The sequence below is a fragment of the Strongylocentrotus purpuratus genome, unplaced genomic scaffold, assembly GCF_000002235.5.
Source record: "Strongylocentrotus purpuratus isolate Spur 01 unplaced genomic scaffold, Spur_5.0 spur5_scaffold_19, whole genome shotgun sequence".
Taxonomy (NCBI): domain Eukaryota; kingdom Metazoa; phylum Echinodermata; class Echinoidea; order Camarodonta; family Strongylocentrotidae; genus Strongylocentrotus; species Strongylocentrotus purpuratus.
In genome coordinates, this window is record NW_022145604.1 from 32,205,028 (window position 1) to 32,277,116 (window position 72,089).

At 36.1% G+C, this 72,089-nt stretch overlaps 2 protein-coding genes across 3 annotated transcripts; one reads left to right on the top strand and one right to left on the bottom strand.

Annotated features, from left to right (window-relative positions):
* Window positions 1-16,653: 16,653 nt before the first annotated feature.
* On the top strand, window positions 16,654-52,730 carry LOC100888491. 2 transcript variants are annotated; one of them, XM_030990914.1, is made up of 13 exons: window positions 16,654-16,870; window positions 29,862-30,397; window positions 32,598-32,783; window positions 34,250-34,329; window positions 34,778-34,853; window positions 37,123-37,236; window positions 38,997-39,194; window positions 40,118-40,246; window positions 41,518-41,838; window positions 49,355-49,477; window positions 49,950-50,021; window positions 50,307-50,381; window positions 51,312-52,730. In XM_030990914.1, the coding sequence occupies exons 2-13, from the start codon at window positions 29,894-29,896 to the stop codon at window positions 51,339-51,341; spliced, it is 1,908 nt and encodes a 635-aa protein (XP_030846774.1). In that variant the 5' UTR covers window positions 16,654-16,870; window positions 29,862-29,893; the 3' UTR covers window positions 51,342-52,730. The 2 variants fall into 2 exon arrangements, with proteins under 2 accessions (XP_030846774.1, XP_030846775.1); XM_030990915.1 differs by lacking the exon at window positions 16,654-16,870 and adding an exon at window positions 25,805-25,896.
* Window positions 52,731-64,407: 11,677 nt separating this feature from the next.
* On the bottom strand, window positions 64,408-69,779 carry LOC592626 (60S ribosomal protein L34-B). The gene is made up of 6 exons (XM_792139.5): window positions 69,675-69,779; window positions 67,695-67,766; window positions 67,177-67,190; window positions 66,613-66,692; window positions 65,869-65,972; window positions 64,408-64,568 (listed from the first exon to the last, which is right to left on the bottom strand). The coding sequence occupies exons 2-6, from the start codon at window positions 67,757-67,759 to the stop codon at window positions 64,490-64,492; spliced, it is 342 nt and encodes a 113-aa protein (XP_797232.1). The 5' UTR covers window positions 67,760-67,766; window positions 69,675-69,779; the 3' UTR covers window positions 64,408-64,489.
* Window positions 69,780-72,089: the final 2,310 nt, after the last annotated feature.

A 72,089-nucleotide genomic window follows, 5' to 3' on the forward strand; every position in this document is an offset into this window, starting at 1 on the left:
GCAAAAAAAAATTGGGATGATTTAGAGCATTTAAAAATTTTCCGCGCGCGTAAACGCGCGGATGAACGCGCACGCGCGCATTTGCGCACGTTTATTGACCTGGAATTGACCGGACGGATATTGTTCTAAATCATGATAAATATGAATGAGAAATACTTTTCCGTTATGAAGATATGATCATAAGTTGATTTTCACAAAATGGCGCCTGGATGACGTCACGATGACTTTGAGTTTTTGAAAAGTCACGCAATTCTAAGTTAGACTAAGATCTATCATCATTGCAAGTTTCATGATAATGGCTTTAGCCATTCTTGAGATATCCTGCGAACAAAATTGAGGAAGAATAATAATAATTTCTTCTATACAGACACAAAATAAATACTAGACTTTAATTCGTCACTTTGACGAATTAGGTGATACGTGCTATTTTGTTATCATGAAATTGTGCCGATGATGATCTAATGATAATGATCATAAATACGATAAAGACCATGATTAAGAGTGGTATAGCGCCCACTTCAGGTATTCGATAGAGATTTGTAGAATCAGGATTTCAGAAAAAGTCGCCTAACACGCTAACTAAGAAAATTCTGACATGTCGCCTTTAATTGAAATTTTCACTAAGATGATGTCATCAAAATGATAAATGATGTACGTCAATATTGAAGATAATTTATTAGCTACACCGTATCAAAATTTGGGAGAACATAGAGTACTCGTAAGCTAGATAGTGCTCAAAGATCAATGTCATGAAGATTCAAGATGTGAACAAAATTTACCTTCCATAGACATAACACGCAAATGACGAAAATTCTGACATGTGGCCTTTAATTGAATTTTGTGCTATGATGACATCATTTAAATGAAAATTGGTGTAGACTGATCTCAAAGACGATTGCCTCGACTACAACATATTAAAATCTAGAAGAGAATCGATGAATATTAAGAGAAATACACTAAATTTTCCATAAACATAATGACGTCATAATATGCATTTTTGTATTTTTGACTTCCAAGGCCATTATGATGACGTCAAGATGTACTTAATGGCCAAATGAGATATGAAATCATACCTTCGACTCATACTCTATCTAAATATGAAAAAAAATTGGCAATCCTTATTCATCCCAATGGACTTTTTATAGGCATGTTTTTGCCCGTATATGCTATGTATTACAAAAATCGCGCGTGCGGACGGTTATCTTGAACGGACGCTCATTCCGTTATTAATAGTGATAAAGAGATAAACTTGGTATCAAATTGTTCGGAAAATTATGAGGAATATCCTGTCAAAAGTTTTTGCGGAGGAATTATTTTTCGTTCGGCCGTGACGAACGAAAACGCGCAAAAATGCGTGTTTTGCGCGATTTTTTATGAATGCTTATAATGGCCTGAAACGATTGCAAAAAAAAATTAGGACGATTTTGAGCAATATAAAATTTTACGCGCGCATTAACGCGCGCACGTACGCGTACGCGCATTTTTGAACGCATTTATTGACCTGAAATTGACGGGACAGATATTGACCTTGATCGTGATAAATATGAATGAGAAATGGCTTTCTGTTATGAAGATATGATCATGAGTTGATTTTCACAAAATGGCGCCTGGATGACGTCACGATGACTTTGAGTCTTTGAAAAGTCACGCAGTTCTAAGTTAGACTAAGATTTATCATCATTGAAAGATTCATGATTATGGCTTTTTTCATTCTTGAGATATTCTGCGAACAAATTCATGGCAGAATAATAAAAATAATAAAGAAAATCTTGACGAAATCAAAAGGTGATACGTCTACGTACGTATCACCTAATAATAAATAAATAACAATCTTGACGAAATCAAAAGGTGATACGTTGACTTCGTTACGTATCACCTAATGATCCCTTCAAAATTTGCAATTTCAACTTTCGATCGAAAATTTTAACATGATCCCAACATCTGATTAAAAAACAAAGTCACCCTGTTTTATAGCCCATGGTCTCAGCTATAACATACCCCAATTTGGGAGAAAACAGAGCAGACATAAGATAGATAGTGCTCATAGATGAATGCCATGTAGATTCATGATGTGAACGAAATTCACCTTCCATAGACATAACACGCAAATGACGAAAATTCTGACATGTGGCCTTTAATTGAATTTTGTACTATGATGACCTCATTAAAATGAAACTTAGTGAAAGGTGATCTTGTAGAGAATTGCCTTATCTACAACATATCGACATTTCAAAGAGAATCGATGAATATTGAGAGAAATACACTACATTTTTCATAAATACAATGACGTCATAATATGCAATTTTGTATTTTTGACTTCCAAGGCCATTATGATGACGTTAAGATGTACTTAATGGCCAAATGAGATATGAAATCCTACCTCCGACTCATACTCTATCTAAATATGAAAAAAAAATTGGCAATCCCTATTCATCCCAATGGACTTTTCATAGGCATGTTTTTGATGAATATATGCAATGTATTACAAAAAACGCGCGTACGGACGGTTATCTTGAACGGACGCTCATTCCGTTTTTAATAGTGATAAAGAGCTTAACATGGTATCAAATTTTCCGGAAAAATATGAGGAATATTCGGTCAAAAGCTTTTGCGGAGAAATTATTTTTCGTTTGGCCGTGACGAACGAAAACGTGCAAAAATGCGTGTTTTGCGTGATTTTTTATGAAATGCTTATAATGGCCTGAAACGTATGCAAAAAAAATTTAAGACGATTTTGAGCAATTTAAAATTTTACGCGCGCATTAACGCGCGCGCCTACGCGTACGCGCATTTTTGCGCGCATTTATTGAACTCAAATTAACCCGACGGATATTGATCTTAATCTTGATAAATATGAATGTAAAATTACTTTCCGTTATGAAGATATGATCATAAGTTGATTTTTACAAAATGGCGCCTGGATGACGTCACGATGACTTTGAGTCTTTGAAAAGTCACGCAGTTCTAAGTTAGACTAAGATCTATTATCATTGAAAGATTCATAACAATGGCTTCATTCAGTCTTGAGATATCCTGCGAACAAATTCGAGGAAGAATAATAATAAATAATAATAATAAATAAATAACAATCTTGACGAAATCAAAAGGTGATACGTTGACTTCGTTACGTATCACCTAACTAGACTTTAATTCGTCACTTTGACGAATTAGGTGATACGTAATTATGCTCATGTGTAACGTAATGAAGAACGCATTTTCACGATTTCATCTTTCGTTATAAAATACTACTTCCATTATGGTATATCCATGAGTCAAGTTTCAACTGTGTAGAACAGAGGGAGACAGCGCAATAGAATAAGAAGAAGGCAAGGCAAGAGAAAGAGAGAGAGAGATAGAGGGAGAGGATACAAGTGTAGAGAGAGAAAGAGAGATAGAGAGTGAGAGAGATATGCAGAGACAGACCAAGTAAAGGAGAGGGGCAGAACATGAGGGGAGAAGGGAAACACAGCAAGAGAGAGGAGAGAGAGAGATGCAATTGAGAACAATGCCTTCAATATTTCTATAGCATAAATAAGCTCTTTTGAATACTGGTCATGAAAGTGTTGCCGATAATCAAAAAACGATTATGTTCATATTAAAATGATGACCATGATTGAAAGTGGCACAGCGCCCCCTCATGTTTGCGATTGAGGATCGTTATATATGATAACTGTTAACTATTACCAGGGAGAGTGCCCTGCTATTACTAAACAAGCTCAAATTTTCGCCTGATTGCAGAGATAAACTTATACCAATCATTGAAGTGATATTTCGACGCACTAAATACCCAACAATGACGTCAATAGAGCTGATTATGACTAATAAGGACTATATCTTAACTAAGTTTCATGCTGCTTATTGACCGTTCCGTATTGGAAAGAAAGATCTACCGTTTGAATAACGTTTTGACGCACTAAGGATGTGAATGCTTCCGTGTGCCATCTGTCAAGTCTTGAGATAACATGCAAATAAAGTTTTTTAACCCTTTTTTTTATCAATTAAACATGAATACAGTGATTTATTTAGTCCTGATTCAATATAAAATATGAGTAAGATATTTATATTTTACCCATCCATAAACCAACATCTATAAGATGTTAAATCTAGAAATGATTGTTAGCATGCATGGCAGTGAACGGCCAAACGATGGAAATTGCCTCAAATTTCCTTTGATTTGATTTGTATACATGTAATACACTAATAAATGAGACACTGGGGTGATGCAGAGAGAAAGGGGGGAGACTATACAAAAATAGAGAGGCAGATCGAGACAGAGCAAGAGATAAAGAGGAAGGCAGCTAGGCATCTCACCCATCTCCTTTCTCCTCAATCCTCTTTTCCCTCTTTCTTTTTCTACTTTTACTTCTTCTAATAATTCCCCTTTTTTTACAGCTTGGATAAAACATAACCTTTTTCTTGTAGTAGCTATTACCTAAAGGAAAATATAAATGTGTACAATTTGTCATATAAGTATTCGCATAATAACTTCGCCTCTATCATTTGTAATTTGTATAATGTGTAATGCTTGAATACTGATATCGATACCTTAGGATAGTGTTACTGTACCCTCTGTTTATCCTCTTACTATCCCCACTTGAATCTTATTTTTCTTCCTCCTTCTCTTATACTTTTTCCTCTTCTTCTCCCTCTTTATCTTCTTCTTAATCTTACCATCTTACTATCCACTTTTCTTTTCTTTCTTTGCTTTACATCATCATCATGTTCTTCTTCACTTTTCTGTATCTCCTTTTATATCAAATGATTTCGGAAGATCAAAAATGAAATCCAAATTTCGAAGTTGAATATTATTTTTAACAATTTACTCGTTCAGGTTCAATTCTTTAATTTCGATGTTATTTGATATGAATGTTTGTATATATTGCATTTTAAATTTGTAAAACATTTCCTAATTCGGCCGTTTATGCCGCAATGCATTGTTGTTCTTTTATTTTTATTCTCAATAAACCATTATCAATTCAATTCAATACTAGGACACTGCTAACGTTAAAATTTCACAAATAGGACATACGTGACATCATAATTACTGCAAAGTTCTACGGAATTTGCAAATCCGACTTTCAATTGAAAATTTCGACAAGATCCCATCATCGGAATAAAAAACTAAAATATCCATTTTATAGCCCATGGTCTCAGCTATAACATACCCAAATTTGGGAGAAAACAAAGCACAAATAAGAAAGATAGTGCTCATAGATGAATGCCATGTAGATTCATGATGTGAACAAAATTCACCTTCCATAGACATAACACGCAAATGACGAAAATTCTGACATGTGGCCTTTAATTGAATTTTGTACTATGATGACATCATTTAAATGATCTCAAAGATGATTGCCTCGACTACAACATATTAAAATCTAGAAGAGAATCGATGAATATTAAGAGAAATACACTAAATTTTCCATAAACATAATGACGTCATAATATGCATTTTTGTATTTTTGACTTCCAAGGCCATTATGATGACGTCAAGATGTACTTAATGGCCTAATGAGATATGAAATCATACCTTCGACTCATACTCTATCTAAATATGACAAAAAAATTGGCAATCCTTATTCATCCCAATGGACTTTTTATAGGCATGTTTTTGCCCGTATATGCTATGTATTACAAAAATCGCGCGTGCGGACGGTTATTTTGAACGGACGCTCATTCCGTTATTAATAGTGATAAAGAGACAAACTTGGTATCAAATTGTTCGGAAAATTATGAGGAATATCCTGTCAAAAGTTTTTGCGGAGGAATTATTTTTCGTTCGGCCGTGACGAAAGAAAACGCGCAAAAATGCGTGTTTTGCGCAATTTTTATGAATGCTTATAATGGCCTGAAACGTATGCAAAAAAAATTTAAGACGATTTTGAGCAATATAAAATTTTACGCGCGCATTAACGCGCGCACGTTCGCGTACGCGCATTTTTGAACGCGTTTATTGACCTGAAATTGACGGGACAGATATTGACCTTGATCGTGATAAATATGAATGAGAAATGGCGTTCTGTTATGAAGATATGATCATGAGTTGATTTTCACAAAATGGCGCCTGGATGACGTCACGATGACTTTGAGTCTTTGAAAAGTCACGCAGTTCTAAGTTAGACTAAGATCTATCATCATTGAAAGATTCATGATTATGGCTTTATTCATTCTTGAGATATCCTGCGAACAAATTCATGGCAGAATAATAAAAATAATAAAGAAAATCTTGACGAAATCAAAAGGTGATACGTCTACGTACGTATCACCTAACTAGACTTTAATTCGTCACTTAGACGAATTAGGTGATACGTATGATAATGGTTTACATAACGAATAATGCATTACACGATATATTATTTTGTAAAATGCTTCTCCCATTTATATGCTTCTCCCATTATGATCTATTCATATGTCAAGATTAAATTGTGTCTCCTTGATCATCATGGATCTAGGGAAGATAGATTGAAACAATATATGACCTTTGACCCTGTGCAGTAACCAGTTAGACATTTGACTCTAATTTACATCATGAAGAACACCTTTTGACGATTTTATCTTATTCAAAGAAATGAAAATGTAATTGATAAATGATTATCATCATTATGATAATGATGATCATGATGATAATGATCATGATCATGAGCGCGATCATGACATCTTATTGAAAAAATGAGGGTTGATTTAGATAGCATATAGTCTCAGCTACAACTTACTCAAAAGTCAACAAAATCCAAGCAGAAATAACGGCGATATTGCTCGCAAAAGACAGGAATGTAGACTCCAGATTTGAGAAAAAGTCATCTCCCATAGAGATTACACGCAAAAAGTAATGGATTAAGTGAAAATAGGGTAATAATAAAGTAAAAAGGGTTGTTTGTGACATTATTTGCGATTCTACGTGTTTTAATAATCAAAGGAGATGGTACAGTGAAGGTCAAAAGGAAAAAAAAGTGAAGAAAAAAATTGTTGGAGACACCCGGACTCGAACCAGGGATCTCGAGATTGGAAGTCAAGTGCGTTACCGATATACCAAAACATTTCCCATAGCGATTACACGTAAACGGGAAATGGAATTCTGAAATCCTACTTTGCAAGTGAAATATGAGCATGATCCCGGCATCTAATCGAAATATAAAGGGCGCACTTGTGATAGCTCATTGTCTCAGCTACAACATATCCGAAGTTCAGCGAAAACGAAGCTAAAACAACAGAGATTTTGCTCGCGAAAGACAGGAGTGTAGAATCCAGTTTTGAGAAAAAGTCATGTCCCATAGAGAATACACGTAAAATGTGAAAAATTGACATGCCTTCTTTAATTGCAAAAATACGCCATGATGCCTTTGTCAAAATGGAAAATTGTGGATTATTTATTTGTAGAAAATTGTCTCAGGTAGAACATATCAAAATTTAAAAGAAAATCAATCAATATTTACAGAGATACAATCAATTTTCCAAAATTATGCTGACGTCATAATATGCAAATTGAAATTTTGAGTTTGGAGGCCATTATGATGACGTTTTGAGTTAATTGAGGGTCAAATGAGACATGAAATCATATCTCCAACTTATAACCTATCTAAATATGAAAAAATATTGGGAGTTTCTATCTATTCTGAAGAGTTACAAAGAATTTTGTATAGACATGTTTTTGCTCATGTATTGTGGATAAAGATAACGCAGGTCCGCGCGCGCTGTCAACTTTGACGGACGCTCATTGCGTTATTAAAAGGTGAACAAGTTATCAAAATGCTTGGAAAGATGTACCAAATATGATGATAGAGAACATTCGGCGATTCTATGTTGCAAAATGCTAGTACGCGCAAAAAACGCGCGCGCATGCGCGTTTGCGTGATTTTTTGTCAAATGCTCCATATGGCCTGAAACGTATGCAAAAAAAATTTGGGATGATTTGGAGCATTTTAATTTTTTTCGCGCGCGTAAACGCGCGTACGAACGCGCACGCGCGCATTTGCGCACGTTTATTGATCTGAAATTGACCGGATGGATATTGATCTTCTTCCTGATAAATATGAATGAAAAATTCCTTTCCGTTATGAAGATATGATCATAAGTTTATTTTCACAAAATGGCGCCTGGATGACGTCACGATAATTTTGAGTCTTTGAAAAGTCACGCAGTTCTAAGTTAGACTAAGATCTATCATCATGGCAAGTTTCATGATAATGGCTTTATTCAGTCTTGAGATATCCTGCGAACAAATTCGAGGAAGAATAATAATAAATAAATAAATAAATAAATAAATAATAAAAATCTTGACGAAATCAAAAGGTGATACGTCTACGTACGTATCACCTAACTAGACTTTAATTCGTCACTTAGACGATTTAGGTGATACGTATGATAATGGTTTACATAACGAATAATGCATTACACGATATATATTTTGTAAAATGCTTCTCCCATTTATATGCTTCTCCCATTATGATCTATTCATATGTCAAGATTAAATTGTGTCTCCTTGATCATCATGGATCTAGGGAAGATAGATTGAAACAATATATGACCTTTGACCCTGTGCAGTAACCAGTTACACATTTGACTCTAATTTACATCATGAAGAACACCTTTTGACGATTTTATCTTATTCAAAGAAATGAAAATGTAATTGATAAATGATTATCATCATTATGATAATGATGATCATGATGATAATGATCATGATCATGAGCGCGATCATGACATCTTATTGAAAAAATGAGGGTTGATTTAGATAGCATATAGTCTCAGCTACAACTTACTCAAAAGTCAACAAAATCCAAGCAGAAATAACGGCGATATTGCTCGCAAAAGACAGGAATGTAGACTCCAGATTGAGAAAAAGTCATCTCCCATAGAGATTACACGCAAAAAGTAATGGATTAAGTGAAAATAGGGTAATAATAAAGTAAAAAGGGTTGTTTGTGACATTATTTGCGATTCTACGTGTTTTAATAATCAAAGGAGATGGTACAGTGAAGGTCAAAAGGAAAAAAAAAGTGAAGAAAAAAAATTGTTGGAGACACCCGGACTCGAACCAGGGATCTCGAGATTGGAAGTCAAGTGCGTTACCGATATACCAAAACATTTCTCATAGCGATTACACGTAAACGGGAAATGGAATTCTGAAATCCTACTTTGCAAGTGAAATATGAGCATGATCCCGGCATCTAATCGAAAAATAAAGGGCGCACTTGTGATAGCTCATTGTCTCAGCTACAACATATCCGAAGTTCAGCGAAAACGAAGCTAAAACAACAGAGATTTTGCTCGCGAAAGACAGGAGTGTAGAATCCAGTTTTGAGAAAAAGTCATGTCCCATAGAGAATACACGTAAAATGTGAAAAATTGACATGCCTTCTTTAATTGCAAAAATACGCCATGATGCCTTTGTCAAAATGGAAAATTGTGGATTATTTATTTGTAGAAAATTGTCTCAGGTAGAACATATCAAAATTTAAAAGAAAATCAATCAATATTTACAGAGATACAATCAATTTTACAAAATTATGCTGACGTCATAATATGCAAATTGAAATTTTGAGTTTGGAGGCCATTATGATGACGTTATGAGTTAATTGAGGGTCAAATGAGACATGAAATCATATCTCCAACTTATAACCTATCTAAATATGAAAAAATATTGGGAGTTTCTATCTATTCTGAAGAGTTACAAAGAATTTTGTATAGACATGTTTTTGCTCATGTATTGTGGATAAAGATAACGCAGGTCCGCGCGCGCTGTCAACTTTGACGGACGCTCATTGCGTTATTAAAAGGTGAACAAGTTATCAAAATGCTTGGAAAGATGTACCAAATATGATGATAGAGAACATTCGGCGATTCTATGTTGCAAAATGCTAGTACGCGCAAAAAACGCGCGCGCATGCGCGTTTGCGTGATTTTTTGTCAAATGCTCCATATGGCCTGAAACGTATGCAAAAAAAATTTGGGATGATTTGGAGCATTTTAATTTTTTTCGCGCGCGTAAACGCGCGTACGAACGCGCACGCGCGCATTTGCGCACGTTTATTGATCTGAAATTGACCGGATGGATATTGATCTTCTTCCTGATAAATATGAATGAAAAATTCCTTTCCGTATGAAGATATGATCATAAGTTTATTTTCACAAAATGGCGCCTGGATGACGTCACGATAATTTTGAGTCTTTGAAAAGTCACGCAGTTCTAAGTTAGACTAAGATCTATCATCATGGCAAGTTTCATGATAATGGCTTTATTCAGTCTTGAGATATCCTGCGAACAAATTCGAGGAAGAATAATAATAAATAAACTAGACTTTAATTCGTCACTTAGACGAATTAGGTGATACGTATGATAATGGTTTACATAACGAATAATGCATTACACGATATATTATTTTGTAAAATGCTTCTCCATTCATATGCTTCTCCCATTATGATCTATTCATATGTCAAGATTAAATTGTGTCTCCTTGATCATCATGGATCTAGGGAAGATAGATTGAAACAATATATGACCTTTGAACCAGTGCAGTAACCAGTTACACATTTGACTCTAATTTACATCATGAAGAACACCTTTTGACGATTTTATCTTATTCAAAGAAATGAAAATGTAATTGATAAATGATTATCATCATTATGATAATGATGATCATGAGCGCGATCATGACATCTTATTGTAAAAATGAGGGTTGATTTAGATAGCATATAGTCTCAGCTACAACATACTCAAAAATCAACAAAATCCAAGCCGAAATAACGGCGATATTGCTCGCAAAAGACAGGAATGTAGACTCCAGATTTGAGAAAAAGTCATCTCCCATAGGGATTACACGCAAAAAGTAATGGATTAAGTGAAAATAGGGTAATAATAAAGTAAAAAGGGTTATTTATGACATTATTTGCGAATCTACGTGTTTAAATAATCAAAGGAGATGGTACAGTGAAGGTCAAAAGGAAAAAAAAAAGTGAAGCAAAAAATTGTTGGAGACACCCGGACTCGAACCAGTGATCTCGAGGTTGGAAGTCAAGTGCGTTACCGATATACCAAAACATCTCCCATAGCGATTACACGTAAACGGGAAATGGAATTCAGAAATCCTACTTTTCAAGTGAAATATGAGCATAATCCCGGCATCTGATCGAAATATAAAAGGCACACGTGTGATAGCTTATTGTCTCAGCTACAACATATTCGAAGCTCAGCGAAAACAAAGCTAAAATATGGGAGATTTCGCTCGCAAAAGACAGGAGTGTAGAATCCAGTTTTGAGAAAAAGTCATGTCCCATAGAGAATACACGCAAAATGTGAAAAAATTGACATGCCTCCTTTAATCGCAAAAGTACGCCTTGATGCCTTAGTCAAAATGAAAAATTGTGGCAACTATACTTGTAGCAAATTGTCTCAGCTAGAACATTTCAAAATTTAAAAGAAAATTGATCAATATTTACAGAGATACAATTAATTTTCCAAAAATATGCTGACGTCATAATATGCAAATTGAAATTTTGAGTTTGGAGGCCATTATGATGACATCATGAGTTAATTGAGGGTCAAATGAGACATGAAATCATATCTCCAACTCATAATCTATCTAAATATGAAAACATATTGGGAGTTCCCATCCATCTGAACAGTTACAATGAATTTTGTATAGGCATGTTTTTGCCAATGTATGGTGGATAAAGATAACGCAGATCTGCGCGTGCTGTCAACTTTGACGGACGCTCATTGCGTTATTAAAAGGTGAACAAGTTATCAAAATGCTTGGAAAAATGTATCAAATATAATGACAGAAAAAATTCGGCGATTCTATATTGCAAAATGCCAGTACGCGCGAAAATGCGCGCGCATGCGCGTGTGCGTATTTTTTTATCAAATGCTCCATATGGCCTGAAACGGATGTAAAAAAAAATTGGGATGATTTGGAGCATTTTAATTTTTTTCGCGCGCGTAAACGCGCGGACATAAGCGTACGCGCATTTTTGCGCGCATTTATTGACTTGAAATTGACCGGACGGATATTGAGTTTAATCATGATAAATATGAATGAAAAATGGCTTTCCTTTATGAAGATATGATCATAAGTTGATTTTCACAAAATGGCGCCTGGATGACGTCACGATGACCTGACTGTCTGAAAAGTCACACAGTTCTAAGTTAGACTAAGATCTATCATCATTGAAAGTTTCATGATAATGGCTTTATTCAGTCTTGAGATATCCTGCGAACAAATTCGAGGAAGAATAATAAAAATAAATAATAATAATAATAATAATAATAAAGAAAAATCTTGACGAAATCAAAAGGTGATACGTTGACTTCGTTACGTATCACCTAATAAATAAATAAATAAATAATAAAAATCTTGACGAAATCAAAAGGTGATACGTCTACGTACGTATCACCTAATGATAACAATTATAATATTAATAATAATAATAATTATGATGATGATAATAATAATCCTCATCATTATTGTAATTGTGTTTATTGTTAGCCGCATTCACACGGTGAAAGCCAATTCTAAAACAGAATAGAAAATTAATGTGATACAACAGTATACATAATAATTCGTTACAGAGAGTACCATACTACTATCTTATAACAAGTATTATTCAAACAAACATATATAATTATGTATAGTCATGAATTGTTCAACTTCATGCTCCCACTATATGACTATTGTTACACTAATACTGATATCAGGACTGACTGGTATACATTAGTTTGTTGTTAAGCTTGCAGCAGCTACATCTTTTCTGTATTGTTAACTATTTATTTATTTTTGTTTTATTTAAGATGCACTTTGTTTTGTATTCATTTAAAGTATGTTGATTGATTTATTTTTATTGAAATATATTTAATCAGGATATCAAGAATCAGATATACATTGTAGATACAAAATCTGTTTTACATCATGGTCCTGAACAGGATAAAACACGGAAATATAAATAACGAATATCACCAAAGCTCACAGGCAAAGGTAAGAACAGTATAAAACTAACATATAAGCATAATACGCATTAAAAATAGTAAAAAGCACAACAAAACAAAAAACAAACAAAAACGATAATGAAATAAATGAAATTAACAGAGGAAAAAAATATCAAATCACATTTAATAAAAGGCATTAAATATCACCCTAAAAATAGAAGAGGAGAGAAGATATAAGGAAACTGGTAAAAAGTAAAGGAGGAAAGAGGGAAAGAAAGAAAGAGGGAGAGGGAAATAAAGAAAGAAAGAGGGGAGAGGGAAATGGAGAGAGAGAGAGAAAAAGAAAGAGAGAGAGAGAGAGAGAGAGAGAGAAAGATAAGCCATGTCAAAGCAGTAAATGAATCGGCATTGTATTACACAGGTTTAAAAAAATTGTCCTTGTACATACGTTTAAAAAAATCATCGATAGATTTAGCATTTTGAAAAGCAGAAGGTAGACTATTCCAGATTTTACCTCCAGCGTATCTAAAACAATTCTTAAAACATTCAAGATTAGGCTTAGGTAAAACAACATTTAGCGTATTGGCAAGTCTAGTGTTAAAACCATGTCTGTCAAAAACCATTTCCACTTCATTGCATAATCGTACTGGGGCTTTTCCATGAATACAGTTGTACATTATACATGATAAAAAATAGTCCCGTCTAGTGTCAATGGATTGCCATTTTAATGAATTTATTATACTCAAGCTATTTACATTATAATCAAAATTCCCTACGACAATACGTGCAGCTCTTTTTTGCAGTCTTAAAAGAATATTTCTGTTTTGTAAAGAACAGTTTCCCCATACGGAACAAGAATAATCTAAGATTGGCTGTATGGTACATTTGTATATTTTATTTAAAATGGTAGAGCTTACAAATTTACTGAGCTTTCTCAAAGTAAAAATCTTATAACTTAATGATTTGGTAAGAGATTTAATGTGGATATCCCAAGATAATCTATCATCAATTTCAATCCCTAAATATCTGATACTTCTTACTTGTTCTACTGTTTCAGTATCAATATGTACCTTCAGACTTAATTCATCGTTACCTCGTGTGTTACTACTCAACAGCATAATATTACTCTTATTAGTATTAATACGTAATCTATTTTTACAATACCATTCATTTATAGCATACAAATCTGCTTGGAGCTTAGATGTAATGACATTAATATCCATATCAGAAACATATAAGACAACATCATCAGCGTATATATTACATGTACTTAATCGTAAGCAATCAGTTATATCATTTATAAAAACAAGAAAGAGTGAGGGGCCTAAAATACTCCCCTGAGGAATTCCTATAGTTATGTCCTTTGATTCGGACAGTTTACCATGACAATAAACTGCTTGTTTCCGACCAGATAAAAAGCTAGAAAACCATTTAAGTTCAGTATTTAAAATACCATACTTATTCAATTTGGACAACAAAAGTTCATGGTCAATACAATCAAAACATTTAGAAATATCAAGAAAACATGCACCAACTTTTTCTTTTTCATTAAAAGATTCGTACCAGTCATCAATGACTCTATGTAAACATGTATTCGTTGAATGATTTGGCAAAAAAGCATATTGGTCAACACTAATAAGATGATTAGTCTGCAAGTAAGATAAAAATTGAGACTGAACTTCCTTTTCAAGCAGTTTAGCAATATGACATACAACTGAGATGGGTCTATAATTTGAAATATTATTTTTATCGCCTTTACCTTTATAAACAGGCGTAGTTCTGGCCAATTTCCAATCATTAGGTAAAAATCCACAATTTAAACTTTCATTAAAAAGACAATTAAGAGAAATATTAATATAAGGAGCTGAGATTTGAAGTAATTTTCTATCAAATTCTAAGATATCAAGGCTACTCTCTTTCGACAATAGAGAGAGATTATGTTTAGTTTTCCCGGGACTAATTGATTTCAAGACAAAGGTATGTATACTTTCAGGGTGGTTCCATGATAAATCGTGATTACTGAAAGTTTCTGAAATCTTTTTACCAATATTTTACAAAATAATCGTTCAATTTATTACTGTCTAAATCAGATGGTAAAACAGAGTCTTTTTTCCCCCTTCCAGTAATTTTGCTTAACTCCTTCCATAACTTCTTACTATCATTACTGTATCTCTCAGATACTGAATCAAAATATTCTCTCTTCTCTTTTCGTATGAGCTTGGTGACTGAATTCCTGAGATTTCGATATTCAGTCAATAGATATGGAATTTTTAGTCTATCATATTTTTTCTTTAAGTAGTCTCTTTTATAAATGAGTTTAATAATATTAGAATTTATCCATGGGCAGTGCCTAGTTTTAACCCGACATTCTTTTACAGGAGCATGTTTGTTACAACAATTTAAAAAAGCCTGTTTCCATTCAACCCACTTTTCTCGTAGGGGAATACAAAAAGTACAATTATTATTAAGTACGTCAGAATGTTTTAAATCATCAATAAAAGCATTCTCGTTAAAATTCTTATAGTCTCTAAATCGTATTACATTATGAACATTCTTAGAAGTATTGTTGACATTTATACATGTGTATATAAAGTAATGATCACTTAAGGATATCTTAGCTACGTCACTTAGTATATGCTTATCTGGTACAGAAGTAAGAATATGGTCTAAACATTTAGAAGAGGTGCCTGTAACCCTGGTGGGTTTATGGATCAATTGTGTTAATGAGAAGAGATTTTCAATCATATTAACAGGATTATCACTAAAACTTGCAGCATCAAACTTATAATCATATTAATTAAAATCACCCAATATAACTAGGTCCTTATCTTCAGATGCTACTTTCTCAAAAATATTCAGCATATTATCAAAATAAGAAGAGTCAGAATTCGGTGGTCTATATAAACACCCAATGATAAGTTTATCAGATTTCAATGATAATTCAATCCAAGTGGCCTCTACGTTAATACTTAACAAGTTATATCTTTCTGAAAAAACAATGATATTACGAACATATATACAGACACCACCTCCTCTAGTGCTGTTATTCCTGTCTCTTCTTATTAAGTGATAGCCATCATTTTAACTACGCTATCATCTATCATGTCATGCAACCATGTCTCAGTAAGACATAATATATCAAGATTGATCTTAGAGGTCAGAAAACGAATTTCGTCTATCTTCCCATGTAGACTTAATTAATAAATTAATTATTAAAGGAATAGAGTGCAGAAGGCCTATTGCACTTTTGAGAGTTTACAAAAAAGGTTAAAGAGTCGCAGTAAATGCATAAAAAGACGGCATTGCTTTTTGTACAACTGTAATGATGTGCATGACTGAACAGAAATTGGGAGTTTGTTATACAACAGCGGACCATAGTAGGCACAGCTACGTTTCCTATATTCAGTGAGTGACTGTGGGACAAACAAGTTTTGTAATACTTATTGCTATATCAGCAACATTTTAAGCACACTCACATGTCAATGAACACATTTCTATACCTGACAATAACAAGGATTTTAGAATGCCCTGATGTAACGCTGACTTCAAGTATAACTATGATTTCTATACAATAATTAAGAAACATATACTGAAGCGGCACCAAAATTCGGTGGGGGCGTTATTTTGTCCTTTGGCCTAGGCTTATGCATCACTGTGTAGACACGGCGACGTCATGGGGAATCCCCGACAATTTTGATTCGTGCATGTGCACACGATGTGGGAAGGTCATTATGAAGTGAGCACTGACAAAATCTACACAGTAGAACGAAAGGGCATATCATTGAGTCAAGCTACATGCATTTAGTATTCTATAGAGCAGCAAACGACATTACATGTATTGATACTAGTACAATTGGATGCATTTTGAGGATTTAACATTTCTGCGTGTGTAATGTGGGTGCAATTCAGCAACTCGTTCGCCTTGTTCACTATAAGTATTGCCATTAGGTACGTATTGGGTCCAGTTTACCCGACACTCTTTAGAAAAGTCTGCAGAAATTTCGAGAAGGAATGTTGCCACAATCTGTAGAATTCAAGCTCAGTGAGGTGTGTCGTGTGGGTGCAGCTAACGTGCCGTTAATAGGGACTTTTAGATTTGCACATTGACAACGTGGATGGCTACGATCGACGTCCTGATAATGCACTGCCTTGAATGGACATCACATGTATCAGTCCACGCAAATCTAAAAGTCCTCAATGTCATAGCACAGACTGGGATCAAATATTTGTATAGTGTGGTTTATAAATTCTTTTATAATAACACGACACGTACGCAGTTATATACCTAACCCGCATAGGATATGATCAAGGAAGAAATACTACATGATCTAGCATGTCGCGCAGTTGCGTATAGAGTCCACCAATAAGGAGGGACTGGAATAATGTGTGTGTGTGTGGGGGGGGGGGCAATATAGGTAGGCCCAGAAATTGAAATGCGAATTTGCAAGCCCAACTGGGGATGGGGTGCGTTAGTGGTCCACGTGTCTTAATTTTCTCGTACTTTGCCCTCCTCCCTTTCCCTTTCTCTTTTACCTTTCGATTGGTGTTGGGGGGGGGGGGGAGGGGTCACGTGCCCTATGTAGCTGTGCAACCGGTGTCTACTATATGAAAAAAAAGGCTAGTAATACTAATAGGCAGACGAGTTTTTCCGGATGAAATTGGTAACATTTGATTATACCATGTATTTCTATACCTCGATAGATTATTAGAGCGGCTTTAAACTCTTATGGAACAATCACAGTGTTGCCACACTATGTTCACATAGTCAACTATGTGTAAACTGTGTGGACATTATGTGTTCACATTGTTGTCACAGTGTGGAGTTTCAGTCCATGTAGTTTACCACATAATATCCACATAAACTGACATACTTGAAACAGAGTACCACATATTTACCACAGTGGTATATGTATTGAACTATGTGTTAACTCTGTGGTCACAGTATTGTCACAGTTTGGGGTCAAATCATGTGGTTCACCACATAGTCGTACACATGTAACACAGAGTGACATATATGTACCACAGTGTGGTATGTGCTGAGCTATGTGTAAACTGTGTGTTCACAGTATTGTCACAGTATGTGGTTCAAATCATGTGGTTTACCACATTGTCCACATAGTCGTACATATTTAACTCGGAGTGATACCTATGTACCACAGTGTGGTATGTACTGAGCTATGTGTAAACTCTGTGTTCACAGTATTATCACAGTGTGGGGCTCAAATTATGTGGTTTACCACATAGTCGTACATATTTAACACAGATTGACAAATATTTGCAACAGTGTGGTATTTATCTACCTACGTGCAAACTCTGTGATCATAGTATCTTCACAGTGTGAGATTTTGAGATCATGTGGTTTACCACAGAGTAATATCCACATAGCCTGTGGGCCTATTTCCAGTTAAACCAGTTAATTTCTGACTTTTGGCATATTTCCAGTTGCACCAGTTGACAACTGGTCCGTGGGCTTATTTTCAGTTGAACCAGATGACAGCAGTTCATTTGCATAATGAATACGGGGCGCGTGCAGATCTATGTTTTTATACAATGTATCTGCGTTTAAAGCATATTTCTAAATTACTGATGGTTTAGTTATATGCAATTCATTCATTCAAAAGTCTTACACAATATAAATTGCCATTTATCAGGACATTTCACTACTTTGTTTAAATTACATTTAATTAAACATCAATTAGGAAAATATTAATTATGAACTAAAATATATTCAATAAAATACAAGTAACCTATATGGAAAGTTGTAAGACAGAAACAAGTCTCCCCATTACCAATGCCTTTACATTGGAAATAGCAGATGGTCCAGTGATGCTGTGTTAATTGTTGCTATTGGCAAAATTAATTAGTACAATTGCTACTTATAGCGTAAAGTACTAATTAATTTTATCATCTGGTGGATGTGGTAGACTATGTGGTAAATGTGTGGTAGACTATGTGGTGGATGCCACAATTTACCAGACTATGTGGTAGATGCCACAGTGTGGAGACTACGTGTTATATGTGCCACCACATGTGATTTTGGGACGTGTGGTAACGCTGTGGTGTACTATGTGGTACGTACCACAGTGTGGTAACGCTGTGGTATACTATGTGGTTGATACCACAGTGTGGGCCACATGTGATTTTGGGACATGTGGTAACGCTGTGGTGTACTATGTGGTAAAGTTGATACCACAGCGTCACTACAATGTGGTACGCACCACATAGTACACCACAGCATTACCACATGTCCCGAAATCACATGTGGCCCACACTGTGGTATCAACCACATAGTACACCACAGCGTTACCACATGTCCCAAAATCACATGAGGCCCACACTGTGATATCAACCACATTGTACACTATAGTGTTACCACTCGTCCCAAAATCACATGTGGCCCACATGTGGTAGCACGCTGTGGTACCACACTGTGTTTGACTATGTGGTACCACAGTGTGGTTCACTATGTGGTAAACACGGGGTGTTAAAGGGCAGTCCGAAATCTCGACCTAAGTTTAAGCCTGAGTATATAAATCGTATCATATTAAATTGGGTGTGGTTTTATTTGTACCACGCTTTCTTTTTGTTCACTATTGATTGGTACCATGATCACGATATTATGCATGTTTTGCAAAAGGGTGAAAAGGGTGATCTAAAAATAGTTTGTGCAGCACTTGAATAGAAACAACGTACTTTCAGTAGAGCAATCGGATTTTCGTCCAAAACACTCTACTTCTACGGCATTGATTAATGGTTGGAGGCTATTGATGAGGGATCGTTTACCGATTTTTTGCTGTTGTTGTAGATCTACAAAAAAGATTTGACAAGAATAGGGATCATGGTTTATAAAACTAACTTTCAGATCGGAGAATAAATTGTATAGGCAACTGTATTTCCGAAGAATTACCTATCGAGCCTATCGGGGTACCTCAAGGATCTATTTTGGGTCCACTATTATTCATCATATTCATCAACGATTTACCCTCAGTATTTCATTTATGGAACCTTCATTTGTATATCGATGACAGCGTGATTTACTGTCCTCATAAAGACCCACATACAGTTCAATTAACCCTTAATAGGGAATTCGTCAACTTCGACGATTGGATTATCAAAAATCGAGGATGAAAAGTTGAAATGATTTCATGACTGATTAAGTTATTGTTCAAATAAAACCGGCCTTATTTTGGAGTAAGTATATACGAGGTAGGAAATTAAGGGCGTTGGCTTTTAATTTCGGTTGGAAAAATAGGCGATTGTCTTAAGGGTTTACAGAAAGGCTGACCCATGAACAGATGGTGCAAATATAAAGGAATTTTGGGATTGTACCCAACCTCTTAATCTGTGATATGGGGTTGAATTGTCGACACCTCCTCTTCTCAATATTTGTAAAAACATCGCGCTCCTCCCACTCGTGAGCTCGCGTTACAAGGTCCATCGGGGGATTTACATATTTACCTGAACTTCTGTTCGTTCGATGTTCATCGATTAGAATGGCTATAATAGCTAAATGGACTCAAAGTCCGAATAAACACACTTACACTATATACCTACAAAAAACTCATAGCGTTACCAAATATTAAGACAAATTGTGCTGAAACAGAAGACTCTCACGTGAAAGCTTTGATGGGCTAATTAAGTTGTTCACTGCATCTCAGAATAACTAAATGATTGAAAAACAGCCGACACAAAGGAACAAACTTATACCATCACGAAATAGATAATAGAGATCAGAGATAAATTAGGCATTACAGACTCTTGCCCATACAGTTGGAATATTTTTTAACCTCTGTTCATGAAATAATTGACACTTTGATTGTTCAGTTCAGTTCAATTTGTTTTATTATTATATCGCAGTTTCAGCTGAATTACATAACAATTTACAATCAAATTAATATTCAAATCTCTCTCTTCCAAACATATCAGAAAGAAAATCAAACCACAGTTAACCCTTAGAAACTGTATATTCTGTTTTAAACCAAACTGGCTTATGGGGCCTAAAAGATTACTGTCTTGGTTCCAATTTGTAACCTTGGTCATTTTAACACACAAAATGTTTCGTATTGAACTTTCAAGAGTCACTCAGTCACAAATGTCGACTAAATAATATCGAGTATGGTTAGCGAGTTAAGACGCCATGGTATATTGTCCGCGAGCTTGTTGAAGCTGTCAATCGAGAGGGCGTCCCATGAACCCTGTCATAGCCTGGATTGACGACTCCTGTAGAGTTTGAGGAATATTGTCCTTCTCATTGATGGGTCGGGCTAGGCTAGACCATCCCAGGCATGCTAAATAGGGTACTACCAGGGCAGCAAGCAGGCCATGGAATCTGCTGCATGCACCCCCTCTGTATCAAGGAATAATCTCACAGTAGCTGCCCTTTGTGGTCTAGTGTTGTTGTCTTGCACCTGAAATTTCTTTCCATAGACCCTTCTTGCGTGTGGTGGAAGCAATGGTTCTCCATGATGTCTCGATACACGACAGCGTTGACGCTTCCAGTCCGCTCCAGAAATGGCGTTTTTCCTCCTTATACTGACCCATGGCATTACTGAGCCGCCCTCAGCTTGATTTGTTTCATGGAGGCAATCAGTGCAGAGGTTCTCGCCACGTAATCTCCAAAGCCCTTTGTCTTCCATCTATACGGTCAAGGATATAGAGGCTTTCATCTGTAAAGATTACATGTTGCCAGTGTTCAAGCTGTTGTCTACTGTGTGTCTGTGTCCCCTAGGTCAGCGACGTTGGATAACTCTCTGTGCTTGGAGCAGATAGACATGGACACTTGGACCTTTCGTCTTGCTCGGCAACCATGCTGAAGCAATCTTCGAATAGTAGTTTGGCGGTAAACGTTGATTCCATGATGTTTCCTCCACAAGCACTTCCGGTTTCTACGGCACAGATTACGCAGTTACCTTTCATCTCGTCTTATCGTCCGTCGTGATATCGTCCTGGAGATTTTTGCGGCCTCAAATAACCCTCCTCTCAATTACTTTTGAGGATTTTACAGACCGTACTCTGTGATATTCCAAGGAAATCAGCAACATCGGCTTGTTTGTGTCCATCCTGTCAGATTTCAAGCACTTGTTGGCGTAATGCAAGTGGTAACGGCGAGGCATAGCCTAATAAACTCGTGTGTCAAACTTGGTAGAAAATTAAACATCTAATTCTTAAAACGTGGATCTCTTCAATACAGATTCCTTGTAGGAAAAGGACAACACGGCAAATAATTATCTTGCCTTTTATAGCGCCAAACAAACGGCTAGCATGAATGCATTCCACCTCGCAATTTGGACTCAATATGTAATCATTACACCTGGTCAGAGGTGATCACTAATGTGCTTCAATTATTAAACAGAGGGATCTGTCTAAAAAACAGAAATATTCTAACCTTATGAGCAACAGTGTAGTTCTTGATTTTAAAAAAGTGATCAGAAAATAAAACATCGTTTATCAAATATCGTTTGAAAGCACACATTCTCATACATGGCTTCTAGATGGTTGAGCCCCACATCTGGAAAATGTTACTAAACGGGCTCAAATTGTGTGCTAGCGGAGTGAACGTAGTAACAACTGTTAAAGATCTGTTTAAGAACTTCATGGAAGGGCTTGGACGGAAAGGGTGCTCTAGAACTTTGAGCCTGTTCACAATTTTCCCCGACCTGCAATTAGACGGAGTGACAACGTACTTAAAACGAGATGGTCGTACTATGAACGGAATTGCCGTACTTTGATCTTACTAGGGACGTGCTATAACGCGACGTGGTCGAGCATCAACTGCCCAGCTTTAAGCGTTGAACGGGAATGAGGAATGGCAAGAACGCGCTGGGTTTGTATAGCCCTCGAGCCAGGACTGGATGGCACACGCACTAGGAGCGCGTTCGAACGCACTAAGAACGAGGTGAGAACAAATTGATGTCGGGTTACAAACGAGTTGGAACAAGTTGTGAACTAGTTAGAATGGATTTGGACGTATTGGGAACGAGGTAAAACTAGTTCAGAACGGGTTTAAACTGACTATTGACTGGCTTGAACAAATTTACCCGATCTGAAGTTGCTATGAACTGATTGTGGACGTGGTTCAGACGAGATGGACGTATTGAGGACTGTTTATAAAAGAACTAGGATCGTATTATAGACATTAGTTACACATTATACCCCTATCACAATCCGTTTTACCATTTCAAGGACGGTTCCAGAACATAGTGAAAACTAGTCTGGTGTGATGGGGGCTCTAGGTGAATGGTATAGTTGCTTCTTATATTACTATAACATCTTGTAAGGTAGTCCTCTATTCGAATTGATAATTTTGAAGCAATTGTTTTATATGTATTGATTATGGAGGTAACAATGGATAATACTTATCTAGAAATGCGAATTGTATGTAATCGTCGGGTGTTTTAAATACAATGACAACAGAAATCAATGTTAGAGGCGTAGAAGATCGAGCCCCCTTATTGAAGGAAACAAATATATAAAGTACACGCCCCTTTAGTGGTGAAAAACACCTCACGGTCCCCTTAGATGGGCAATTGGGTTCCCGTGGGAAAAGGTAACCGAGTGGAAAATATCTGGGGTTTTTCCGGAATAAGTTTTCGTATAAAAAAAACTTACTGTGACAAAACTGTTAGCACCTCAAATTTTTCCATACATGGAACTGCCCGCGAGGACCTGTGGTAATGTTTGTTACAAATTGTAGTGTACTAGAAAAAAGACCCGCGATTTCCTTTTGTACGAAATCACTAAACAAATACCTCAAATATTTTCGCATTTTTAAGGGACAAAGAAACATTTGCGAAAATTGATTTAAAAATCCCCTAAAAACGATTTTGTCATGTTTCTTTGACTCTGGTGGTATGGTTGACTGATGATAAACATTATGTGGTTTCACGCTACACTGTTTGTCTGCAGTACAAAATGCATCGTCTAGATGTAGATAAACACTGGCTTGCTAAACAATACCTGACATCCACGCATTCTGCACTGCGTTTTAAGTCGCAAACTGATAATTGAACTTATATCTTGGAAGACGACCGAGAGATCTACAGGACTACCTCACTCCCGTATATATCGATGATGATGATGATGATGATGTCACATCAGGGATCGGAGAGATTTGGGGGCTCGATCTTTTAGTTTTGCTTTGGTAAATTGCCGTTCGGTCTGCAGCCAGCTCGTCTACAACCCAATTAGTCTATTCCCATATGGTCTACGCCCAGCCAGTCTACTATTCACATAATCTACTTATCATTTCGTCTACTTCTCATTTGGTCTAATGAATATTTAGGCTAATATTTATTTGGTCTAAGGTCTAATTTCCATAAGGTCTAATCTCCTATTAGTCTACTACCCATTTGGTCTATTAATTATTTAGTCTACTAACCATTTTGTCCTATTCCAGTTTGTCTAATACTCATTTCGTCTACCATACATAGGCTCTAACAAACATTTGCGGATCAGTGTTATTCATGATTAAAGACCATCTCGAACTGAAAAATGAAATGGAAAATTATATATCAAATTGAAGCTTATGAGCCATAAAATACAGTCATTGCTATTATTTGCTTACAAAATGTCATGCAAAAACAAAAGCCGACTTGTAATTTGTTTATGATAATAAAAATTGTATGAATGTAAAAATGTAAAGCGCATAGAGAATTATCTTCAATGATTATTATGCGCTATATAAATCACAATTATTATTATCATAATGTAGAGGCTATATCCACCGGTTGCTTCTCCACGTAATGTTAACGTGCTGTGTATATCAGCGCGGTATATCACTTCGTTTTTTCGTTATAGAGTCTTACACTCGAATATTTTAACGAATTACAAATAAATATCAAACAGCTCTATTGTTTCATTGAATCCTTATTAGTAAATTAGCTAAATCAATGTGTAATAAACCCTGAATCAGATTCTCTGAGAATTTTGTTATGACCCGATTCCTAGACTATCATGAGTCGATCTACGGTAAATATATAACAATTGCTGTAGGGTGGTGGTGGGGGGGGGGGGTCGTGTTTTAGGACACTCTATTTTGCCTTTGGATTTAACTAATGATAATTATTAAATGGCACCGACCATCATGAGCATTTGTGCTTTATAACATTGTTAATTATAACTCTCAAATGATTTGTGAAATATAACTTGTAATCTTCTTCAAAATTAAATTGCCGTTGTCAATATATATTTTTAAATCGAGTGTACTGTGACTATACCGATTAACGGACTTTTGAATACCCTAGTATTTTAAATTTACTCCGATTAATTTTCAGATTTAGGGTATAGTTGTAGAATTTGTAGAATAGTTTCTTCCTCGAGCCATAAACTTTCACAAACTTTCTCAAATAATTACTCGCTCACAGTTGTTATTTGCATGCCACGAGTTTCTCACGAATTATTCTCGCGAGTTTCATATTCCGTTTGAGGAGACCAAAACTATAAATTAAAAAATATACAAGTTTAACTGGTTCCCCATCCCCATGACACACGAATTCTAGCCCACTATGAGCCATGCATATTATTTTGTCCTTCCACACACCATGTAGTCGTGCAGAAAATGTGGTTGGGAGTTGCGACTCTCGTGCTCTCCCCCATAAAAATGGTCTCTCCCTTGTCGAATCTTTTTCACATACACGCAATCAAAAATAGCATGATAAAATTACATTTTGCGGAGGGCTGGATGATGAGTATTGATTAATGAGTCATAGATGAATGAGAAGAGAAAATAAGAAGAAAGAAATACAATTTTCGTCGTGGATATTGAATTAGGGCACAACTCCCGCCAAATGGCAAATCGGGGATTCCCCCATCCCCATGAGCGACTGAGCGTGCGCATGGAAACGTAACATTAGTACGGTGTACCAAGCTGTTATACTCACGTTGGCTTTGCTCAGGGATAATAGACAGACAGATACTTGTATAAACCTACAATTCATACAATAATGTGAAATTTCACTTTGTTTACTGCAATCAAGGTATGAGTCTCATTATTATGGAATATCTATGTTTGTATTATACTTGATTGGCTTAATGTTCTTTTATTTAACTATAACGATGTGTAACATTATGTTTATCAATGTCGATCACGTAAAACTACGACTCTGCAAATATTATGTATTGACTGTTGGGGATACTCGGAAAATATTATTCACAAACAGAGGACAGGGTTTCATGCGGTATATCTTTCTGGGAAGTATATACGGTTTATAATGTGTATGTCACTCTAAAGATTTGTGTTTGATAACTGACTGTTGTTGCATCAGGAACAAGTGCAAAGAGCATTGTTGAGGAATGAAGTAAATTATTTTTGTAATAATTATTTTGTTTATCCTGTTTTCTTTGCATGGTATTGTTCAAACATGACACTTGATCTGGGACTATGTTTAAAGATAACGTACTGCTCAATTCTTTTAGGTGTCCCCTGCGAATGGCTGATTCCCGTTTGTTTTTCTTTTGTTAACAAAGACGGAACATAATGTTTATCTATTTAAATATCTCTCAAAGTAAATATTGGTTCTGAAAAAACGACAACAACCGTTAATATTCAAAGTATGATCTTACCTCTTTTTATCAACTCATACTATTTAAAAAACTTGAACTTGGTACTTTTTATGATATCACATATGATTATGTAGACCTATAATCTAGTATAAAACTATCAATATTAGATAAGGTGTATTTCAAGTTCATCTACCTTATTATCAGTATCGCTATATATATATATTTATTATATTTAGTACTGTTATGGCTACCCCGGCTAAATAAGACCAAATATTTATTTTCATAGTTATCATGAAAACAATAAAGATGATTCGTGTGCAGGGAGAATAAGGAACCACTATGAACGTAATTATACACCTAAATACAACATATCCAACCAATTCAGTATGTGTTAAGGGATACCCACTAAAGGGTAGTGTTTAAATGTGATCATGATGTATAAACACAGCGTGTTATTTGATGTTTACAGGATAGGGCAGACAATTCATCATATCTGAAAAGTTGTCAACCCTGACAAGCAGTAAACAACCAAAACAAACGCATAATAAAACATTCTTGATAATAGCCGATGTGATTAATCCCTTCGTTAGTTCAGTTTCTTTTATCAGAAAATCAAAAGCTTTTTATCAACACGAGTATTTAAGAGTATATACTCACATTTAAATAAGAGGAGGAGAAAGGAAGAGGATATACAAACATTCAAATCCTACAACCGGCTACATAATATTGTCGAAAGAAGAATGCCGAGACACGTTTGTGTTTTCCCCGAAGTTTTCCTTTTCGTGAATACTGCCGCGTAGTTCCTTGATAATATATTGAGTAGGTATTCGGAATTTCCCCTTTTAAAATAAAGTGCAAACCTTTATTTGTGCAGTAAATTTCTCACGGAAACAAATATCCTTATGTCAGAATTCACACCTAAATAATAAATACCTACTGAGGCGAATGAGAATTGTTATCGACCATTCAAATGTTTGAAGTTTGTTGTGGTGCTTCTACTTCAGATATTTTCTCAACTTGGAAAAACAAATATTTATTTGCTGGTACTGCTGTCATTGAGTAAAGAACTACGAGAGTTATGTTAACCTTGCATCTTTGGGAAGGGAAATTCCCCCCCAAATTTACATTGTCCTCACTTGTATACCGTGTATTGTCGATCTGTAGATCGCGGAATTGAATTCTATAAAACATAGGTACGGATTTACAAAAAGAGACTATATTTCCATTATATCCTAACGGTTGTTATTTCCTCAAAAATTTGACAGGATTTGTGCTTGTGCAATGAAATAAAATATATGTGTGTCTGTTATGCGGGCATCTTTAAACAGCTTTTGTATTTTTCCGTAACGGCTTCTGCCATTAATCAAAATATGTTTACTCGATCATATAAAAACACCCCTCTCTTCAAAATTAATTTTCAAGGTAATCCGTCAGCTTAGGTAAACTTCAAAATTTGATACTTTTGTAAACAAACTTTTATGTTAAGATCGTGACGTCAATGGTCTTATTGTAAAATGGTGTGGAGGAATACTCACCGTAGCATGAAAAGATTGATAAAAATAATAATTATAATAAAATAATAAAAATAGTGATATTATTAATAATGATAATTTTGTTCATCTGAAGAAGCCTCATTAGTAGCAATGCTGCTCTTCGTGTTGGCCCTGTTGTTATTATTACCCCAGGAATTGCCAGGTACCCATTTACACCTGGCTAGAGAATGGCGAATATGGATTAATGCCTTGCCAAATGACGTTAGTCCCGTGCTGGGATTCGAACCCTCAATCCTTGGACTGAGAGTCAAGTAAATGAACCACAATACCACGACAATTCCTAACAAGTGACCTATCTGTATCAGTTATATTTGGGGGAAACATGTCATCTGCTATGATAACTACAAAGTAGACCCCACTTCTAAAAAAAAAAAAAAAAAAACAGTGGTGTAAATTTTGATTGTACATGATTATGGGTAAGGTGAAGAAAGATTTTGATATGCCTTTAATGTGTTATGGGAGGAGTTAACATGGGAGGGGGCGGTATAACCTGAGTTACACCAACGAGACCGACGCCAGACCGACACCAGTCCAACCACAGACCGGACAAGACATTACATTACCACCAATGGCAAAGAATCGGTCGGTTTAGAGTCGGTCTGGGGTGTTTGAAGGTGTGAACGAAGTTTTAGTATCTATTATTCAACATAAAATGAAGTTTTCATCCTACAATCTGGCTTATCAGTGATATTATGTATTATTATTTACCATTCTTATGAAGAATGCAATAATGACGTCATAATTTCTGGGGAAATGTAGCATATCGGAGTATAGACATGTTATTAAAAGTTGTCTCTTCCCACCCAGGTTTTCAGTGGGATCAGAACATGATTCATTCCCTGAAATGCATGGTGCAAGGACACAATAATTAGTCCACAGCCTGCGTGGACCGTTTCCATGTCGCGCGCGCAATCATCTGAAAATAACACACCCTCAATGCTGATCCGATGATAGGAGTCCTTGCCTAACGTTCTTTTCGGCGGTTGTTTGGGTAATCGCGCTTTGTGTGGGATGCATGTGATTGAAGAATAAAAAAATATAGAAAAACGGACAGAATCTGGACTAGGATAAAATGTGACGAAGGAAAGAACATACTTTTCGTGCTATTTAAATCGAAATGGCAAACACACGTGAAAGCCTCATAAAATGAGAGAAGAAAACAAAAGAACGGAAAGAAGAAGAAGTAGTCACAAAAGTTGAACACGAGGCGTCATTTTGCTGACCTAGGACTGCGTCGGGGAAAGATTGACGCGCTATATCAGAGTGACATCGTACTAAAAGAGCATATTACATGGAAAACTGCAAACACGGTGTTGAATTATTGGCGCATCTGCTAAGTTGTTCATAGGCTTGATTAGCTATAAGCGATGCATTCGAAATGACGTCCCGTTTTCAATTGACATTATGATACTAATGGTTATCATTTATTTCATTGCGTCAGATTGGCGTAGGTAAAAAAAAAAACGCAATCGAAATGACACCTCGAGTGCAACGGACTTTGCGTAGGTAAAGAAGCATTCGAATAATACCTCGTGTACAAAGGAAATTGTTGTTTTGTATTATGTGAATTTATTGGCCATAACATAACATTTTTACACAATTTGTTATCTTTCATATTAACGGATTTGGAACATATTATACAAAGTATATAGGTAATTGATAATCGACTGATTTATACTTTTTGCGAACATACTGAACATAGTAATACAAAGATTGTCAACATACAGTGTATGTAATCGCAAACCCTGTTTTTCTTATGTTTAAGTATTACATGGTACATTAAAATAGCATTTGCATTAAAAAGAATCACAGGTCATTCAACCATTAACAAAATATGGGCATTAGGGTAAAATTAATGATAATATTTAATTGTTTCCTTTCGTCAGCTCTTTAGACGTATTGGAAACCGGTAGACAGGATGGCACATTCAATGATGTCAAGCTACATAATATCGAAGCCACCAGGTTACAAGGAAGTAAAATCCGATGGAGACAGCATGACTCCACCTGCCTCTCCTACCACGGATCCAACCGACTCTCTGAAGAACGGCCATAACGGAAACCAATCATCAGCAAAGGACGACGTCGACGGCGGTGGCGAGAACGACGACGAGAGGAAGGTACCGCGTGCCGAACGCGGTGACGTCGGCATCGTGAATGGGATATTAAATGATGGCAAGGAAGACAAGATCAACAACCAGTTGATCCTCCCGGTGGATGATGTCGTAACCGACGGGGCGGGGGAGAAGAACTCGCTACCGGTGGAGCGAAAGAAGGGCGTGGTCGAGAAAGGGGTGCAAGAAAGGAAGGGTGTGGTCACGAAGGACGTGATGGATGGTGGAGCTCAGTGTAACAAAGGTGGCGTGGAAGAGAATGGGGCACCACCCGTCGAGTCCCAGGGACACCTGGATCAAAGAAAAGAGGTAAAGAATGTGAGGTTTATGTATTATAAAATGTCATTTGATTTATAGTATATTTTAATAGTCAGAATGCAATTTGAATAAATTAAATGTTGTTATGTCGGGCAATCAATGGATTTTAGTACTGAGCAACAATTATTGCATGCAATTCGCATCCAGACTAATAAGATATTCGTAACCAGAAGTATATGAAACTAGAAATGCAATCGTGATCAACGATATGCGTGCAATGACGACCGTGTATCTACGTGTCAAACAAAAGAGCTTATCTAGGACTATCCGTAGCAATCTGTAAAAAGTCTGTAGCTTCTGTGCTAGTGAAGATAGGTAGGGCGAAAGAAAGGCCTCAAAAACGACCCGAAACGGACATAATGGCGCCTGGACGGTCACGCATGAATGATTCCGGAGAACGAAGATTTCAGTCACCTTGATGGGATGCGAGAGTCTAAGCCTAAGAAGTTTGAAAGGAATTGCGATAGCGGAAAGGAGCTAGAAAGGGCTCGCAAGCACTGCGTGAAAAACGAATGGGATTAAGATAAATGAAGAACACCTGATAACGCTTGCTGTGCCTGTCTGCCTGAGTATAAAATGGCATCTAAAAAAATGGACCCCTTGACAGATTTAAAAACCCGGCTTCAAAAAGCCCTGCGTTTGGCCACTCAGAGTATGCTTGCAAAATTTCAAGGAAAAAGAAGGAGGGAAAGGGGGCGAAAAGCAGTCTGAAAAATGACGTGATAGCCGATGCGTGTTATAACTCGTATTGAGGTACTATACAAAAAAAGGTGTCCATTACATTAGGCTACATACATTACGAAAATAGCCATTTGCCATTGCATAGTAGCATGGGGATATTATTTACAGCATTACATAATTGGCCTATGACATTCACAACATTCTATGATTCGGCATCGCTTTATGATTATGAATGAGTTGTGTCTTTTGTAGGCATATTTTGCCATAGGTAACGACACTTGATGGCAATTTTGGTATAGGTCCTTGCTCACTCACACACCCAAACATTCACAAAAGCATTTATTGGAATTCCTTGATTTTATTCAATAAAATGAAAGAGGCATTTAGTTATGAATGTTGTGTGATTATATTTTCCACTCCCAGTGTAAATCGAGTTTATAAACTTTTCAAGATGACGAAGGGATTTCGTCTTTCAATTTCGTATGGTGACCTAATTGACATTTATGTTTTCTTTTCATATTTATATTTTACGTAGGCTTACCAATGGTTTCTGTAAAAATTTTGTTCTTAACGGTCGGATGACATCCAAATATAAGTTGATTCATGTTGATGTGCAGGACTGCATACAACTTATATTTCGTTATTCAATCATCTAAATATGAGTTGTATGCAGCCACGCACATCAACAGGAATCAACTTATATTTGGATTACACCCGACCTTTAATGTCCTTTCGATATTTGGCATATATAAATATCGGTTTTAAGAAAGACTGAAGGCCTAATAAATACGCTTAATGACAAGCATATTTATTTTATCATGATTGATCTTTCCAAAAAGTCCAGCGGTACTTTTTGGCGGATATTGCGAAAGAGCTAAAGTAATAATTTCTATGAACTATCTAGTCTTTTGAACTATACAATATACTGTTAGTATTTACCATATTTCGTTTCGGTTCTTATTTCATTGTTTACTACGTTTTTCATATTTTTAAGAGGAGTGTTTCTACAATTACAAATTTTTCAAGAATATGTTATATATATATTATTACTTTATTATAACTAATCTTTAAAGATGAAGTAGAGTTCTAGCCATGCGATTGCATTGTAAAAGAAACTGTCTGAAGGCGATTGGAAAAGGTCGATTGTCTGGGAGTGATGTGTACTGTGAGGTTTTGGAATCACCAAAAAAAGATTTTTAAACATTTACTCAGTCTTTCTGAAAAGCACGTTCCTTGGACACAGAGATATGTATATGGGACTACGTAGATATAACACATGAACATTTAATCGAAACACTGGTCAGCTACAGCTAGTCATATTTTATACTCGAGGGCATTTTTAGAACCATCCTTATCTGGGGACATTTCTATTCTATGGTTCCCAACACTATCATAAAAAGAAAGGGCTCATTATTGATTTTCACCTTTTTCAGAACTCTCCATCTCTTTAAACATTCCTCTCTTTAAAACTCTATACCTTTTCATTTGTTTCATTGCCATGATACCACAGAAGGCGATGACCACCACGCACCGAGATGTCAGCGAGGAGAACGTATACGGGCTCATCGACGTCATCGAAGAAGATATGATGTCGATAACGATTGAAGTAGGCGGGGCCACTGATCGACTGGTAGAAAATGTGAAGACTTTTCTTCCTCACGTGTTGTACATGCTCAATGAAGTGACCACACTTCGGGTAGGTCTATGGATATCATTCGTAAGAAAACATAAAAAATGCAGATGTGAAGAATCGCCATTTAATCAGGTTTATTGCTTTAGCATCTTTTAATGTTTTAAGTTTAACATGCAAATATCTGATTCTCTTGTCTCAATTTTAGGCCATACAGTATATCAGGTATATACATGCAATACTATTACTTTTCACCAACCCTTATTCCCCCCCCCCCCCATAAAAAAAAAAAAAAAAAAAAATGTCTATAAAGTAAACGGATTTCTTTGCATAATTTGAATACTAGGACACTTCTAATGTTTGAATTTCACAGATAGGACAAACGTGACATATTCATAACTCATGAAAAGTTCTACAGAGTTCTACAGAATTTGATATTGGCTGCAAATGGGACATAGTACCTTTAATGGATCTACCCTTTTCATAATTTTTCTGTTTTTGTTTTAAAAAAATGGAAGGCGAATAACTCGATTATAAACATGTTATAAACAAATTTAATGATATACGGTATGTTGCAATCGGGGATATTTAATTCGTCATAATGTTCTTCCTGTTGTTAGCTATACCATGCTGGTTTGGTTATGAACGTAATGGTTCGTGCGAGCTATGACAAAAACACACACGAAACAAAACAGAAACAAGAAACAACTGCAAAGTTTAAAAAGATAAGGTCATAACCCACACAAACCATTATCTCCACTCTTGAATATACAACTTACATTCAAATTGCCAAATAATCAGGCCACCTTAATTGCGCCAAAATATGATAATTATTTTCACCTTATACTTCAAAAAATTGTACAACCCCCCCCCCCCATATTGGACACAGTATTGCTCCTAGTTATTGGTCAGACCCTGAATTCTCTTCAGTTTGGGCAACATTTTTTAGAGTGCTACATAATTATTTAAACTTTTATCGTATCAGGTAGGGCTTTCTCGAAAATCAGGTCCACTGGATTCCACGAGATTTGAATGAAACTATCCTGCTAAAATGAATCATGAATGAATAAATAAAATTGATAAAACCTTAGGCCACTTACACAATAGAAAACAGTGGCTGTTGTTGATATTGCCGTTATTATTTTATAAGTAGTATTATCATTAGTAGTAGTAGTATATATATAGTAGTAAAAGTGACAGTGGTAGTAGTAGTATAAGTCGTAGTAGTATTATTATTAGTCGTAGTAGTAGCATTGGTAGTAGTAGTAGTAGTAGAAGTAGTAGTGGTCAAAGTATTTGTAGAAGTACAAGTAGTAGTAGTCTTAGTAGAAATCGTAGAAGTAGTAGTAGTAGTAGTAGTAGTATTAGTAGTAGTAGTAATAGTAGTAGTAGTAATAGTAGTAAAAGTAATATTAGTAGTAATAGTTGTAGTAGTAGTAGTAGTAGTAGTAGTATAGTAGTATAGTAGCAGTAGTTTTTGTAGTAGTATCAGCATTATCATCGAATTAGAGATTACTATTCGTATCTTTTAGGGCACGGTGAATGACTTCATCCTCGAGAAGAGAAGCCTTCAGAAGGAGGTCCGTCAGTTGAAGAAAGAGATTGGAGAAAGGTTTGTATGAAGATTTTAATTATCTCTGACATTTATTCCAACATAAAAATTACAGAGGATTAACATTAATTGTAAATCTATAATTCTTTATTAATGGGAGGGAAATGTTTGAAACCTTGTCAACAAATTTAGATAACTTGTTCTTTGTTGTGACAATTTGGAGCAACAACATTATCATCATTATTGAATTTAAATTAATCATTCATATCTTTCCGAAAGTTCTAATAAACCACAATCTCTTCATATCTTGGTGATTCACTTATTTTTCAATTTATTGATTTATTAGTTGTTTTTTTTAATTATTTATTATCTATTTATTATTTATGTTTATTCATATACTTTATTTATCTATTCAAGTAATTAATCATTCATATATTAACTGATTCATTCATAATTAATCAAGGTATTTATCTATTTATTTACGGGTATTTTAAATTTACACTTACAGGGATGCCAAAGATGCTACTTTTTGCTCCCCTTCTCCAGGATATGTAAAACTCGTTTCAAGCGTCAATCCGATTCTGGTAGGTAAAACATGTTTGTCCCATATGCAACCCCTATTTTTGTGATTAAAAAACACAGTAATTCCTGTTTCACAGTCACATCAGAGCTTTAGCTGTGGGGACAAGGGGCCACGTGCCCCAAATCCAATTGGAAAAAACAGGAGGGGTAGGAAGAAGGAGAAGGAGGAGAAGAAGAAAAAGAAGAAGAAGAAGAAGGAGAAGAAGAAGATGATGAAGAAGAAGAATTAATGATAATTAGGAAAATGATTTAGAAGAAGGAGAAGGAGAAGAAGAAGAAGAACACGAAGAGCAAAAAAAGAAAAAGAAATATGAAGGATAAGAAGAATAAGAACGATAAAAAGAAGAGGAATATGTTGTTCTAGCGTTGTAGCTTAATAAAACCAGATTGTGATCCATTCGGAGAGAAGAAGAAGAAGAAGAAGAAAAATTAAAAAGAAATAGAGGAAGAATTAAGAAGAGGAAGAAGAGGAAATAATTATTCCTGCGTTGTCGCATATGAAGCCAGACTGTGACCCTGTTAGTAATAGATCCAGAGGGGATATCGGAGACGTGCCCATCTTTCTTTTCTGTCCAAGTTCCCGAGCACATATTTTGGCTTTGAACACCTCTTTTGAGTTCAAAATGTTTAGGTCTCTTCCATAACATGCCCGTACCCCCCCCCCCCCCCCCACACCCGTCATCAGTCTGATCCACGTCCTCTTGATCTCCTTCTGTCCGGAGGCACGCCTGGGGCACATCCCCCTTGCCGGAATGGCGAAGAAAAGGGAAGAAAGAGAGGCGAAAAGACTTGAAGAGAAGACTATAAGAACCTCCCTCACACCCTCTTCATATCCAATGACCATGCTTTGGGGTGGCGTTTCATGTTTTGGGGGAACGCTACCCCTCCCCCAGTGCCAGTGCCCCTTTTAATAAATGAACCCTGCTACGCCACTATGTTATTGTATCTTGTCATGTGCCCTCCAGCCAGGATGAATAGAGAGAACAGGAAATTACACCCAAAATATCTCATCTGATTCAAACGACGTCATTGCGGCTTGAGGTAGTAAATCGACCTCATTTCTTCGGTTTTGGGGAAAGTCCATTAACCCTTGCAATCCAATTCAATCCACAAGAAATTTGCTCTAGTGCCTTTTATTGCAGGAAGCGCTGCATAGTTTGCTCCATAATAAGGATCTCTTAACTTTTAATTTATCTTTTAATCCTTAACTGAACTCTCCCATCATAACGGTCAATATATTGGCACTAACGGGACAACACATTCGAACATGTCAGTTTTGTATTTTGCAGTTGTATTTCTCAACCGATATTATGCCTGAAGATTTAATTCTGTGAATATGTTAAGCAACGTACTTATGTTTTAATGTCATAAACATAAACATTATCATGATGAGAGAGTTTGGTTAAGGATTAAAGAAATAAGAACAGTCGTGTCAAACGTTGCTTATTTTTGTGACGTAAAAGTGTGTCAGCTGTTGATATGCTAGAGCGCCGCAGCGGGGCAGCGCAGTGGCGGATCCAGGGGGGGGGGGGGCCCATAATGTTTTCCTGGCATCTACTTACATCTAGAACCCCCCCCCCCCCCACTGAGCGAATTTTTGGCCGGCGCGTTTTTCAAATTTTCGGGAGCAAAAAAAAAAAAAAGTTGGGCCCCCTCCCCTAAGAAATCCTGGATCCGCGCCTGGGGCAGCGCCAGGAGCGTCACAACGTGACGGACATGTGCGCTATATAAGAAACCACCAATATTATGTACAGAGATTGAATGCAAAGTGAATACTGCAAACGTTGGTTCAAATTATACTGGCATACACACTACCTGCCTTCAAGCTTGCTTAGCATAGGTTCATGTATGATAACGCAATCGAAATGACGCCTCGTGTTCAACAGGCGTAAGGATTAAAGGGAAATCGATTTAGGCGTTTGTTGAGTATAAGGGATATAAGAAGATGCATCCTCTAAAGAGAATCCTATTAAAATAGTCCCAATGCCTTGACTAATAACCGTATTTCTAAGATACGCATTATGACCGTTTCAAACGAGGCTTCATTTTAATTGCGCTAGTACCTGCGCTAATCAATCCTATATAGACAATTAGCGCATACGCCAGTAATTCTACGTAGTGTGTGCACTGTTCATTTCACTCTTATGCTTTGTACAATGTCCCTGTCACATGGTGCGTCAAAGATCACGTCATTCGTTGACGCAGCAATACGTCAGTAAATGACGCATCGTGTGCAATGCACATACCAATCATGCTCTTTACTCTCCCCAGGATGGCAAAGGTACAGATGGCACCGTGACGACCGATCCGACTCAGAAGCAAGCTTCCGGTGAGGATGATCGGATGAAGAAAGAACTGAAAAAACTTCGGAGCCAAAATAAAGAGGTATTCAACAATAGTGTATCTGGGTCATTTTGAATAGGGTGCATAGCTGCATGCCAAATTTTCCGACATCACATTCCAACGAAAAAAACGCAAAGAATGAAAATAAATTGCCCATCAGCCCACAGAAAAACACGTCAAGGGCCCCTTCGTATATAACGAGTTGTGATTGATTCGAATCGATGGCAACTTCAAATTCTAATTCTTATTCTTATTTCTTAAGTAAATAGTTGGGATTAATTCTTAATGTACGAATCGTTTGCATCAATTGCAACTCTTTATAATACAGGGCCCTGATCTTGATGTTTGCCAACACATTGCTGTATTTTTTACCCCCCCCCCAAAAAAAAATTGCTGTCAACCGTCTGAACCCCATTCCCTCTCTGGCAGCGATGTTAATATTTTCACATACACCATAGTCATAGCTTTTTATGCAGTTGCTATAAATATTATTGCATTAATGTGTTATTCTACTAGCGTATATGGTTCAGTGTTGGGGAGGCTAACAAGGAGGATTTTGATTTGACTTCTTCTAAAAAAATACATTCGGGAACTTAAAACAGGTTACTACGACATTGTGTTGATCTAGTCCTCCAAAAATGAAAAATAGAAAGAGGAAGCGATTAAAACAAATGTAATGAGGAAACGATTTTTTTTTAAAATTCACTTCACACGATGTGCATTCACCCATCAAGGATTTTGGACTATTGAATGGAGAACATATTCAGAGAGTGACGTCTTTCAAATCGGTACCATTGTTACTTCTTCGTGCAACTATTCATCTTTACAATGTACTCCCTTTTCATGGTTTTTCTTTTGTTAATCCTTTTCTGTTGATCCCCATTTCTGGTTTTATTGATAAAACGATGAGAGAAAAAAAGTGACATACTTTTTTCCTCAGTTTTATCTTGTTCTTTTAATGTAACCTTTCTTAAAATTGTGATGATTGTTAAATGTTATGTTGAAATGTAATTATTTTGTCTGTATTTATATATTTATATTGGTATGTACATGTAAAGCACCTTTAAATGTCCGAAGGCAAATTTTATGTATTTTTTACATGACAATAAATTATCTTATCTTATCTCATCTTATCTAACGTCGAAGATTCGTTCAGACAAACAAAAAGCTTCATCCAAGGCGCATAGGTGTGTGTGTGTATGTGTGTGAGGAGGGGGTGGGGGGGGGGGGTATTAGCTGCCCTCAGTCAGAGTCTCGATCTTCCCCAGTTATAAATTAGATCAGGTGACACCACTGCAGACAGCCATGGCATTACTAGAATCATGAGGAATTTGGGAGGTTTTGGTGTCGGATAAAATCTGCATAGTACTCCCCCTTCCCACAATCAGAAATATCCTCAGATACTAGAACTTGCCGACAAGGATATAAAGAAACGTACATTTTTGTCGATAATAATGGGGTTAACCAATAAATGCTCTGAGTGGAGCGTGACAGGTAAGGATATTGTCCTGTCAGGCACTATTGATACCTTGAAGAATGGGTGATAAGGGGCGTTGTTTGAGTTCCATTAAGGACTTTTAGATTTGCACGACGACATAGTGGATGGCTACGTGTGACGTCAATTTAAGGTACTGTGATGTCCTTTTAAGGCACTGCCAGCGCCTAAAAAGAGACGTCACACGTAACAGTCCACTATGTCGACGAGAAAACTCCCTATTATGAGTCCAAAGACGCCACACCAATTCAGTTCGTTAAATTAATTTCCAAATTGTTCGCCATCTTTTTCTTCAATGTGTCCATAGCTTCAGCGCGTGAACCATTCCTGGGAGAAGTACGGCCAGAATCTATCCGCCAAGCACCAGATCGAACTGAAGAAGAAAACTGCCCAACTGGCTGCTTCGGACGAACGTCGTAAGGATCTCGAGAAACGATTGGATGAGAAGTTCAAAGAATACGACCAGACACTTATGCATGCCAGGCACTCTGAAGGACAACAAAAGGTATTACCCTAGCCGCACCTCAGTCACATCTTAGTCACTCCGCCGAATCAACTCCACCCAGACCCCAAACCGACGAGTGTTAAAGTGACTCGGTAACATTGCCTCAGATTCTGAAATAAAATCCTGGATTTAGCTCATGCTGCAATCATAATTATAAATCTTTAGGTCAGTCAGGAATCACATGACTTTGACAAGCCGATCGCCTGTCTGATTATCAAGATATTTATGATTGGAACTCGAAATTTTATTTTTCGTTTTTCTGACGGTTTTTATAACACTACAGTCTATTAGGAAAAATGAGTAAGGTAAAACCGGTCACTCAAAGATTTTTACTTTTTTAATGCACTTCTTGATCATTTTGAAGCGCAAATTTTTCAGGGCTTCAATATTACACCATATCACCGACACTGATAACACGTAGGGCCATGCATCTCAGATTTAACATTGTTAAACGATGGCTTTAAGGGCTTAACAGACGAAATCTTGGCCATTAGGGTTAATACAATTTTATGTCCGGTCTGTCGTCGGTCTTGTGTCGGTCTCGTTGGTGTAACTGAGGTATCACGGTTGCATGACACTTGACCTTTCAACTTCCGGTCCGCGTCATTTCCCATATACTAACCGATTTTTTATTTTACCGGAACTCTTGATTCGTCACTATACTTAACCCTTAACCTATCTTTAAACCCATTTACAATCCCCTTTTTTACATTTTAAACAATGAATTTCTCTTCTTTTTTTTATTTTTAAGAATTAAATATTGCCTTTCTTCTCTTTCCACCTTTTCATACTTTAAACAATGACTTTCTATATTTTAGTTTTTTAATTATGCTATAAGCAAAACCACGTTGCAATCAAAATATTCCGATGAAAAAAGTCTTCTGATAACTCCTCCTAAAACCTTTGCCTCATCACAAATTTAGGCTGCTGCTGAGCAGTACAAGAAAGACCGGGATGCCCTCGGAAAGAAATATGGCGACTTGACAACCAAACTGCGTGAATGGATCAAGGAGAAAGAGGATAAAGATAATGAAATCAAGCGACTCAACAAGGTATTTATTTTAAGATAATCTTGAACTCTGGTAAAGATTTTGAAAATATTAATTTCACAGAATCCAACGAAACTTACAATGCAAGTTCAAGAATACAAATTATTGACATGTGCCAAACGATTTTGGAAGAAATTGTTTTAGGGGCTCAGTAGTGAGCATAGAAAAGTCAAATTGAGTAAGTCTGACACCATGTGCTTAACAATAACACAGGTTACTATGTTTAAATGGATTTTATTGAAGATGATTTCCAGCAAGATTTTGTAAGTTTTATTTTATTTTACTGGTTCAAACAACCAATCTACTGCAGGATAAAGCAATCCAGAATGAATCATATCTGGACATACAATTTCCATACCAGAGCTAAAGACTAGCCTTGAATAGAAATAGGCGTATGGATACAATTTTCAAGGAAGAGGGTAGCGTCTCGACTCTCGAATATTTTTTCAATTTTATTACGTTGAAAACGTGCGTTCATCTCCACGTCGTCGTCCGAATTGTGAAGTTTGGTGACAAACCCCCTCTGTAACCAATGATCTCAGAATATGATATCGTATTTGTCTTAAAACTTAATATGCCTGCAAGCACAATCCATCAGGGGGTGGAATTTCGTTAAAAAAATTACAATTTAATAAGGCGAAATTGTTAATTTGATTGCCCGAATATGAAGTTTGGTGAAATACCCCCACCCTCCAAAAAAAAAATGGTTCTTATGATGAACAACGTGCATTTTTGCCTTAAACGGCAATTGGTGTACGGACACAATTTATTATGGAGTGTGGATTAACTTTTCGCTTTTTTGACATTTTGTATTACACTGAAAATGTGCAACACAATGTCATAATATTAGATATAACGCCCCCACCCCACCCTCCCGTAGACAAATCTGCCTTCACATCTCAGCCTATTATGTTTGACCGTAATGACAACAATCGACAATTTTACCTTGTGTCACCTTAACTCAATGTTCAAGTGTGCAATTAGTAGGTGAATACGTTTAATTGGAATACATTTGAAGGGGTGTAGATCATGAATGTTCTTTACAAATTTTCCGTTATTTAAATCGTCAACGGTAGATCAACATCCACATGGCGCAAAAAAAATTATGAACTGGGGCACGTGTCATGAAGCATTGCACCATCACTGCACACACAGAATGAACATTGAAGATTGGGAATTTGGGAAACACCAAAACAGAGCATGAGAACTAAAAGATTTCAAAACCCAGCTACTTCTCTTCCAAATTGAAGAACGTTTCCGTTTTCTTTTCATAGGTTGTGGAACGACAGGCCGCACAGAAACCAATCTACGCCAATGCGTATGCCGAAGAAGAATTGGGATGCACTGGTCACACCAAAGCCGCCAGGAAGTTTCCCCGGGAGGTGGTAAACGTTACGGCCGCTACCCTCTACCCGAATCTGGATGACGATGTGGTGGTGGTGATCGGGAAGGAAAAACAGGTGAGAGAGTCGACGTCACCGCGTCCGAGATCGCCCCGCTCACCGCCCCGGTCACCCCCGGCAGAACCCCAACGCAACCCCATGACTTTAGGAAAGGAGGAACTCAAGGGCCAGATGGAACTCTATCGTCAACAGGTAAGAATCTATACTTTTGCTCCTTTTGTCAACATGTTCAATTTGTTCACCAACATGTAATTTATTTTCACCTTCAACGAGGCTTATTGATGATTTTAAAGATTGTAAATATAGTGCATGATCGGGCCCATTTAGGTCTCGGTTAAGTAACGACATTTTCAGACAAAATTAATATCAGAAACCAAAAGAAATTATTAAAAAATATCTACAACTAATGAAATAGAAATGTTGGGAAGAATTAATCATTTAAAAACACGAGGTTGACTATGGATAAAACACGGATACTGTATATGAAAGTCTTATTTTAAACGCTCAAATCGGCCAAAGATTCCCAACTTTTTAAAAAGACATCACTGAAGTTAAATTACAAGGATTCAGAGAAGAGATAAACTGACCTTGCTGTTAGTGAGCCTCTCCTTTGAAGCAAACGTCCTTTGAAGGGAGACGTCAGGTGTCATTCTGTAGTGTAGAGGAAATACAAATGGCAACGAAAGCGACTTCGAACCCGTGGATGATGAGGAGATCGTGAATGCAGAAGACGATGATAAGCAAGGCGTGTTCATTGGTGATTGGAAAGGAGGTTTCTGGCGTGATATCAGTGGGAAAGATACGAACTTCGTCTCCATAGATGATCACGATTTCATGAACGCCTTAGACGGATAAAAGCAAGGCGTGTTAATTGGTGATTGGAGAGGAGGTTTCCGGCGTGATATCGTAGAAGAAATACGTACGTGGCAAAGATACCGACTTCGTCTCCGTAGATGATCACGATTTCATGAACGCATAAGACGGAGATTAGCAAGGCGTGTTCATTGGTGATTGGAGAAGAGGTGTCTGACGTCATACCGTGTAAAGAAATACAGTGGGAAAGATACCGACTTCGTCTCCGTAGATGATCACGATTTACTGGACGCGTTAGATATTAAATATTACCAAGGCATGTTCATTGGAGATTGATGAAGATGTGTCGGGCGTGTTATCGTAGAAGAAATACAGTGGCAAAGGATCCGACTTCGTCTCCGCGAATGTTTACAAGATCATTGACGCAAAATGCGGACAATGAATGAAGAAAAGTCATTGGAGAGAAGATGTCGGGCGTCATTCCGTATAGGAAATACTATGGCAAAGACACCGACTTCATGCACGTGGATGAACACGAGATCATGAACGTATGATGTGGACATTGAATGAATAAAAAAGAGTAATTGGAGAGGAGATGTCGGGCGTTTTTCCGTAAAGGAAATAAAAAAAAATGACAAAGAAACCGAGTATGACCACTCGGAATTGTTTGATAAGTTGATAAACGTAGATGTACCGTGAAAACGGCATGAAACGTAAAAGAAGAGCGACGAAATGGCAGGAGCTATAGTTGTAGCAAAGAGCCGGCGTGAAGAGGCGTTGTAGATGATGGAACACCGTCAAACCCCATGAGAACGGGAAGAACGACAAGAACGGCGATGAACGGCGAGGAATGACGAGAACGACGAGTACGGCGGGGAACGGCGAGTAACGGTCAAGAAATGGCAAATCGTATGACAACGCGATGAAAGACAGTTGAGGGTCAAGAGCATTGAGATATGGTCGATACAGATTTATCTATTGTGAGAAAAAACGGCTGAGAACGAAAAAAGACAGCCAAAGAGTAAACGAAAAGTATATATCTAGAATGTTTTAAAGCTTCCATGTTTCTTTTCTGTCGCATTTGTGAAAGATGCGAGCCTGAATTTGCTTAAATCAAATCATGTTATCGCAGAGTTCCAGAGTTTGCGCCTCATAATGAAGAAGATGTATTCATAATATCGTTAATATATAGTCGGAAGAGTCCGAATATTATCTCTTTCAAGAAATAAAATCCTTTATCGCGAAATAAAAACAAAGTACAGCGATTGATAGCCGTAATACATCTCTAACCAACGCGATTGCCTTGGAGTTCAGGCAACACGTCGGAGTGGAGACTACATTAGTGCCTCATCTATCACGTAAAAGAAATGAGCTAACACGCATGCAGGCATCATTATATAAACTTTAAAATCTTGGAAAATCCTTCCAATTAAAGTGGAAAAAACATAAACCAAGGAACAACATTAGTGTATCGCATAAATAAATTTAGTTGACACGCCTGCATTCATCTCTTATGCCTAATATGATGAAGAGATTATTACGAAATCATCCAAATTCAAGGGAAATTATCATCAAATGAACTAACGAACCAAGACTCAAAATGAGTAATTCGTCATGATTTTTGGTATCTTTAGCGTTTTGATATTACTAGACACTTTATCAAATTATTACGAAGTTCTTGGTGGTGATGAGATCAGACCCATTATTCTTGCGTGTGGGGATTTTGTTTTTGTCTTTGGCGTTTCAACTCAACTTCTAGCTCGATTTTTAATATGCGTATGAACTCCTGGCATCCTCATCTGTTTGTACAAGTGCGTTTCCGTTGATACTTTTTTATGATAATCATTGCATCATTATTATAAAGGTGCGGGTTATAGAGATAGTAAGGAATGGACTGGTATTTTTTTTAGTAGAAATTAAATTCAACATTCAATTTTGGATAAAGAAAACTAAAGGTTGATTTGATTCATATAATTAAACACTATTTACTAAGCTTGCAGTATAATTATCAAAGGGATAGTGCTCTACAGCTCGACTTTGATAAGTGTTTTATAAACGAAAGAAAAAATGTATATTAAAGGTACTATGTCTCATTTGCAGGCCAAAAAAATGAAAAAGTTAAATTCCAACTGCATTTGAAAGATTATTGATGTAGACAAATGCTCATGCACCCTTTACAACTCTTTTCATGTATGTTATTACCAAAGAAGAAAAAAGCCAGCCAGTCACTCAATAGTGTCTGACAGTGAAGTCTAGCAAGTAAACGGGTTTCCTTGCATAATTTGAATATGAGGACACTGCTAAAGTTTAAATTTCACAGATAGGACATACATGACATGTTCATAATTCCTACAAAGTTCTACAGCATTTGAGGTTGGGTGCAAAAGGGACATAGTACCTTTAAAGAAATAAAACATAATGACGTAGGAATGGAAGACCACGTGACGAAGCTTGAAGCTGCAGAGATTAGATGTCTGAGATGAGTGACAGGTGTAAGAAAGTTAAAGACCTAAAAAGATTAAGATTTATACAAAGAACGACATTTACAAAAACTATTTCCACTCTTTATTTCATTTGATGTTATGGGAATCACCCAGTCTTCAGAATGCAAATGCATGCAAACTACCTATACTGTCATCATCGGCATTACAACATCGCCGGCAACATCGGAACTGAATGATTATGTCATTAAAAAATCACCCATCTGGTAATTTTAGTCGCAGGAAAGTCCCGAATCGTTGCTCTTATTTCAAAATTAGATGCTCCATTATCACAACACCGCGATAACCAACGCCCTATCGCATGAATGTTTCATCATCCCCATCGTCACGTTTTCATTTCCATGTTGATGTAAACCGAACAACTTTACATCAAGTAACATAAATAAGAAGTTTGTAAGACCATTATAAAAAAAAAAATCTTCCTTTAATCGATAAAATTTGTTCGCTGCCGTTTCTCCATACTACTACAGCATTATAAGCAATAACTAACTGAAATGATTGCTAACCCTATAATTACATTGCGTTTTAAAATTATGATTGTTTGTTAGAGGCCTATGTAGCTGCTAAGATTTTCTTGTTCTTTTTTATTTTCCTTTTCTAACTGATTTTACTACACTTGTCAGTAATTGTTGTAGATCCACCTATCCATCGATGTATTTCTCCTCAAAATGTATGCATTTTTCCCACCCCCCTCTCTTTCCGTTTCTCCCCTAATGATTTTTTTCTTCCTATTTATGTTATTTCTAGGACCATCATGTAAAACAGCCTGAGAGCTAATCAATGTTATCCTGTTGAAAGATGTTTCAATAAATAGATAAATAAATAAATATTACTAGAGGCGGATCCAGGATCTAGTAAAACAAGGGGCACATTCCTAAATCTGCTGACAAGCAAAATAAAAGAAAAACAAGAAGAATACATATGATAGAACAGTAGAAGTTGTAGTAGTGGTAGTAATAGTGATGGTGGTGGTAGTGGTAGTAGTAGTATTAGTAGTAGTAGTAGTAGTAGTAGTAGTAGTAGTAGTAGTAGTAGTAGTAGTAGTAGTAGTAGTATAAGTAGTATAATAGATGAAGAAGAAAAAGAAGAAGAAAAAGAAGAAGTAGGAATAAAATAAAGATAAAAAAGGCGGCACAAAAGTTATTCGGGTCACAACGTGGGAATCGTGTAATGAAACTTTGTCACTTGGGTTTTAAGGGGGGAGGGGGATGGGCATGGACCGGATAGGCCCCGACTATAATCTGCCACTTTATAATCCTATAGACACAGCACACAATAACAAAATTGATGTAAATGTGTTGTATGGGCAAATTAATATCAACAGGAACCGGAAAATACCGATTGTTAATGTTATAGCCTGACTTCTTTGGTCTTTGACAAGATTGTATTATGTTGAACTGTTTGGCATGAAGTGAGGGTGGAGAAGATAGATATATAGATAAAGTCATACGCAAATTCCATATATGTCTACTTGAATGTAACCTTTGATTAAATGTCATTTATTTAAAAATACATCTTAAAACAACTGGTCTAATACGATTATATAGGGATGACTTGAGCATTACGTGCAACATTTATTAAACTTTTTAGAACTCTTTTTTTTTCAGTTTTGATTATCATAATAGCCACATTGGGCTCATTTTGAATATACAGTGATATTAGGCATTAAAATCATTATGATTGATAAGAATATAATATTACTGGTAACCAACCGGCAGAAAGAAATAACTGCCCAACTCATATCTAGACAACAAACAATAAATAGACAAGTAATTTTTCTGGTAAATTTTAGTTTTGTAAAAGCATTCATGATTATGGATGTGTTCTAACAAACACAATCGTATGTACGCAGTATAAATGGGCGGTGGTGCTTCAATGCATAGCTGTACATACACAAATATACTGTTTGTTATTCGCGTTGACTATAACTCAGTGCATTTGTAAATAGACTTGTGTTTGTATACTGCCAGTCATGGGTGATAGGAAAACAACCAAATGGGATTCCCCTGGTTATAAGTGGAGGCTACATCACCATATGTTTATTGAGTTAACCGTATTTCCAGTCTTGTGACTTACCATGACGTAAATACATGACGATATTACTGGGAATACAATAATAGATCCAGCATACGGGCATATAAGGTTTCAGCTGCTATTTACATCACGAATTTTGATATTCACTGATCTCAAGGTTTACTTGTTTGTGTATATCAGGAAACGTAGCTCGCATATTACCTGAATATTTGGTGTTTACAAAACAGAAGTCTACCATAACATTATTTGAAGAAAATAAAAATCATGTACAATACATACGGGAACAATATGAATATTGATAAGCCTTTTCAAATGTGCATTATTTCAAAAGAGATTTAAATAAATTATTCAGAAAAAGATCAACGGTAAGACATATTAATACATTTGGTTGACACTATAGCTGCTTTAGGAGACAAATCACAAGTGGGTAAATTATGAGAATATGTTGGTTAAAAACTTATGAAATAACGAACAAAAAAGAAACTTATACCCTTAGAAATAGCATAAAAGTTGTTCTCTATAAAGCATTATACTATTTTATGAAATAGATTCTTTGAATCATATTTGTATCACTTATCATCCGTTGGAATGTCAATGCTTTACTTTGACTTTTGCCTTTTCTGTGGTTAGTTGAATTTGTTGCATTAAAGATAAAGTTGAGTTCTGGTCATGCGATTGCATTGTGAAAGAAACGGTGTGGAATCGACCAGAAAAGGTTGATCATCTAGCATATAAGTATTTGTGTGTATTGCAAGGTTCTGGAAACATCAAAATGATAAGAAATTTGGCCAAGTCGTAGTAAAGTTGCAAGCACTGTACACATAAAGATGTATAGGGGACTACACGAACATGTGGCGTAAAAATCCGTCCCGATTTTTACGATGTTACATGCCATATTTATAATATGAAGGCATTTGAAGAGCCATGTTTTTCAGGGAACATGGTTTATCTGTTGTTCTTCCACATTTGGATAATAACAATGATAACGCTCACAAATTATTTTCCACCTCTTCCGAGAACTCAACCTTCTCTTTAATTCATATTTTAATTCAAATTTATAATAACCAAACCTTTACAAAGTATTACCCGAAAAAAATGTAATTATATATCCTACGTCTGATGGCTCGTGATTATCATCCTGTACAAGGAACGAAATCGTGTTTTTGGTTACGCCCGACATTTACATAATTTTGCACAAAATGTCAACCATGCCAATCAAAATTCCATCCTACGTATTGATTACTAAAGCAAATTGGTATTGTGCAAACTCTGTTTAGTTGGGGAATTTCCGTGTCAGTATAGGTCATATTAGGGACTTTTAGATTCTGCACGAAGAGAACGTGAACTGCCCTTTTAAGGCAATGTGACGTCACTGCCAGTGCCTTAAAAGAGCAGTCCACGTTCTCCGTTGTGCAAATCTAAAAGTCCCTAGCGCCTGCAATGTGAGACTACATTGGGCTCTGTACACTTTAGCTGCTTTGGACACAGCCATAAACTGAAATATCTAGGCTCTGCTCAAGGCTTTATGAATTATGGTGATTGTGTCAAAATTAGAGTCTGTGTTTGCAGACTAATATTGAACGGTGTCAACACATCCACGTATACCACGTAAATTCAAGAAACAAAATGCTCGCCGCAAAAAAGAAGAAGAAGATCTTGACGAAAGTCTTGTTTTTCCTTTCAAGTTTAAGTGCATTTACTTCCAAATTATGTCCTGTATCAAATATATAACAACAATATTTGTAAAAAACATTACAAAATATATAAATTTAAATCAATATTACAAATATCATACAAAAAGAAAGTTATATAACATACGCTTTACAATCGTCATTAAAAAAATAATCAAATGGATCAGAAACTCGATCCTGATTGTAATGCAGTTTTATTACGAAAAGACGGTGGATTTGCTCTCTATAGGGCATGACCCGAGAAAAATAATTGTGTATAATCATGTTCAATGTAGTGGTTATTCTTGATTTAATGTACGTTTGGTCCAAACAGGAAAACCTCCCAATAACAGGAAAGGATAATAATTTTAGTACACGTTTAACCGATTAGGAAATAATGGGATGTCAATGATTTACGAAGTGAGTCTGGCTAAAAATAAAGAGAAAGATACAACACAGCAATATTAGACGTGGCACAATCGAATACTCATTTTCTAAATAATCATATATCATTAAGCTATTTCAACTGTAATGTCAATAGAAATATATTGATTACGTCGCAATTATGTGAATAAATCATGTTAATATTACAGAACATACACGTAGTGTATGTTTGGCTGAGCTATTCACAAATTACAACTTTTTTCAAACAATTGATCTGTTACTCTTTTTTTGTTTTAATCATAACAGATTGATATTTTCCGGACTGATTTCATCCAAGAAAGGCGTGATCGAGAGAAGGCAGCCGGACAGGTCGATACGTTGAAGAAGGAGCTGGAGAAAACCAAGAAGAAACTGGAAGAAATGCAAAAGGTGAGGTCTAGTCTACAAGTACACTATGGTATATAATTATGGGGGAGGAAAACATGTAAGCAATTGACCACTGTGTAAAATCTGTGAGTTTTTGTTTGCGAAATGTGCAGAATCTGCAAAATAATAATGACCTTTGGAGGGAAGGTGATTACTGCCAACTCGTTATTTTCATAATGGCTCAATTTGGGCGATGGTGTACAGACTTCCTTTAAATTCAACGGAAAAGGACAATTAGATATATATTTTTTAATTCTACACTTTAAATATAATCTATATCCCCAGAAGAAAGAAGAACAGAAAATATTTAAGGGGTGTATGATGAAAAGCCACCCAAGTTCCCTATTGACGGAAGTATTATTAATGCCATACTCGAATAAATACCTATAATATTCAGGATCCGTTTGTACTTAATTTAATATGGATTTTCGATCTTTAATTTGATGAACATTTTGCTGTCGTTTGATTTTATCAGAACCGATTGGAACATGATTTGTACGGACTCGGTCAAGACTTCGTGCCGAGAAGGCCACGTGAGGAAACACAGGTAATTTTCATAATAATTTAATCACCATTTTGATAATTGAGTATTATTTTCTCCATGGTAGCCAAATTAGTATTAATACTGCTTTTACAAAAACAAAATTCGACAAGTTCGATCATATAATATATCAACAGGTAAAACCATGCAATACAAATTAACCAATGGCTAAACAATGATCATCACTGCCGCCCTAACTTCAGGGCAGCAAAATACAATAATGACAAAAGGAATAATATTTCGTGCTATAAACAAATTGATGCTTATTATATTTTTTTTCAATCTTGGTAGAAGGTGCGAGGCGGAAGAAACTTAGGCTATGGGAGACAGTATGCCTACCAGCAGCAATACGTGGATCTAGAAGACGTAAGTTAGAACTTTCTTCTTTTTTTGTTCTTTGTTGAAAGTCTTGCCTCTTCTGCCCAAATGCCCAAAGAACTACAAGCGATTGAAAACGACGATAAGTCGAAATGATGCTTGATATCTTTTTATAATTTTTATCTCTCGCGTTTGTTAGAATGAAATATCTTTACAGACCGAAAGAATTTACATGATTATAGATAACAATAACAAAGTGCATATTAGAAGCCGTGTATTGCATTGTTTTGGGAAAAAAGTCCCTTTTTACTTTCATTTTCGGCTCTCCCTCCCTGTCTTCTCCACCCCAGCCCCTCCCATTTCTCTCTCCCCTTCTGATGATGCGTTATCAGGGCCTCGTCTTACAAAGAGTTACGATTGATCCAAATCAATCTCAAGCCCTCTAATCAATCGCAAGTTTGCAGTCTTATATTTCTCCTATAAACATAGTTGCGATTAATATCAATCGCATATAAGTTGCGATTGGTATCAACTTTTTGTAAGACGGGGCCCAGGTGTATCATGCCTTTTGAACAAGAGACGTCATTTCGGTTCTGTTAGCCCATACACCGGTTATTATTTTAAAGGGGCACGTTCCCGCCAGTGTAGTTATCGGAAAATGCCATCTGCGTAAGAGCCGTATTTTGTTGGTGTCAATAGGCAGCTATAGCACCGTCCGCCAGCGCGTACGTATTTTGAACGCCCTCTGGAATACGGGGAACATGCCCCTTTAACGCAATGTTTGATTAATCGTTCATCTTGCATTCACTTTGGTTGTGATGTCATTCTTACACGGTGCGTCAAAGACCACTCTGACGCAGTCATCCGTCAGCAAAATAACACATAGTTTGCAAAAGCCCTGACGATAAGATTATATCTAACAGTTTTTTTTGTAATATATATTTTTTCTCCAATTTGTTTCTTCTCACTGCATTATAGAACCACGTGTACTCTGTGATCGATAACTAGCGAGTGAAAAAACCGCGAAGCAGAGTCTCCAACTCCGTCAACGTGGTCATCGACCACTCTTTCCCTTTCGAGTACGCACACGGCCAGGGATATGGGGGCGACCATGCAGCGGGCCCGGAAAGTTCCCGAGCCACTCTCTGTCTCCTATTGGAAGAGGGCTTTGTAGAAACCCTCATTACGGCACTGTCGCCGTTGGCCTTGTGTAGTTTATGTTCCAACTTACGTGGTGTTCGTAGATACGAACCAAATGAGTTGCGCCAAACGTACGATTTTCGACGATGTTTCAAGGCAGAACGCCATTGTTCACTTAATACGATATTAATGACCTTACGAGAATTCCGATATAGTATATTTAAACATACGTTGTTATGACATAAACACACAAATAACATCCCCATTATATCCTAAGTCATTCTATCAATGCTTATATCAATGTTGTATAGTAACATAAATCCCAGTAAGAAAACTCGGAATATTTATCATAAAAGTTATTTAACATAACTCTTGTTTAACGAGAAAGTAAACGCTATATTGAACGCGTGACGTGATATTACTATATTTTTATTTACAGAACATTTATGTACCTTCATAACTTTAGTTTAATTTCATCATTATTGAGATATTTAACGATAGTATTATGATATAAATTTATATTTTCTTGTGGATTCTCTTGACCTATATCTTGGCTGTAGAATGTCATTAATAGGAATGCCCCTTTCTTTCAAAACGAAGAAATCCAAAGTATATTGAAGATGATACCCAAATGTTATACATATTATTAAAAGGTGTTTGGATATTCAATAAAACATATATATTCATTAAACAAACAAACAAACAAACATAAGTTATACATAATATATTAAGAAGGTGTTCGGATCTTTAGTTTTGTCGGGATAATCATTGGCCTTCGGGCAATGATCTTTTAATACTTAATATTTGGCGCAGCTTAATATAGCCTTTCCGAAAAATACACGAATGAAATCTGTTTTTATGAATATTATATTTAGAGATTTTGATTTATTTCCAGAGATTTCTGGGGAATTGCATCGCGTTTTAATATTTTGATGGCCAAGAATGTCATATTTATGAACACGCTTCGCGATGGTCATAGTAATACCACATTCTTGGCAATCAAAAATATGTTTGTATTCCTTCAACTGCAGGACTTATTGTTCTCGGTACCATCCTCATCTCATTGTTTTTTTTATTTAGTATATACCTATATTTGGTTTATTGATGTTTTTTTTTAATTGTTGCTATTGTTCATCGTTTATTAGAAATGCGAAGATGATGAGGATGGTATTATTCAAAAGTGTACTGCCACTTTTACCACTTTTACCACTTGTACAACTCCTCCTCCAACTTCTTCTTCTTCTTTTTATTCTTTTTTCATAACTTTTCTAATACCAATGCTAAACCTCGCCCAATTTTTCATTTCACACTTGTCTATCTATATCTTTCCCTTTCAACCTTCATAACGTATACATATATTTTTTTTATTGACTGATACTACATATTATTCTAACTTGTACTATACTTATATAACCGCTATTGTTTTATTTCAGGTTTTTTTTCTAAAACATTAGTTTTTTCTTATTTGTTTTATTGTTATTTATCTTGTTTTTTATTAACTGATATTATTATTCTGTCAGAATTATTGCTGTTATAACTTGTATTATACCAACATCGCCGTTATTGTTTTATATTCAGGTAAACAATTTTTCAAAAATGATATCGTATTAGTTTTATTGATATTTATTAACTTATATTATTATTCTAACAACTGATATTATTATTATCAGCATTATCTCTATAATAACTTGATTTTCCTAATTGTTTTATTTCCAGGTAAAACAAAGTGTTCAGATTTAAGATTTTATTACCATACTTGCTATTTTTATTTTATTTTTTCTTTTTTAAATTCAAGTTTGTATTGTTATTCCACAATTGAAATATCTGACCAAAAGTTCATGGTGATAAACCGTGCTCCTATCTAAATAATGATAAAAGATTCAAAATTCCATATTTTTTATTCAAACTTAGAAAGACGATAAAGGGAAAGTCGAAAATGTTTTTTTTTAATTACTCTCTTGTAACAGAGTAAGTTACAGGACTCCTTTGATTTGTATTTGCCTCTTCACTAACAAAAACTTATTATATATTTTAAATGACAATATAGATGTGCATGAATTATGATTGAGCTTCAAAAAATCAAATGGTTTTGAAGTGAAAAAATATGCGAAGTAATAGAAGACTTCGGATAATAATCATTGAGGGGATTTAGTGATAAGAAAAAAAGATAATTATGATGTGATGAGACGATAGATAATTGATACATAATATTATTATTATTTTTTTTCATTTTTTTTAACTTTAATAGGATTTTGAAATAATTTAATGGGAGCATTATTATAAAAAATTAAGAACCAATATGAATGGGAAGTAGACAAGGAGCTTTATTTTAACTCCGAACGAAATCCCGTGAGGGTTAAGACGCGTACATGAGTGCGTGTGCGTTTGGGTGTGTGGGTGTGGGTGCGTGGGAGGTGCACTGGGAAGTTTATGTGGCGGGGAAATGTGTAGGGTATAATGAATCGCATATATGTGATAAAAGCGGGCTGATGATAACGATACAAGATTAAAATGTATAGATGATAATGATGACGAATGATGATGATTTATGATAATGATAACAACGAAATGATTGTTACCCTCTTCGTTAAAATAACGGCATCGATTTTTCAAGGGATATATTTTGTTTCATTCATTGCGCATCGTTTCAGGAGAAACTTATAAACTTAAAAATCAAAACAAACATATAAATAAGAGGGTAAATGATATTTTTTAAAGTCATGTTGATGTGTGGTAAATTCATGGTAAATAAATAAAAGTGATATACGTTTCGTAATCGCTTACCCGAATTCATTTAGGGTTGGATCGCTATAATGTTTTCATTAATGAAAATAATAACGAAAACAAAACTTGATATTAATGAATGTGTGAAGTATTTCACGTAATTATATTTGAAAATGATCAATAGATCATTTTCGTAATGCAATTAAATTTAATTCATACATCTTTGTTAAGTGCCCTGTTACAAATAATTCCATTCACCTGTTACAAATAACTATATTTTAATAGTGAGATAGCGAATTGCATACATTAATTGTTGCTAGGTACGACAAACATTATGGCTTGTCCTACCTAACAACATGTTATGTATGCAAATCGCATTCTGACTATTGAAATACAATTATTCGTAACAGGTGAATGAAATAATCCGTAACGAGTTCCTTTACAAAAATTTCTGCAATAAGTTTGATCGCATTATCAAAATGGTCAATAGAAAGCTTTTAATATGCCATTCTAAAGCTTATGAAAATAAAATTGAGCTAGAATTGAAATTAAAGAAAGTGGTGATGGTTATGTAAATACATGTATCTCCTTACTGTAAGTAGTAGTATTAGAATCGTGACGCTGTGCGGACGATTTAGAATAGAAATTTCATTTTGTTTTTGTTTTTCTTAAATTCTTATTACATTTGTTTGCCATTGTTTGTTTTGCTGTGCATTGAATTGCTATTTGAAAGCATGTTAATCTTATACTAGGATAATATTGATAACTAAATAACATCATTTTAAAAAATCGATGATACATTTGAGCAAACAAAAAACGAGAGTTTGTAAAAACTTTGATTGATAAAAAGACCACATTCAGAACTTATATAGTAAATTATATGACTTTTATATTTCGATGATTAAAAAAATACAATGGACAATTTGCATATGCTCTACACAATTTTGAGTTTATATAGAAACATAAACATGACATTAAAAAAATATAAATCAATATAAAATAAGCATAATTATAGTGACTTACAATTAAGAAATACCAAATTGCGCGTATATAATAAAGGCCATTGTAACTGCGTGTTAAGAAAAAAAAAGTGCTTTTTGAGAGAAAAAGTAAATTCATAGGTATTTTTACGTTCGTAGAGCAAAACATGAACACTTTTTTCGTAAACAAGTTGCGGAATTCGTATTCTTTAATTATTGAACGCTTTAGTGGCGAGCAAAATATTTAAGAAAGTATATATCAATTTGCAGTGTCAAGCTGACAGTTGTAAAGTCTGCATTTCTCCAGTTCATAAAAATATCGGTATTGTGTTTTATGTGTTTGAGATTAGACTGTAATAGTGTGTTATCTGTTATCAAACAATCTAAAATCTTTATAAAAAAAGAAGTGATAGTTGTGAGTTTTTGTGTTGGTTATTTTCGATGTGATGACATAAATAAGGTCATTTTTGTTAAGGTTGAATGCAGTGTATTCATTGTGAGTTTAAAGTGTTGTTTGAGATTTTAGTGAGGAATTGCGGAATTGCATTTTGTCGTAGTCTATATAAGCTGATACTTAAACATATTTCGTAGAACTGTAATGACTATATTACTAAAATTACTATATTCGTGTTCTTTTTCCATGGTATACGTATAATAAGAGATCATTCATATCCGTAGATTAATTATGATGTTTTCGCCATTTACAGAATTAAAGTGGTAATATTATCTTCATGTATCTTCATTTATCCTTGGATTTTTGTTGTTGGTAAAGCAAGATGCTAAGCAGTTATTATACGACGAAAAGCAAGATGGCGCGCATGTAAGAAAAACAACTATGTTATATTTTACATTATCTATATCTACTATTATGAGCATGCAGGTAGTTATTGAGTAATTTAAGAGAAATTCTAGAACTTTGTGCGAGAGTAAAAAGTTGACTTTGTTGTTAACCAGTTTGCCTATTTCTACTGTAAACTATAAGTAATATATGTGTTAGCGAGATTATTCCATTTTAGAAATTATAGCATTTATGCAAACGCGTTTATTTACATATCAATTCGGTGGTTGAAGCATTTATTTTGCTAATTATAGGCCTATATAGCGTATTATGAGAAATAACTAAGACAACTTAACAGAAATACGAGAGTAAAAAGTTTACTTTGTTGTTAACTAGTATGCCTATTTCTACTGTAAGCTGCAAAAAAAATTGTATATGCTAACCAGATAGCTACATTTGAGAGAGTATATCGCTAACGCAAGCGCGTTCATTTACATATCGACAATTCGATGATTAAGCATGACTTGTATCTTGACATTACTGTAGGCATATACAGTGCGTCCCAGAAAAAACGAAACCGAGAATTATGATGATTTATCATAACTTAGTCACATTTATAATAATTAATAAATGACACATATTTGGAAAGCTTAGATCCTCCTCTTTTGTCTTATGCAACTCATATGATGCATATTTCACGCATGAGTGATTAAAATGAATTTGAAGAGAGGAAACCAAAAGTCATATGGCGGACGGTATGTGAATTCCAAGGAGAAAATCACATTTCTAGAAAGTTGAGATTCTGCTCTTTTATATGACACCTCAATCAGGAAACATGAGCAGGAAATGACCAAGTTCTGTTTGTTTAAAGTAGTGCTTGCATTTCCAGAATTTTATCAAACGAATTCGTTTTCACTGGCTGCCTGCTGTAGCAATTAGCAGAATTGACATCAGACTTAACTCCGTTTCGTTGACAATCAGCCATGCATGACGACTTTCATCTACGGCTGATTGTCAACGAAACGGAGTTAAGTCTTTTGTCAACTCTGTTTGCTGCTACGACAGGCAGCCAGTGAAAACGAATTCGTTTGATAAAATTATGGAAATGCAAGCACTACTTTAAACAAACAGAATCTTGTCATTCCTTGCTCATTTTTCCTGATTGAGGTGTCATATGAAAGGGCAGAAACTCAACTTTCTAGACATGTAATTTTCTCCTTGAAATTCAGATACCGTCCGCCAAATGAATTTTTGGTTCCTCACTTCAAATTCATTTTAATCACTCATGCGTGAAATTTGCATCATATGAGTTGCATTAGACGAAAGAGGAGGATCTAAGCTTTCCAAATAATTATGGGTCATTTATCAATTATAAATGTGATTACGTTATGATAAAACATCGAAAATTCTCGGTTTATTTTTTTCTGGGACGCACTTTAGTGTGATTGATTCAAAAGATATTCTAGAACTTTGTGCGAGAGTAAAAAGTTGACTTTGTTGTTAACTAGTATGCCTATTTGTAATGTACTGTAAGCTGTAAGAAACGTTTATGTTAACCAGATAGTTCAATTTAAGAAAGTATATTGCTAACGTAAACATGTTCATTTACATATCGACAATTTGACGATTTAAGCATTTATTTTGACAACTATAGGGCTATATAGGGTATTATGAGAAATAAGTAAGACAATTTTACGGAAATACGAAAGTAAAAAGTTGACCTTGATGTTAACTAGTATGCCTATTTGTAATGTACTGTAAGCTGTAAGAAATGTATATGGTAACCAGATAGTTCCATTTGAGAGAGTATATCGCTAACGCAAATGCGTTAAGAATTATCGACAATTCGGTGATTAAAGCATTTATTTTGACAACTATAGGCCTATATAAGGTATTATGAGAAATAATTAAGAACATTTTACGGAAATACTTAGCATGTTAAGGGTTGAAATTGTTTAGTTGCATGTCGTTAATGCATTAATGGTATGAATAATTACGTAGTAGGCTACCAACTACGTTTTCTTTGTTTAACTCTATATCATCAAAGTACAGAAATGTAATTCTAAAAATCATCATATTATCTCTTAACTTGTTTAAAACATTTATCTCTGTAAACAACTTATATTTACTGTTGGTGATGGACGCGCATATCTTCAAATAAAATGAAGTTTCTTAGAAGCTCACAAATCTTTGTCACCACGTGTTATCATTTTTGTGTATCGAGGTCGCGATTTAGTCATTAATATAAACCATATATCATACAAGGATTTCACTCCCGGTTTATAAAATCCTGAAGCAGAATTTTCATGCGCACACTTTATGCAACATTTAAATATATGGCGATATATGGAATGTTATTGTGACAAGCAAAATACAAAAATAATACAAAGGGGGAAGGGTCCTCAGCCCATGCTTCTTCTTTTCCCCCTTCTCCCCCTTTTTATTTTATTTCAGAATTTGTATTTGATTAAACCCTGAAAAAGACCCTTTTTAAGATCTCGGCAGTGGAACAAATGACTGACACGCCGTTTCAAACACACGCATGTTTTAGATATAGAGTTATTCGGTCACATTCACTTCCACTATAATTCGCTATTGTTAATGGCAACTTCTTTCGGCTCTAAAATAGACCATTTTTTAAGATCTCGGCAGTGGAGCAAATGACTGACACGAATATTTTAAACACACGCATGTATTAAATATAGAGTTATTCGGTCACATTCACTTCGACTATTATTAATATTAGCTATTGTTAATGGCAACTTCTTTCTAGGAATTTTGTATCTGATTGAACCCTAAAAATACCCTTTTAAGATCTCGGCTGTAGAGCAAATGACTGCCGCGAATATTTCAAGCACATTTCTTAAAGCTATATTTGAATAAGAGGTTTAAGCTATAGAGTTAGAAAAGTTCCTGAGAACATGTTATAGGTACAGAGTTATTCGGTCACATTCTGTTCGACTGTTATTATGTGTTTTATTTTTTATTTTTTATTTTATCTTAAGTTTATCTTTGAAAAAAACCACTTCCCTTTGATGGTTAATGTGGGGAATTTTTGGAGTGATTAAGGGCTATACCGCAGTATGACTATCCAGTTACCACGTACGTCATAGGGGAAGGGGAACCCCCAAATTGTTTCCGTTGGTCGCTTGTAGTCTGCGAGCGCAAACTTTATATGAAAAGCAGTGGTATGGTTAGAGAAGTAAATTGAGACTTATAAAAAAAGATTCCTCGAGCTTAGTCGGAATAAGATAATAATAAATTAGATATTAATTATAGTCTTCTAGTAATACATAGTAATACGCGATGGTGATTTATTTGAAAAGGCCTTTATTTAGCTGATTGAGGTGGGCCATAAACGACAAAATCATACGATCTTATCAAGGCGATGTACACTTCCCCAACGACGTCATTCCTTGAAAAACCAACCGCTACATGTATTGCGAAAAAAGTGATGACAACGGACCTCTTGTACGAACATTGGCAATGACACTCCCTAACTGCGGAAAGTGGCGAAGCTACAGAGGCAAGGGAGGCAGGGGGGGGGGGGGGGACATGCTCCTCTTAATTGAACGGCAAAATAGGGACAAATATCGAAGAGATTAAAAGAGGATCGATGTATATGAACCCGCCTGATCCAGGACTACTCTTTCTACAGCCATGTTCCGTTTCATAACAGTTAGTGATTCGTGGCAGAGGCACAACGTGGGTGCAGTCACTGAAGGGGCACGAGTCTTATTAGGTGAATGGGAAAAAAGGGGAAAGAAGATGAAGTAGAAGGGGAAGAGAACATGTTACTGATATAAGTAGCAATCGTTTCTATAAACTCATTCCTTCGAGAACTGTATTAACTAACACATGTTGCCTTTATTGGGAAAAAAACTTAATGTAGATATTGATTGGTCTACGGTATTCAAGCGTAATCTTGCACAAATTAGAGAAAGCAAATTACGAGAGTTTAAAGGTAAAGACCAGTTATGGACATGGGATTGCATTGTGAAAGAAACGTTGTGGAATCGATCAGAAAAGGTTGATCATCTAGCATCTAGCATCTGCAAGGTTCTGGAATCATCAAAATGATAAGAAATTTGGCCCATTCTTCGTAAAGTTACAAGCACTATACACAAAAAGATGTATATGGGACTACCCTATATCTCTCACAGACCATGAGACAAACAAATTTACCAAATATATGAATTAGTAGGCGGTTTCCCGGCAAATTTGTTATCATCATGTATTAGTCAAAACATATTCTTTCACATGATTGGTAATGAGAGCTTCCATTTCATTTTTTGAGAGGGGGGCGTTTCCAATACTGGTCTTTACCTTTAACTTGATATTACTGTATAATCTATTGCCAGTAAGAAGTAATCTTTTCAAATGGGGAATATCCAATGACGATGTATGCCCAAAATGTAATATAAAAGAGGATATAAATCAGGCGCGGATCCAGGGGGGCCGAGCGGGCCTTGCCCCCCCCCCCCCCCCAGGCAAAAAAAAAGGAGAGCGAGAGAAAGAAGGAAAAGAAGGGGAAGGGAAAGAGGAGAGAAAGGGAAAAAAAAGAAGAGGAAGAAGAAAATAAAAAGGGGAAAAGGAGGAGATCGGGGGGGGGGGGGGCAAAGGGCCTTGCCTCTCATGCTGTTACTCCCCCTCCCCCCCCCCTCCCCGCCCCATCAACAAAAAGAGAAGGAAGAATAGGGAAAGAAAACAGGACAAAGAGAGGAAGAAGAGTGAGAGAGAGGGGGGGGGGCATGCTCCTCTTAATTGAACGGCAAAATAGGGACAAATACCGAAGAGATTAAAAGAGGATCGATGTATATGAACCCGCCTGATCCAGGACTACTCTTTCTACAGCCATGTTCCGTTTCATAACAGTTAGTGATTCGTGGCAGAGGCACAACGTGGGTGCAGTCACTGAAGGGGCACGAGTCTTATTAGGTGAATGGGAAAAAAAGGAGAAAGAAGATGAAGTAGAAGGGGAAGAGAACATGTTACTGATATAAGTAGCAATCGTTTCTATAAACTCATTCCTTCGAGAACTGTATTAACTAACACATGTTGCCTTTATTGGGAAAAAAACTTAATGTAGATATTGATTGGTCTACGGTATTCAAGCGTAATCTTGCACAAATTAGAGAAAGCAAATTACGAGAGTTTAAAGGTAAAGACCAGTTATGGACATGGGATTGCATTGTGAAAGAAACGTTGTGGAATCGATCAGAAAAGGTTGATCATCTAGCATCTAGCATCTGCAAGGTTCTGGAATCATCAAAATGATAAGAAATTTGGCCCATTCTTCGTAAAGTTACAAGCACTATACACAAAAAGATGTATATGGGACTACCCTATATCTCTCACAGACCATGAGACAAACAAATTTACCAAATATATGAATTAGTAGGCGGTTTCCCGGCAAATTTGTTATCATCATGTATTAGTCAAAACATATTCTTTCACATGATTGGTAATGAGAGCTTCCATTTCATTTTTTGAGAGGGGGGCGTTTCCAATACTGGTCTTTACCTTTAACTTGATATTACTGTATAATCTATTGCCAGTAAGAAGTAATCTTTTCAAATGGGGAATATCCAATGACGATGTATGCCCAAAATGTAATATAAAAGAGGATATAAATCAGGCGCGGATCCAGGGGGGCCGAGCGGGCCTTGCCCCCCCCCCCCCCCAGGCAAAAAAAAAGGAGAGCGAGAGAAAGAAGGAAAAGAAGGGGAAGGGAAAGAGGAGAGAAAGGGAAAAAAAAGAAGAGGAAGAAGAAAATAAAAAGGGGAAAAGGAGGAGATCGGGGGGGGGGGGGGGCAAAGGGCCTTGCCTCTCATGCTGTTACTCCCCCTCCCCCCCCCCCCCCCTCCCCGCCCCATCAACAAAAAGAGAAGGAAGAATAGGGAAAGAAAACAGGACAAAGAGAGGAAGAAGAAAAGAAAAGAAGGTTGTAATTTTCTCGCCAACAAATTGTGGATCGGGGGGGGGGTAGGCCCTTGCCTCCCCCTCCCCCGCCAAAAAAATTGAGAGAAGGAAGGGAAAGAGAACGCCAATAAGTGACCTGCCAGTGTTATGAATAAGTTATCAAATATGCTCATCTGACGGTAATTAAATGCCCATACCCCCTGAGCTTCCGGGGGGGCTCCGCCCCTTGACCCCCGCCGGGCCTTTGCACCTAGACCCCACGCCAATTTACGCTACCCCCCAATTTGGCCCCCCCCCCCTAGAAATCCTGGATCCGCGCCTGATAAATCACGTATTCATCGAATGCAAACTAATTGAACCCTTCATTAAACATCTGAAAGAAATATTACGAGATATATACAAAGTAAATATACTGACGTTCAGTATCCAACTCCTGCTCAAAATAGATTGTGAAAGTCATTGTACTTTATTTTTAACAATAGCATTTTGGACCATTTATAAAGTGATTGTTAATCGAAATATAACTGGGATGGACGAGAGAAAAGCTGTTTCTAAACAAATTTCCACAGAGAAATTATAAAAAGATTGGAAAGTAAATCATCAAACATAAATATGAACAGAAAGCTTTTACCAAGAGAACTGTTAGGAGTTAAAAAGATTGGAAAGTAAATCATCAAACATAAATATGAACAGAAAGCTTTTACCAAGAGAACTGTTAGGAGTTAAAAAGATTGGAAAGTAAATCATCAAACATAAATATGAACAGAAAGCTTTTACCAAGAGAACTGTTGGAGTTAAAAAGATTGGAAAGTAAATCATCAAACATAAATATGAACAGAAAGCTTTTACCAAGAGAACTGTTAGGCGTTATTTAAGAAAAGAAGAAGGAAAAAAGAGAGGGAAACAAAACTATCAGTATAATTTTTATGTTAATGATGATTCAATTGCTTTGCAAAGCAAAACTTAATTTCAATTCTTTGTTATGAAAATAATGATGTTTTTGTGATTATATAAATTTGATTTGTAGTATGGTATCTTTGAATGTAACCATGTATATATAATTAATAAATCCTCTGATGAGGGAAAGAAACAAAATAAAAAGGAAGAGAAAGAGGAAGAGGGAGAAGAAGTAGAAGAAAAGCCGGGACGTTCATGCTACGAAGAGGGATGCGATTACCTTTTATTCACATTGCCTACCTCTTTCACATCTCTCTCTCTCTCTCTCTCCCTGTCCTTTCTTCCACATTACATTTGATAAGGGGCACATGCCCACCCCACAGCATACCTTTGTTCTTCTGAATTGCCAGTAATTTCTTTCCATCATCATAACATTCACATTTAGATCTCTCACTTTCTTTCTCTCTTTGCCATATTGTATACAAGCACAGATTCTATTTCAAGTATTTTTGTGTTATCACTGCACCACGCATAACATTTACAGTGCTTTAAAAAAGCTTAAACAATGCATCATCGGGTCAATGAGGATTGTACAAAAAATCCTGTGGGGACAATTGCTGCTTCGGAATTTAAACACAAGTCAAATTCAAATTTTCTCTAAACACAGCAATACACCCGACTCAACCCCTAATTCTTTTGACAAACCCCAAGCAAAAGTAGGACCATCAGCGTCAGAAAAGCTGGTGAAAGGCTTGGATAATGCAGACTGCAGAGCCAGGCCATGAATTTCTCCATGCACCAACTAAGAATTTGTACTTGGAAACTACATGTACTTTCTTTCTGTTTTTCTCTTATTTCAGTCTCTCAATCTGCCATATTCTCACACAATTCAAAGGTATTTGCTCGGAACTTCTACAAAACTTCAACATCCAGCCAAATATCAATTTGGGAGTTTTCTGGATATGGCGAATCAAATATGGCAACAAATCAACATGTTACACATAGGTAAATTTATCCATTATCTATATAGTCAAGCTTGAAAATAATAAAATAAATCTATGATTTATTTGTTCCTTTTTAGAGAATTACAACTAGTTGACTTGCTGCCCAGACAATCTTATGAAAATGATATATACATGTACTTTGCCAGACTGCAAGCTAAACATTATAATTTAAATAAATAAAGTAAATAATTAGCATCTAAATTACTCCAAACAGACCGGATGCTTTGCCATTGTGATTTTTCATTTTATTTTGTTCTTGTTTGATCTACCTTCAGTCTCGCGTGAGTCTCATCAGTGTGACCAATATATGACATGCACATCAGCTTGTGTAAAAAATCCACTTTCACCTTAACTCTCAGACTCAAACTTCATCTAAACATGTACAGTTAACAACTTAATCATTCATACTCCTTGTAAATTTCATTTGTTTGTGTTGTGTGTGAAAGGTGGGCTGGTCACATTCTCTAGAAACAGAAATCGGGACAAATCAATTTTTCACATAAGTACTAAACAAACTACAGAACTTGGTAGGGGTTTGAATAATTTAGTTGTTAGCTGGGGTATGTCTCTGGCCATTTCAACTCGAGGCAGAGTGGCAGACATCAAAGGATCACACTGCACACGTTTCATTTTTTTTTGCTGGTGCCCACAAATTTATTTGTACAGACTATTGACATTGATGAATCCCATCCCTTTTGACAAGCTTGGTGTCTATTTCTTCTTTCCCTGAGAGGCCTTGAGTACTCTATGCACGATCTTCTGCTCCTCGATCAAGAAAGCACGCACGATCCTGTAAAGGTGCGGGTTATGGAGGAAGTGGGAAAAGTGGGGAGGTAGACGGGATAAAAAAAAGAGAATATGAGTTAATTTCAATAAGATGCTACGGATCAATGGCAATTATAGAGCTTATTCTATCATTCTCATTTCATGAAGGATTCAAAGACTTATTAGTGTGTTTAGCTTTGTGATGTCATAATGGCCATCAGAAAGTATTTCGTATCAAAATGTACTTTCAAACTAAAACATTCTAGAATGATCTGCATTAGGACATATAGTTTTACAATATGGCATCTTTAATTTACATTCCAGCATCAAATGTTAAATATGGAGCCTGGAAAAGGACTGACACATTTTGAAACACAACATGAGTGAGCCTACATCCAGCTACATACAGAAATGTGGGCCTGTATACAGCTCAAATAGCTCAAGACTTATTCAGATTGAATCTAAGTATTTTAGTTTAAGGGTAAATTTGAATGCAGAATACTTTCTGATTGCCATTATGACATCACAAAGCTAATTCACAATTAGGCAAAATAAACGTGTCACATTAAATACACTCGGATAGAAGTATGTACAGCATAATGACCCAGTATGAAAACCACATATCTGTTACACTTCGGGTAAAACAGTTGGCCAAAAGCTTTAATTCAATACCAAATTTGGCCAAGTATTTTATCAAAAATGAAAACTAAAATGCTTTTATTTCCGACACAAGCGTTGAATTTAATGATAGCCCTGGGCCCTATCTTATAAATCACTTGTGATTCATCCCGATCTTCATCCCAATCTATTGCAACTCGACTACTGTCTGGTTCTTTTTTTAACAACTCTGAAGATATGTGATTGTAACACTGCAACTGATTGGGAAATCACACGAGAGTCGCACCCATCAAAGTCTGAAAGACTGGACCAAGGGCCTGCCTCACAATACATTCATAAGTAATAGTCATTCCCTTTGTATGTCGTAATTATCTAACACAATCCTGGGGAATTCCAAGGAGTTACTGTCTGCTGAGAGCCAAGAGAATGTTAACTTATACTATTGTATGCAAGTCTAGAGTTAATGCCCTTTTTGCTCTCAGAAGATGTTGTACATGACTGTTTGGTAAAAAATGCCTTGGGCATTACTGCTACCTGGGGGGCGTTTCACAAAACTTGTCATCAGTGACAAATGACAGTTTTTGTTATAAGCTACTGAAAATCCTTGCTTCTGATTGGTTGTCAACAGATTTGTCACTGATTTATGTCATTTGTCATTGAAAAAAGGCTTCGTGACACGGGTCCCTGGGCTGAATTTTAATGCTTACCTCTGCTTGACTGCCTTGGCACAGAGACATCCTCCGTAGGCCCTGGAGACCTTCTTCTTGGGCTTAGACAGAGCCATGAGCTTCTTAGGGCGGGCGGCTTGAACCTGCATAGTAAAAGGACAATGCATGATTTAGAATCTTGATGTCTGATCTATACATTCTTTGCCTTTTTTCAAGGGGTTGGTGCAACATGTCTCCCCTCTAGATGCTATATACTTACATGTTACACATAGAATTAGGTTAAGTGTCCTTTCACATTTTCCCATGACTGTTCGCTCCACCATTTACCTCAGAAAATTCATATGAATGACAGGATAACACGAAAAGCATACAAACTTTGATCTACATATTAATCATCTAAGACTTCCGCTTAAACTCTTTTAAAGTCTGTTACTGACTGGCTTATGAATTCAAAGTCCTTTCAGGAGTTGAGGGACTCTTTGACTATACCAAAGACAAGGCCATGTATTGTATTTTCGAAGAGATGGACATTTCATGCTCTATGAATCTGTGAACTACCTCTCCACTTCCCAATATTCCAGTCACATCACCAGGCTCAACACCAGACTGATAACAGAACAACACAACTGAACACATTACACCTAATTGAATAGCCAAACGTCAATCAATTTGGGATGGGTTTGGAATCAGCTTGGCAGCATGACGGAGGTATTGGTATTGACGGACGCACATAAATGAATATGGATATCGGTTAATGATAAAATGTAAGGAGAGTTCACTTACTCCCTTGAGCTTTACACCGGTGTCGCCACACCTGGCAGGTGACGGCTTCTTCTTGCGGTAATGGTAGACCAGGCGACCACCTGCATAAAAACAAGGTACATATTACTAGGAATAACATTCCACAACTCTTTGTAAACCCTCAAAACATAATCTTGTTCCCTCTTTATACAGTTACTCAACTAAAAGGCAACTATCATCATCCACTTTGCATTGTCAGTGCTAAAGAGCAAAATTTAACGTTAAGTCTGTGTAGTTCACTGCTATCATAGATTTGTATTTTTTTAATATTATATAATTAGTATAGCTTTCTAGCTTTATTCTCCTCTCATAAACGTACAATACATTCCCCTTTTCACTGGTAGGCCTTTTTTACTTGGCAAAAACATAAACACGTACCAACTATTGACTTATTTGACTAACACAAAATCTAAGAATATGTCAATTGGGGACAGTCTCATTTCAATCAGCAGGTTCATTGTTTATTGAGACGAGTCTTCATTTGGAGTTTAGGACTCATTTTTGTGAGATTGTTATGAAGGACAGAATCAACAGCAAATAACTTACCTGGTGTCTTCACACTGTAAGGAAAGAAAATAATCAAAAAATAAAGTTAGAGGTCACCAATTACAACAAAAACAAGACAAGAGTTCAAAAGTAGAAAACAAATTGTAGGTGACATTTTGGGAATAGTCCTTGTTCACCCCACGGACCCCCCCCCCCCTGGCCCCCTCCTTTTTGCTAATTTAAGACATATCATACACATGAATTTCTCTGGAAGTCGAGTAAAACATAGTACCGTAATACATCAGGTCATTGTACTTTTATTCATAGGCCTTGTAATTTTTTTATTTTTTTTTGTAACTCAAGAATGAAAGCTTGGTTGAATTAAGGCTACTGTTTTATACTTTTACATGTAGGCTTTAAATAATGTCACATTCTAAAGAAACTTAAACCGGGACTCATCATATTTCACATACATTAAAAATTACAAAGCTTGGTAAAGGTATGAATAATCGAGTTGTTAACTGATGCAATCGTATACAGCCACGTCTTTGAATCCAATGGAAAAATCTTCTACTCACATTTTGACCTTGTTGGATTTGGTGTTGTAGGTATGCCTACGGCGGAAACAAAGTCGTTGCACCATCTTGTTGCTGTAAAGAAGAGAAAAAATAGAAGAAAGTTTAGAACAATTATTATAACTAAATCGATGGACAATATGACATTACATACCACAAGGAAGGCATGCCCTGGCCAACTACTGATGTTGACATGATAGGTTTTTAAACACAATATTTTCTATCTTGAAAGGTAGGATCGGTCAATGGAAAAGGGTGGGAGTTAAATTCTTTATTAAAAAAAAATATATATTTTTCGTTCCAAAAATATATGAACTTATAGTTACAGACAAGGGTCTGGAAATCTTTATTTGAGAGCAAAATCATAAGTAAAAGTGGTAAACAACTGATTGTATGATATTTCGGCAATTTCGCCTTGCAGAATATGCAATAATTTAATATTTAATGGATCCATTTTGGGGGATAAATTAGCTGTAAACTCCTGTGCGCACAGGGCGAACTAAGGACAAGGTCCCGTTTTTTTTAATGACTTTTTAGTCAGTTGCACGCTTGCAGCACATGCCGATCTGAATTATGAGATCTCGATATCTCAAGACTTTTTTCACAATAAATTTTCTAGACCTATTTGGATTAAAGAACTTTGCAGTCCATTTGATAATAATTTGATTAGTGTCGCTCTACATGTAAATGAATTTGTGTAGAAATAGAATACGAGAAATCATGGACACATGGATCGAATGTCAACTTCCTAATATTTGTAAAATATTCGCAAGCTTTGGTCACCCCGTCATAATCATAAGGCCCCAACCAAGACCACAACATCGGTCACCAGCTACAACAAAAAAACTAACACATTTCCCAAGTCAATGCCCGGCAAAATAAATGGCACAGCCAAACTGAAGTCCAAAGGCAAGACCCCAACAACCAGGAATAAGGATCGTCCGCATAGATCTAAACGATTGTCCGCATATACGATCATCCGCATATTCAGGAAGGATTCCGCGTTGGCAATGCGAAAAACGATTCCGCAATGATTTTCTTGATGCATTTCACATTGACCATGTTGACTTTGAACAGAGACTTTCATTTCATGTTTTGAGCGATAAATCCTCGGGGAAGACGGACAACCTGAACCTAGGCTAGGCCGTAGGCGGGCCTTCCAAAAGTAGATGGTGAACTGGTGGAATTTTATTACGCGAATCAGACTTTCAATTGCCAGCGCGGATTGGGAACCCTTCACCTGCAGAGCGCTGAGGAAAAAAAAAGGTGATTTGTCCGCATTTACGTGAACAATCCTTATTCTCAGACCAGCGCCCCTACCGACAACATTGCAACAGCCAACACATTCTCTCCGCTCCACGGGCACAGCACTTCTTCTACCATCTCCAAATCAAGATCTAGAATCTAGACTAGATCTACATGCAAGTGTAAATGCTTGGTCTTGGTGAATAAACATCAACTTCGAGATTTATCCCCAGTTTTATTTTTGCCATAAAATTGCACTCAATGCATTCATAAATGCACCACAACATGCATGTCAATGGGAGCGTATTCAAATTCAATTTAAAAACAGACGTGACGAGACGTCGAGAGGCCAGTTTATTCAGTACCAGGATTTCATTTCCAATGTCCATTTTGAATTAGTTAAAAGGGCATATAGACCCTAATTTAAACTTATGTATGATTTCATAATTTAAAATCGAATCATGTTTATCGTACGTTGCCCCAGCACTAAAATTAGTGGATCTAGTCTACCCGAGAATCAAGATCTTTCATTTTAGATTATCGAGCGTTCGCGTTCGCCTACATACGCACGGATTACCCGACGTTTACCGACATAAATTGGACCATTTCTTATTTCTTTGAGATCAAAAAACAAAATGTAATGAACGATATGAATCCTTAGGTATACAAAAACAATTATATCATATTAGTTTCGTATATAACATCACATATTCCTGGATACTAGTGGATTTTTCTAACCTTTTTCTCAGGTTTCCACTGAGAAGATTTCACAACTGTCTGAAAAGGTCGTAGAGGGCTCATTCTTTTTGCAATATAAATGACCTACGTATGTTTTGTGTACGTACTGCATGCTGTATAGTACTGTACTATATACACTGTGAATAAAGCAGAACTATATATATTATTTCAAAAATAAAAGATTTTAGTCTTAAATGAAACACGGAATGAATTGGTTATTTGTATCCTTCATGCAATAGTATTTGTCAAAAATTGTCTTTGTTCCATAAATATCAAGCTATTAAATTGGCAACGTAAAATATGCTACTTGAAGGTACACGTCTTGCCTATGGGAGTGGTCTATATTATGTACTTTGTTGAGGGGGGGGGGGGGGGGGGGGGGGGGGGTGTGAGGGCGGGGGGGGGGTAGGGCCGGTGAGGCAGACATGTGTAGACAATGAATCCAAGAACCCTAAAGCACTCCCAAAGGCCCCCATACAAAAATGGAAACGAATGCAATCACATAATGCAAAGCTAAAATGGTACGATTAACCTTTCTCAAAAGCGTTTCTATGACATACTATAATTTTTAAGCTGATTTATTTCAAAATCACATTTGAATTGGAATAGTCTAACATTATATTATACCAGATGGATATCTTCCCTCCCAGGGCAAATGTTTAGATAAGCTAACTGGGCATTTTGTTCAATTTCTAAAATCTTGTTTCTTCATCTTTTATATTTCTTTTCTAATTTTCTTCTTTAATTTTGTAAAAAACAGGACGAGAAGAGCATCAATGAGGGTGTACATGAAAGTAAAACCATCCTAAAGTAAATCATGGATCCCTAGAACTAGGGGTGGCGGAGCTACTTCTAAAGTGGGGGGGGGGGCACCAACAAAAAGGGCACTTCCTGGAAAAAAAGGGCACCTACAAAGGGAAATTTCGAAGCGAAGCGAATATTTGCATTGCATAATTATTCGCTTCGAGATTTTTTAGACATTGGTTTATACCCCTACATTGTGATTACTTATTATCTGGGATGCTTGCAATATTTGTTACAAAGTATCTTACAAAGTACATGCAGTTGGGTGTGATGGTCTGAATATTCATTTGCGAGCCAGGAAAATTTTAAAGATTTTTGAGGTCACAGTGCGAAAAATTGCATCTTATAACAAAGAAAAAAAAACCCAATCCTGATGGGGTTATAAGCACATACTCAATAAGTAACATAATTATATAAATACATGTGATATAGCGAGTGAGCTTTGGGCGAAATTGCTCCTAGTCACTTTAAATTAGGAGCACATTTATTGATGAGAGGAAAAGGGGACACTAAGCTTATCGAAAGGGTTAAGACACCTCTCAGAAATAAGAAAAGGAGCAGGCGTCAGGTACAAACGGTAATTATTTATCAGAGGTGAAAATGGGGCACTTCCTATACCTGAAAAAAGGCACTCACCAGGGATGAAAAAAGGCACTTAGTATGAGAATGATAAATGGGCATTCGTCGACGGAAATGGGGAACCCATCAGATTTGATAGGGGCATTCATAAGAATTTAAAAGGGGAATTTATGAAGAACGGAAATTGTCAGAGGTGAAAAGGGGCACTTATCGTACCTGAAAAGGGGCATTGACCAGATATGAAATGGAGTATATACTTATGAGAATGAAAAGGGACACTTTTCATAGCCGGAAATAAGGGCATTCATGAAAAGGGGAAAGAGCTCTTTTTTAATGTGGGGGAACCTATCATAAGAAAAGAGGCACTTCTGAGAAAGGAAAAGGGGCACATGTAAAAATAAAAGGTGCACTTATCGTAATTTAAAAAGGGGTATAGTTATTAAAAAAGGAGGGGGTATCATAAGGGGCACCTCTCAAATATGTATAAGGTATTTTTCAGAGGTGAAAGGGGCACTTATCAAAATTGAAAAGGGGCATTTCTCGTACTAAAAAGAGGCACTTACATAGGTGAAAAGTGATGGGGTACGTTCCAAAATAAAATGGGCACTTTCCTATGTAAAAAGGGCAATTTTGGGGTACTTGAAAATAACATAAAGATCTACAAGGTAGGCCACGGTATACCGGCCTTCTCCTTTTTTTTGGGGGGGGGGGGCTGCGATATCGGCGCCAAATTATTAGGTCATTCAATATAGCTCCATCATGATTTACAATGGAGATCGTATAATAAAATAGCTATCTGCCAAATCTGGCAATGCAACAGCTCTATTTTACTTAATTTGTGTAATATACCTATATAATTACACCGCAGTATAATATAATATTAACATATATAAAGAAATCATAAAAGGCATTATCTTTCTATTAGCTACCACTTTGGTTTAGACTCTAGCACCATTTGTCTACACTATTTTGTAAGAAGCAATGTTTCTACCCAACTTATTGCTTGTTTTTCTTAAGTTTCTCAAACAGATA

What these genes read in the sequence shown, in the direction of transcription:
- LOC100888491 (XM_030990914.1), top strand. Translation starts at nt 29,894, where the DNA reads ATGGCACATTCAATGATGTCAAGCTACATAATATCGAAGCCACCAGGT. An exon ending in CAAGCGTCAATCCGATTCTG is followed by an intron (nt 34,854 to 37,122) that starts GTAGGTAAAACA and finishes TACTCTCCCCAG; the next exon opens with GATGGCAAAGGTACAGATGG. An exon ending in GGCCACGTGAGGAAACACAG is followed by an intron (nt 50,022 to 50,306) that starts GTAATTTTCATA and finishes CAATCTTGGTAG; the next exon opens with AAGGTGCGAGGCGGAAGAAA.
- LOC592626 (XM_792139.5), bottom strand. Translation starts at nt 67,759, where the DNA reads ATGGTGCAACGACTTTGTTTCCGCCGTAGGCATACCTACAACACCAAA. An exon ending in CCGGTGTAAAGCTCAAGGGA is followed by an intron (nt 65,973 to 66,612) that starts GTAAGTGAACTC and finishes TTTACTATGCAG; the next exon opens with GTTCAAGCCGCCCGCCCTAA. An exon ending in GCCAAGGCAGTCAAGCAGAG is followed by an intron (nt 64,569 to 65,868) that starts GTAAGCATTAAA and finishes GCACCTTTACAG; the next exon opens with GATCGTGCGTGCTTTCTTGA.